The 65819-nt window shown below is 40.6% G+C and overlaps 1 protein-coding gene and 1 pseudogene across 5 annotated transcripts; one reads left to right on the top strand and one right to left on the bottom strand.

The window, feature by feature from the left end:
• Positions 1–7190: 7190 nt before the first annotated feature.
• LIN54 (lin-54 DREAM MuvB core complex component) lies at positions 7191–59510 on the top strand. 4 transcript variants are annotated; one of them, XM_080924976.1, is made up of 13 exons: positions 7191–7320; positions 23547–24262; positions 27236–27359; positions 28838–28980; positions 41627–41843; positions 45299–45372; positions 45676–45873; positions 46777–46868; positions 47520–47591; positions 48872–48974; positions 49088–49225; positions 55878–56080; positions 59007–59510. In XM_080924976.1, exons 2-13 carry the CDS (start codon positions 23579–23581, stop codon positions 59206–59208), a joined length of 2250 nt encoding a protein of 749 aa, XP_080781102.1. In that variant the 5' UTR covers positions 7191–7320; positions 23547–23578; the 3' UTR covers positions 59209–59510. The 4 variants fall into 4 exon arrangements, with proteins under 4 accessions (XP_080781102.1, XP_080781104.1, XP_080781103.1 ...); XM_080924978.1 differs by having other exon boundaries at positions 23547–23599; XM_080924977.1 differs by lacking the exon at positions 7191–7320 and adding an exon at positions 9340–9467.
• Positions 36910–37393, bottom strand: LOC308427062 (mitochondrial import inner membrane translocase subunit Tim23-like; annotated as a pseudogene). Its single transcript has one exon. The product of its transcript is annotated as a mitochondrial import inner membrane translocase subunit Tim23-like (transcript).
• Positions 59511–65819: the final 6309 nt, after the last annotated feature.

Below are 65819 nucleotides of genomic sequence, written 5' to 3' on the forward strand. Positions count from 1 at the left end.
ACAGAAGCAACTCTGGAGAATCTGTCCTCTCTGCCCACCTCCAGATAGGTTTCAGGGATGGACTTAAGCACCGTTGCCTCTTGATTCTTCCCTGTCCAGTTCTGGTTTTGGAAACTTTTTTATTTCTTTCCACGTTTATTTATTGAGAGAGGATGCCATGTGGCTTTTCTCAGAGAGATGAAAAAAATGTCTATTCATACAATTAATTGTGTGTCATTGACAGACCAAAGAAAGAATCCACCCAATATGAGCTTAATGCACCAGCAAATGTATTAGGGTTTTTTATAAGAGTATGGGTGTGGGATTACTTGCAGAAATGTGGACAGGAAAGACAGCTGCATTATCTAAAGTTTACAACAGCACCAGAGACAATTCAAAAAGGCTGTATCCACCCCTGCACAACACAGATGCAGCTCAGCAGGTTCAACATTCTCCTTTTCCTGCAACAGTTACTGTATATAATCTTGGGGAGGGGCCTTGCGAGTGAATCTTGTAAGTTTCAGGCACTTCCTGAGACAGGTAAATTTTATGTATTTTCCTGAGATTTGCAAAAGTTTCATTTCTTCAGTCCTAAGAAGCCTTCCTTCAGGAAGTAATGTTTCAATTTAAATCAAGTAGCTTCAACAAACACAAACACATGGTCTGGCTGTGAGGCCCCAGGTAACCTCACCTGATTCTCAGGCCTCAAATTTCAGAAATTCATAGTAACAGCTTGTATTGCTCTCCTTGTTAGGGTTACTGTTGCTGTGATGAAACATCATGACCAAAAGCAAGGGGAGTAAGGGTTTCAAGGTCCATCAGTGAAAGATGTCAGGATAGGAATCAAGGGCAGGAACCTGGAGATACAGGAGCTGATGCAGAGGCAACGAAGGGGGCTGATTACAAGCTCATTCAACCTGTTTTCTTACAGAACCCAGGGATACACCACCTACAACCACTGGGCCCTCCCCTGTCAATCAAAATTAAGAAAAAGTCCTACAGCTGGATTTTATGGAGGTATTTTCTTAACCACTGAGCCATCTCTTCAGCCCTCCTTTGTAACTTCCAGGGGTTCTGGTGAGAAGTCAAAGCCACAGAACAACAGAGAGATCCTGTCTCTCATCCCAGCCCTGGAAACTGAGTCAGTAGGATCTGTGGGACTCATTGGGTGGCCACCTAGACTAATTGGTGGAGCCCTCTCCCAAATGATCAAGGTGTACAACTAATGAATTGATGCCTAATGCTGACCTCTGACCTCCACATACCACATACATGTACATGCTGACACACACACACACACCACAGAAAGAAATAACGGTTTTCTTAAGTATACTCATATGAAGATGTTTTGATTCTTTATAATGACCATCAGTGGAAACAAGCCCACATATCCATTTATCAGGAACGCAAAGAAACAGAGTTCAGTGCATTCATCCAACCAGACACTCAGCATTAAAAAGGGAGAAACTACAAACGCATGCAACAACAATGATTTTTAAAATGTTTTACTGGGTCAAAGAAGCCATACAGTAATAAAAAATGCAAAAAGGGTCTATCTACACGAAGCTGTAAATCAGGCAAAATGAATGCATAGATCTGAATCTGAGTGTCTAGACTGGGTTGAAGAGATAGCTCGGGAGTTAAAAGTGAGTACTACTCTCCCTGTGGACTAAGTTCCATCCCAGCACCCACGCACCCATGCCAAGCTTAACCATGTCCATACCTCCAGGACCAGAAAGATCTAACACCTATGGCCTTCTTGGGCACCTAAACTTGTGCATATACCCACACATAGATAAATGCACACTTGCATGTAATTGAAAGTAATAAAAAATACATTTTAAAGTAATTTTGGAGCTGATGAGACAGTTCACCAGATAAGAACACGTGGGCACACTCATGAAGATAAAAAACAAACAAACAAAATCAATAAAAACAACAACAACAAATCACACAATCCTTAGTTTGTAGCATGAGAGAAAAGCTACGACTTGGATTTGGTTTATAAGGTTTAATGTTCCAACGTCTGCTCTTGAGGATTCTCTTTTATTACTGAAAGGTTCAAAAAGAAACACATGATCAACTCTGACCAATGTCTCAGGAAGACAAGCTGTCTGAGGACATATTTAACTTGCTATTGAAAAGAGGTTCATGGGAAGAATACCTAGGCTCTGTAGCTGACATGTGTGATTTGCATGTGTTTTATGTGTTCCTAGGTACCAGCTATAAACCATCAAGAACGAAGGCAAACCCTTTGCATGGGTTCCTGAAGAGCAGGAACTAGCAGATGTCTCTGTTTTCTATGTTTGTTTTACTTTGTTTTTTGAGTCAGGCTGACCTCAAAGTCTTGATCCTCCTGTCTCTACCTCCCAGGCAGTGTTCAATGACTGAAATGCACACTGTCATGCCCATGATGTATGTGCCTTTGAAGATGTGGTTTCTCTTCAGATTTATTCTAGGAAAGCTAGCATTGAGAAATAAGAAAAGGATACTTTGTCCTACGTACTTTAGATCGCATCACATAGTCATGAACCATGTGGACTGCTTTTGCTTGAACTGTAACCCACAGTTGAAAGCTGTCTAGTTCATGTCAATATTGAATTACAGTTATGCAGCAGATAGCTTTGTGGGCAGCTTTTTGAGTTCCCAGGGCAGTATGCCAGCTCCAGATATTTTTATATATGATGAGCAGTTTGATTGGATAAGGGCTCAATCCTTTCTGCACACAGCTATTTACATTTGTCTTAGGAGTCACTTTTTATTGGCAAAAAGAGGTATGGTCATGAGAGGCTAAGATGCTAATGTGTGCCAATCTTCTCTAACCATGCATAGCAGTGCAGGGCCGTGTGCATGGGGGGGGGGGCAGTTCTCCACACTATGTCTTATAGCATTGGGGAATCCCACTTCAATCTGTACTAAAATTAGGCCTTTATACCCTTTACCATTTAAGAATGCATTTCATCAATAATTTATTTTATTTTAAAGATTTATTCATGTATACAAGTACACTGTAGCTGTCTTCAGACACACCAGACAAGGGCATTAGATCCCACTATAGATGGTTGTGAGATACCCTGTGGTTTATGGGATTTGAACTCAGGACCTCTGGAAGAGCAGCCAGTGCTCTTAACTACTGAGCCATCTCTCCAGCCCTTAATAATTTATTTATGGAGCGATGGCTCAATGGTTGAGAACACTGGCTGCTCTTCCAAAGGTCCTGAGCTCAATTCCCAGCACCCACATGGCGTCTCACAACCATCTGTAACTATTATAGCCCTATGGAATCTGATGTCGCCTTTTGGTGTGCAGATGTACACGGAGACAAAACATCCATAAAATAAATAAATCTTTTCCTTTCTGTTGCTGTGCTAAGACACAGAGTAAAAGCAACATAGAGAGAAAAGTGTTTATTTGGCTTAGACTTCCAGGTCATGACCCATCATGTTTGTACAGTAAGTTTATATTAATTATACACAAGTTTAGACCTTCTGAAATCTCAGCACGGTCTAACATAGGCTCATCTCTTCAAAAGTTATGTCCAATCTCTTTGGTAGCAATCAAAACCATAATTCAATGGCCAGGCATGTTGGCATAGACCTCTAATCCCAGTATGTGGTAAAGCAGAAATAGAAAAACTATTGTAAATTCAAAGTCAGCATGGGTTACTTAAGAAGACCCTGTTTCAAAAATCCAAAACACAAATAATAATTCTTACTTCTCTACTGATATATATGGATATTGTTTTCAAGTGGCATAAAAATACTAGTTTCATGTTACATTGTGCCAATTTGTAGATGCTTAGTGTTTAACATTATATCTGAGTCTTAGTTAGGGTTTTATTGCTCTTAATAGACTCCATGACCAATGCAAGTTTTATAAAGGACAACATTTAATTGGGGCTGGCTTACAGGTTCATCAGTCCTTTATGGTCAAGGAAGGAACATGGCAGCATCCAGGCAGTCATGGTGCAGGAGGAGCTGAGAGTTCTACATCTTCATCCAAAGGAAGCCAGGAATAGACTGGGAATCCTCAGGCAGCTAGGAGGAAGGTCTCCAAGCCCACTCCAAGCCCACCCCCAGAGTGACAACACTTCCTCCAAGGCCACACCTGATAAATAGTGCCACTCCCTGAGCCAAGCATATGCAAACCATTACAATTTGGTACCAAATAGGAACTCAGTAATATTTCATTTTGTTTTCTGAGAACTCTAGCCTGCCTCTAAGCTTCTATTTTATTTTCCTCAGAACTGCTATCTGTGGGACTTGAGGGTTTGCTCAGTGGTAACATACTTCCTACATACTCTGTAAGCTGGGAGTTCAATACCCAGCACCATTTTTCTTTCTTCTGAAACAAATTGAAGATTGTAACAACTTTTCTTGTGGCTCATGTGCACTGTGTTTCAAATGTTTAAACAAACCATAAAAACAGCAAAGCAGGGAGGAGGGGGATGAAAAAAAAAAAAAACCCCTGAAAAGGATATTGAGGCAGCCATGGAAGGTAGCTGCCTAAATCCTCTCAGCTGATGGAAGGGCTGGGATTTCAGCTCAGACAATGTGGATGCAGAAATCAACTAACCTGAGCTATTTGTATTGTTTTTTAATAAATTCTAGTCTATGCAATATTTGTATTTCTTACCTTTTTTTAAAGCTTTAGTCACCATGAATCATATTAAAAAATAGCTCTTATATCTAAACATTCTAAAAATTACATTAATTCATTTGTGGTGGGGCACGTGTATGCCATGAATTAAGTGTATTGGTTGAGAACAATTTTCGAGAGCTGGTTCTCTCCTTCCTGTGGGTTCTGGGGGATAAGTTAAGTTGTCATGCTTGGTAGTAAGCATCCACCTGTTGAGCCACCCCACCGCTACATCCCCATGTATTTATTTATCTAGCTCTTTTTGTTGTTGCTGTTTGAGACAGGTCTCACTATGTAGCCTTGGCTTCTAGGTATTCTATCTGTGACCAGGCTGGCCTTGAACTCACAGAGATCTACCTGCCTCTGCCTTCCATGAGTTCTGGATTAAAGTGGTGTACCACCAGGTCAGGCTTAAGTTCTTGGTAAAGATCATCTCATAACAATGGAGATAGATGCCTCTGTCATTTCATTGTAATGCATGATGCTGCAGGTTTTAACATTTACTTACTTACTTATTTTTTGAAGCAGGGTTTGCTGTGTAGCCTTGCTTGTCCTCGAACTAGCTCTGTAGACCAAGCTGGCCTTGAACTCAGAGATCTACCTGCCTCTGCCTCCTGAGTGCTGGGATCAAAGGAGTAAGTCACCACCTCCTGGGCTATTGCTGCTTTTTTAATTGTAATTTTTTTCTCTTTTCTGAGACAAGTTTCTCTGTGTAGCCCTGACTATCCTGGAATTTTGATTCAAGGAAGGAAACATTGAGTCTGTGTGTCTGTGTGTGTGTATCCACATCCAGGTGGTGTCTTACTGAGAAATCCAGGCTGAATTCTGGGTTTAGACTTATAATCTTCTTGTTTCAGTCTCTAAAAAGCTAGGATATGGCGGTAGGCCGCAGTGTCCAGCTGAACGTTTCATTTGATTATTGATCTTTTATGAATTTTATTTATTTTTAAGATTTTATTTTTACATTATGTGTATATCTGTGTATCTGTTTGTGGTATGTGCATATAAATATGGTGCCCTCAGAGGCTAGACGAGGATATTGGATTCTCTGTGGCTGGAGTTACAGGCCTTGCAAGTCACCTGATGTGGGTAAACTTAGGTCCTTTGCAGGAACAGTACCAGGTCCTAACCACAGTCCTAAGCATGGAGACATCTCTCCAGCTCCTTCTAAGAATTATAATCTTCAGCACAGTTGTTTGTGTTATATAATTCATCCCTAGATACCACATTTCCCCCTTTAATAAATTACACCAATATGTTGACTAATGTAAAACTACCATTTTCCACAAACACTAAGTACTATGTGAATTGTTTTTACCAGATTGCTGACACTGATAAAATTGTAATAGTCATTTTAGTCTTTGTAAAAAAAAACCGGAAATGTTGCCCTTATTCCTTAGGTGCTGTGTGGTAGCAGTGATGTCAGATTGTGTGAGCTTGGTGGAAGTAACTCAGAATTTTTTTTTTTTAAACTAGGGTGAGTTGTGGGGGTGGGGATTATCTAAATCTATCTCTGCCTCTGCTCTCTGTCTTCTGACTTCTAGAGATGCCCCCACACTACCCCCAGTCATTGGACCAGGATTTCTGGCTAGTTCTCAAGGTTTCTTATAAACTGAGCTCACAAAACTGATTCTCAATAAAATTATGTACTTTCTTCAACATTCTCACTTGCACTCCCAAACCTACGCTAATTTCATGCTATTGGGCCTGCTAAAGCTTGGTTATATAGTCTTAGAGAACTAACATTTGAGGTCATTACCGGGTAGCCACTTGACCCCTCCCTCTCGCTTTTATTTAGCTGTCTTAAACGTGGGGAGTTATTTTTATTATTTTATTGTAGACGGAAAAACAAAAAAACAACCCCCCCCAGGTTAGATAGGTATTAGTGGATGCACCAGAATTTAAAGCCAGGAACACTTGATTGGAAAAAAAACGATAGCTTTAACTCATCTTCTGCCTCCTCCATGCAGTTCCCCAGGTAGTTGCATGCTGTAAGGCCTTTTTTCTTAGATTTATAAAGATCCCAGGAAGTGAAGGAACAGATGAATGAATACAAAGAATCCACCTTGTGTTAGTATAAGGTGTGTACCGTGTTGCAAAACAAATGATCAAAAACTCCCTATCAAGGCAAGTTTAACTCTACATGCTCCTCTCAGAGGCTAGCAATATTCAGGTCTAAACCCGAAGCGATTTAGCATTTGAGAAAGGATGTCGACTCCCTCTTCACTCAAGCGCATCACCAACAAGGACGCGCTGGAAACCGCACCTACCATGGTCTAGTCACAAAGCCAGAGGTAGGAACCCACTTGGTGTTCCCCGCCTTCCCTTTGACAGAGGCCCCAGGAGGAGTCACGTGGAAGCCGAGAGTGCTCCCCAAGCCTTGCGCAATGACGCGACTAGGGTTGCCAGGGGGCGGAGCGGAGCGCGGAAAAGGCGGGGCGCGGGCCACCGGCGGGGGCGGGGCGGCGCAGGGGGCGGGCGGGGCGGCGCAGGGGGCGGGCGGGGCGGCGCAGGGGGCGGGCGGGGCGGCGCGCGGGCGGGGCGGGGCGGCCCGGCGTATTATGGGATGCGGCGGTGGAATGGCGCTGGGCGCGTGATTTTGAACAAACCCGGGTCTGTGTTTCGGAGGCGCCGCCGCCGCCACGGCTGCTGGGAGCCCGGGGAGCGCGGCGCAAGAAGGAGGCGGCGGCGCCGCCGGTTCGGGTAAGTGTCAGCTCCGGAGACCCGGGCTAAGCGGCGGGGACCAGCGCCGGGCCCGCGCTCCGGGCGGCCGCGCGGGCGGAGAGCGCCGGCCGGCTCCCGGGCAGCCGGGCCGGTGGGCCGCGGCGGGCGGTGGGTCGTCAGGGCGCGGCCGCGAGCCGCTGGCACCCGAGAGCCTGGCTGTCAGTCGGCGGGGCCGGCGCTGGCCGCCCCGCGCTCGGGAGGAAGGGCCCGGCGGCTGTTGACAGGCTCTCTGCGAGGCCCGGGAAGCGGCCGCCGGCCCCGGGCTTCTGGGAACCTGTTTTGCTGCTGTGTCATTTCGTACCAGCGCCTCCTTTCGCTGCTGCCCGGCGCCGCGTTCTTCCTACGCCCCTTTGTATGGACTCCTCTGGGTGTGTGTCCGTTTCCCTCGCGAAGCCCACCAGCCAAATGTCATAGTGTCCCCGCGGTGCACGGGGGAAGGGTGCGGGCTGGGATTCAGCCTGGCCAAGCAACGGTAAACAACCATCCGAGTGCCGGGGGGGACCGGCTGTTGGTGAGGAATAAAGTTGAAAGATGAAGAAACTGGGAACCCCTTACACGCTCAGCCTCTAGCGGGCTATCTGTAGAAACGCGCCGGGAGTGGGTGGGAGACAGCTCTTGATTAAGCCTGAACCTCCTGACTTTTATGTGGAGTTGTCATTCAAACAAGGTAGGGAAATGACTTGGCTTCTGCTTCTTCCTTATTCTAGTAAACTTAAGACACCAAAGTAGCCGTATTCACAATCCTGAGATTCAGTTTGCTCGTTTCAGTTAGGCTTTTTAGAGCTTATAGTGTAGCTGAATGATAAAGAATAAAGCTTTTGAACTGGCACATTATTAAAGCTTTCTGAAGTCAAACAGCTAATTTTTGGCGAATGCTGGACCTGTTAAGCCTTGCAGCTTATATGTTCTTATTCCTTACATGATTAATTACTTATATCCTCTTTTGGGTACTTATTAGACTACACCATGATGGGAACTGGAAGGGTGGATAGGTTGTTCCGGAATCTTGTTCTAAAGCAAGCTGTTCCCCACTCCACCCCCTGCATTGAACAAGTGTATCGGTAGCAGATGGTTTTAAATTTGGAAACTTAGATCCTAAAACCAGTTGGGAAAGGATTCTAGCGAAGAGCTGTGTTTTCTGTATGTTAGAAGTTGATGGTTATGAATGATTACACAGTTGAATCAATACAGGTTAAATTTGTAGCCCTGTGTATCTTAAACCAACGGCAAATTGACGTAATGGCAGAAATGGCCAAAGTTAAGTAGAGAGGAAAACAGTTCAGAACTTTATTCTTAAAAAGTAAGGGGTGGGGATACCACCGTCCACAGGATCAGCGCCTGTAATTTAAGGGGTGTCTGAGAAGTCAGGCATGCATATAGAAATAGCCGTACTGTCAAAGTAGTTCTGTGGGTGGAGTAGAATGCCAATCTTGGTGAGTGACGTTAAAGTACTCCGGTGACTCTGAAATGTACATGGAACATGGTCTACCATCTCTCTCAAGTATTTTTTCTGGAAATGCTTGAGTTTGGGGCTTTCCTGTTCTCGGGTCAGATTCCACACAGCTTGCCCTCCTAACCAACATCCTGGCCTTGGAATCCCTCAAGTATCACGAGTCCCCGTAGCTTTCTGCCTGGGATGATAAGTCTAGCACGACACGCCGGTGAGCGCTAGAACCCCCGGTGTGCGTTTGAAGGTTGGCGGGGCGGGCAGGAGGTTTCCCCGGATATGTGGGTGTGCGCTGCTCGGGAGGGCGGGCCGGGGCGGGAGCAGGAGGAAGGGGGAGGGGTGACTGGCGCCGGCGGCCGCCGCCGGGGCTCGACTGACGGGGGAAGCTGCTGAGCTGTGATGGTGATGACGAGGTGAAAATGGCGGATCTTTCGAAATACAATCCCGGCCCCTGACATACCAGAGGCGGCGGCCGCGGCGACATCGCCACCCCGGCTCCCTCCTGGGTCCCTAGGTACCCTATAGCGCTCCATTTCGGCCGAACTGGGAAAGGAAGCAGCTGGACAGAGCTAAGGTGCACTGGCAAAACAAGCACTACCCGGGCTCGAAATTGCCCGGGACCTCTGGAGCCCGCTCCTCGGAGCCGGAGGGTGGAGAAAGCGGCAGGCAGCCTCTGGAGGTAGAGAAGGGGGTACCCGAGGGTTCTCTGTCTGCAGAGCTCTTTATTTGGGAGCTGGGGGAGGAAATGCGTTGGGGATCAAGAATGACTTGTCCGGAGTGCAAAGAATCAGTAGCCTTGTAATGACATCAACATTATTTTTTTGAATATCAAGAGGACTGAGTTTGCTTATACCTAAGGCTGCTGCTGAGGCCTAGAGGAACCGATAGTACTTATCATGATTTCCTGATAGAATACTTAAAATATCCACACAGTGGGGGTTGGCTGAGGGTGTCCAGCAGTTTAGGGAGTTTCTTTGGGGAGGTACAGCATTGGCATTTTCCTCTATAGTTATTGTTGGTGACAGGACATAGTCTGAAACTTGTTGGGGTGTGGGTCCTCATCTATTTTTGGACCAGTTTTATAGTAATCAAAATTTTTTATATGGTCTTGTCATCTTTGGGGTGACACCTTTGATCCTGCCCCTTGGCAAATAACAGTTGATATTGTAGATCGTATTTTCTGTTCAGTTTTAAATGGAATTTTTTCTCTAACCCCATCTAATTCCATGAATTCAGAGAATGAAGTTATGGGAGATTTTATAATAGGCTGTTTGGAGCAGGGTTCTGCTTGTGAATTTGCCTTTACTGTCAGCGATGTGGTGTTTGGATGAAGGCTTTGAGCACATGTAACTGATAAAGACAATTGGAACTTGTAATGTTACAAACGTTGCTTCTTTGTTTAGGTAATTAGAGCACTGTTACCTTGATTATAAGGCTTGATTGACCTCCTAATGGCTGCAGCTGTCATTTGTCATCTGATGGTCTGTTCTGGATTGTTCCAGGGTTCCTAGCAGTCTCCCTACTCCAATAGGAATATTGAGAGGGTTACTTGGTATATAATAACATTTTATACACTGGTTTGGGCTCTCCTTTTTTCTTCACCTTAAGTGGTGGAAGATTGGGCCAGTGTCCTCGAATTATGAGAGTAAACAGAGGGTAATAGGTAAATGCTTACTAGTAATATTTGCAACTAGCAACGAGTCTTCTCCATCAGGTTGTTTACAAAGTGATGTTAGTATTTCATATATTACCATGTGGTATATTGTGACATACAGGACAAATATTTTGAATGTGTATATATAGTTCCAACTTTGGCTTTCACTTAATACAAGAATGAGAAGCCAAAGAATGTTTTATTTTAGATGTACTTAGATTTAATTATTGTCATTTATTAAACATATAATTTGAGGGGCCAGCCAGCTGGGTCAGCAGGTAGAGACACTGGTCCTATCAACAGTCCTGAACTTGAGTTCAGTCCCCTGGGGTGCAACTGTCACAAGGTGTTCTCTAATTTATTTGTGTCAGGTGTGCTCCCAACAACTGACGAGACAGCTCATCCACTGAGTATTTCATACCTTCTAGCGTTCTCAGCACCCATGTAGGTGGCTTCATAGCTGCTTTCAACTCCAGCTCCAGGGACTCATGCTTCTTTCTGGCCTGGAGAATCCTCACATATGCACACCTATACACATCAAAAATAACTCCTTTTTAAGAGGAATTAAGCACTAAAATTTATACACACACATATGTATACGCATAGATATGTATAAACACATGTAATTTGATACTGGGTTATTTGGTAGGAATTGGGTGGTTTTTGTTTTGTATTTTTTTAATTTTAAAAAATTATTTATTTTACGTATGTGAGTACACTGTAGCTGTTCAGACACACCAGAAGAGGCATCGGATGCTATTACAGATGGTTGTGAGTCACCATGTGGTTGCTAGGAATTGAACTCAGGACCTCTGGAAGAGCAGTCAGTGCTCTTAACCACTGAGCCATCTCTCCATCCCTTTTGTTTTTAAAATTATGCTGCAATTATTTTGGTCCACATCAATTAGCTTACTTAGAGTAAGAATTTTTAAAACTTAAAATGCTTGGTCATTTTGGTTTTCTGTTTGTTTTGTGATGGGGGATCTTGCTTTATAGCCCAGGCTAGCGTTTTTGTGTGTGGGCATTTTGCCTGCGTGTATGTCTGTGCACCATATGCATGCAGTGTCCACAAGCACTGGATATTCTGGAGTTGGGGATGCAGATGGTTATGAGCCATTGCCATAGTGGTACTAGGTTCTTTGGAAGAGCAGCTACTGCCCCTAACTTCCAAGCTCATGATCAGGTTAATTTTAACTACCAACTTTGTTGCCTTTTTGTTTGATTCTTAGTGATTATCTCTTCTTTCCTTTTTTAGATAGTCTTTTTCTGTAGCCTAGGCTAACCTTAACTCAAAATGTCCCAAGTGCTGGGATTATAGGTATGACCCTCCATGCTTGGTTTGTGATTTTAGGGTACCTTTTCTTTTTTGGGGAGTGGTGGCAGCTGGGAAACAGGATCTCTATTACCCCTGGCTGTCCTGGATATCATTGTGTAGATAGACCATGCTGGCCTTGAACTCACAGAGATCTAGTTGCTTCTGAGTGTTGGCATTAAAGTTGTGTATGTACCACTATATACAGCTGTGATTACTTTTATTATTTATTAAATTGTAATTACATCATTCCCTCCTTCCTCCCTCCAAAACCTCCCATATACTCCTGTTCTTTTTGAAGTTCATGACCTCCTTTCTCATTAATTCTTGTTACATAGGTAGGGTGTGTGTGTGTCTGTGTTGTTTTGTGTGAGTGTATTTCTAAATACATGAGTACAGCCTACTCAGTTTGTTTAATTGTAGTTAATTTGTTTCCCAATGTGAAACTTGAGAATCTGATTTCAGGCATTTTGGATAAGAAATAACCAGCCTGTATTGAGGGTTGTCTTTGATATAAGTAAAATAAACATTGCCCCAGAGAGCTTTCAGTGTAAACATCACTGAAGGTAAGATTGAAATGACAGGCTGAAAAGGGCCTTTTGCACTAGGCTTTGAGTCGCAAACAACTTTTGAGTAGAATGGCCGCCCCAGAAATGTACTCAGGGACATATATCTAGTAATGTTTATGTAAGGTGTACTGTAGATGATAGGACATAAGTAAAATGCCATCATATACTCTAGACTGTGGAGATTGGATACCATTGATTGCAAAAGAACAGAATAATTAATACATGATCTGCATGTTATATGATAGGTTAGTATTTCTATGAAGATATATCAAAGATTAAAAAGATCTAATCTTATTTTAATTAATTTACTATTTTGTGTATGAGCTTACATGTCCTGGCCTTCATGTGTCAGAGGACAACTTTTTGAGAGTTGGTTCTGTCCTACCATTTGGACCCACAAACCACACTCAGGTCATTGGGCTTGGTAGCAAGCAAATTTACCAGCTAAGCCATCTCTCCAACTTCAGATTAAAAGGTCTTAAGCCTCTGCATATATGTTACAGCTGAGTAGCCTGGTGTTCTTGTGGAAATCCTAACAGTGAGAGGGGTGTGTGTGTAGGGGGGTAAGGTGGTGGAGGGGTGGGTTGAGATGGAGGTGAGGAGGTGTGGCTGTCCTTGACTCTTTGGCCTACTTCTGGGGCTCAGTTGCCTTGTCCAGCCTTGATGTGATAGTCTTAACTGTATGTGGTGTTGGTTAATGTCCCTGAGAGGCCTGATTGCTCCAAGGAGAGGAGATATGGGGTGGATCTATGGGAGGTGGGGTGTGGGAGGCTGAGAGGAATGGGGTGGGGGAACTGTGGTTGAGATATAATATATTCTAAAAGAATTTTTAAAAACAAAAAGCTCTTACATTTTGACATGCCTCATTGAGAAATACAGAAAATTAAGGGGTTAGAGAAGAAAATCATGCAAATAAAGAGGAAAATGAGGAAAGCGATACAATGAATGGCTGAAGGTGTGGCCATAATTTAAGGGAGATAGTAGTTAGCTGGGTGTGGTGGCACCCACCTTTAATCTCAGGAGACAAAGGCAGGTGGATTTCTTTTCTCATCTTTCTTTCTCTGGTTTTTGTTTGTTTTGTTGTGTTTTTGTTTTTTGAGACTAGGGTTTCTGTGTGTAGCCCTGACTATCCTGGAACTAGCTCTGAAGATCAAGCTGGCCTCGAACTCATGGAGATTCACCTGCCTCTGCCTCTGGAATCCTGGGGTTGAGGGCCTGTGAGGTGAATTTCTATGAGTTTGAAACCAGTTTGGTCTACATAGTAAGTTCTAGACCAGCCAGGGGCTACATAATGAATGAGACCTTGTCTGATGATGATGAAGAGGAGGAAGAGGAAGAAAGAAAAGACATTTGAGGAAAAATTATACAGAAAATATTGACCAGTGTTATTTTCCTTTTTATTTATTTAGGACATACAATGATGACCTTTCAGAGTATCAGTAAGGATATTAATATAGGAATCCAAGAGGCTTAGATTAGCATCTGTCTTAATTTTGTTTCTCATAGCTGTGATATGATACCTGAAGAAACCATTGACTGTAGCTTGCAGTTTCAGTTTACTATCTATGGTTAGGATGGTGGGAACCTGAAGCAGCTTGTCATATCCCCCAGTGTGGAGGAATCACTTCTCAAATTACTTACATTAAGCATCCTTGTTTCATGCTGTCTTTTGGGCATACCATGGCCATTGCAGGTATGCCTCAGCAGCTGTGGTTACTAGCACAAGGCTGTTCCATCTGGGAAAGATCCATCTTGGTGGAGAAAGCAGGGTAGCAGGGTGAGGTTGGCTATCACATTGTATCAGCAGCCTGGAAGGAGAGGTAAGCTTTGATGGAGTATTGAAGTGCATAAAAACAGCGTATGTATGTCTGTACAGAGAAGCAGAAAAGCAAGGCGGGGGTGCAGTGCACATGCTTCTCCCAGGGTGGCTCTCGGAGGGAGCAGAGATTACATGATAAACAGCATGTAGAGCCACAACCGGAAAATGGGTCTTTATACATTGTGGAATTGTCTGAGATAGGGTCTACATAATTGGTGCTAACACTGAATTCACAATTCTCCTGCTTCAGCCTTCTGGTATACTTTTTCTGTGGTAACGCTTTGTAATAAATTCTTTAAAATGTCAAGATGTAGCCTTTTATTTCCATCTATATTACTTTAGAATTTTAGATAAAATTTACTTTTTTTTCATTGTTCCTGTACTAAATGAAATGTGTTTATCTAGCAGCCCTTTACCTGCTCTTCAGTCCAATGTAGAGATACTTACCTCCCGTCGGCTTCTTTTAAGCTCTTGAGGGTTTCATTTTCCAAATATTCTCAAAGTTAAAAAGTACTTTAAACTACTGAAAAAACTGTAAGCTAGTTAAAAATTCAGACCTTGTAGATTTTTAGAAAGAAAAAGGATATTGTTGAGAAGCTTACTCGAAAATAACTTTTCAGCTTGTTAGCATGTCTTGTGGTTTGGCTTTCTATGTAAAGTGCTGTACACACCCACCTTACAGTGATAGTTATTTGCAAAGTCTGCCATAAATAATAATAGTTATTCAATGGTATCCCTTCTCCATGGTTAATTTATTCATTTTTCAAATCTCTGCTGAGAAGGTCTTGTTTGCCAGCACTGTGTGGGCCCTAGGATGAGAGGCTGTGATGGTGAGGTGAATAAGTCTCTTTCCTTCTGTAGTTCACACTCTAAAGAACTGGGGTGGGGGTGTAATCCAGCTATAAACAAGAAGAACTTGGTAGTAGTGACAGTAGATGCTGTGAGACTTGAGGTGGGTGTAGTGCCTTGTGGTGATGAGGGCTGTATTTAACAGAGGGCTTTAGTGTCATTGAGACAGAGTTAGGAATCATTAGAGTTGAGTGACTCTGCTTGGACTTAAACCATTCAACTGTTTTCAACCGTGAGGGAGTAAAACTTGATTGACTTCCAGGAGTGTACTTTTGCTTTTAGACATCAGAATGTTCGTTCGAGGAGCTGAAGCTGCTAGAAGCATGAGGTTTACATATTTTATGTTCTGGGTTCTTTCCCTCTGTACACTGGTGGTAACGCCTGTGCAGGTGAAGCAAACTGGCCTTAGCATCCTTGGCCTGTGAAGATCCTCTCTCCTTAGAATAGATTTCAACATTGATGAAGACACACACACTGGCACATAGCTTCCATTCCTAAGGGATAAAATTAGGGGCATGAATCATGTAACTAAAGGGCCAAAGCCTTTGCTTGCTATGCTCACAAGCTTCTTGGGAGAATTTATTTTAGTGGAGGTAAGTATTCCCTGCATGTGACCCAAATAGAAATCTATAAGGATACGAGGTGCTCTGTGGACTGCTGAACCGTTTCTGAGATATCCTGGCTCTGGAACTTTGTCCCACAAAGTTTGTTACTACAAGTTTGAACTCCTCGTCCAGAAAGGCAAAAGCAGGCTTCTTTCTGCTCCTGTAACTAAGAACTTCATGTGGGTATTTCTCTCTCTCTGTTCCCTTTTGCCCCTCCCCCTTTTTCCTTCTTCCCCTTTGTTTACCCCATTATGAAGCAGACTCAGGCTGGCTCTGGAATTGCTTCAAAATAAAAATCCTTTGGCCTCCCAAGTATTGGGGTTTCTAGCATGCACCACCATGCTGTGCTATTCCAGCTCCTGTTTGCTAACAGCAGAGCTTCCTTTAAAGGACCTGAGACAGAATGCACACAAGAGATAGCAGTCGAAGCCACTATCACATTTAGGACTTTAACACCTTCTCACACTGTTGTTAGAACAATAGAGCAGTTGGCTTTTTGTTTTTTCTTGTTTAAGCAAGTTTCTTTGCTTTTGTCTTTACTGTAGAGCACGGGCTACTAAGCAGACTTTAGAGTTCTGGGCTACAGAACTTACTAAGTTAAGTGAGGATGTGGGTTCTGCAAATAATACTTAAGACCAGCATGACCTAACATTTGCAGATGACTACCTTCTGTATCTTTAGAACCAGCCTTCAAGTGCACCAGTGAAATATTCACCAGGACGGACCATAACCAACTCACAGTTGTCTTAGTTCAGACTGTGGGACTCTAAGAGTTTCTGTTATTTGACAATAGAAGAATTAAACTAGAAACTGATATAAAATACATAGAAAATCTCTAAGTGGTTAGGTATTAAATGCTGTCTATTATTATCTATGAGTGAAAGATAAAATCACAAGGATTATTAGAAAATGTTTGGAAGTAAATAAATAATAGTAACAATTGACCTTAATGGAGTACAGTTAAAGTAGCATTGGTTTCTTCTTGTTAGTTTTTTCCCTTTGTCTTTATGGCTCATTGTAGGTATGAGGGCTTGAGTGCAGTCTTCATGCCTTGAGAATGCTGGAGCCAGCGTGACCTTCAGCAATTCTGTGTTGTCTAGTTCCTTGCCTTTTGAACAGATTTTTGACACTTTGGGGAAAAAAGTAAACAAAGCTGTTCAGTGAACTGAACCATAGCTTGAAAAATAGTTTTCCTGGAGGACAGATAGCAAACATTTAATTTTACAGACTTAGAACTGCTCATATATGCTCTTTCCCAAGCTTTTAGAAATGTAATTACAATAAAGATGCCCTTAGGATAAGAGTGACATAGAAATAACACTCTGGGCTACTGAGCCCTGATCCTTCTGGGATGGGCTGCAGAGCCCTGATCCTTGTTGCCATCTTAAGATTCTGGAAAAAGGTCAGATTACACCTGAAGCACTCAGAAGAAAGGAGGTAAAGATAGCACTTAGCTAGGTAAGAATGAGACTGAAACCGCTAGCCAGATTAACCAGGAAAAAGGGGTAGAAGACAAAATACTGTGGGAGGAATAAAGAGAGGACATTTCTACAGAAGCTACAGATTATCACACATATCTTTAATTATGTACACTTAAATGTAATTATATAGTGCTGCTACATTTGGCAAGAGGAAGTAGACAAATTCTTCAGAAACACAAACTATCAAATATCAAAGGTGAAACATAAAGAGTTTATCAAAGATATTACGTTTATAGGTTCACAGAAGCCTGTCTGTGAACCAGGAGCAGTGATTCCTTTCTATAGAGGCTTGGCAGGCTGAAGCAGGGTCGCCGGGGCCAGCGCATTTGAAGCGCTATGAGACCTTGTCTCTAGGATAGAAAGAAGGGAAAGCTTCCTATGAGCTGTATGTCTCCACTGATACAGTCTAAGGAATATGGAAGGAGGAAATAGACAGTTCTGGGCATGTTTCCTGAGCAGAGAATGTACCCACTTCATTTCTGTCAGGCTAGCATTGTTTTCAGGCAGATGTCACAAGAAAAGAGAACTGCAGACCAATACCTTTCATGAATGTAGACAAAAATGCTTATTTAGCAAAATATTAACAGAATAAATTCAGCAGTTAACACAAAGTATGATACATGATGAATGGAGAACAGGATTAGTAATAAAAATTAATTTGCAGACTAAAGTAGAAAACCATAACTTTTTGGTAGTTTGTGTGTCTGTGTATGTGTGTGTGTTTGTTTTGCTGGAAAATGAACATTGGGCCTCATACTAGGCCAGTGATCTACCAGTAAGTTATATTCCCACTCTTGCCTCTCTTTTGAGACTAGTACATAGGAATTAGTTGCCCTTCTGTTGCTGTGATAAAACACCATGACCAAAGCAACTTAAAGAGAGTTTATTTTAGCTTATGGTTCCAGAACAAGAATCCGCTGTGGCAGGGAAGACCTGGCACAGGAGCAGGAAGCTAGTTGAAAACATCCCTCCATATACAGGGAGTGCAGAGAACAGGAAGGAGGATGTGACTGCTTGAGGAAGCCTCAGCATCCTCTCCCAGTGATGTGCTTCCTCCAGCAAGGCTTCACTTATAAAAGATTCTATAATCTCCAACAGCCCAGCAACTGGAGATCCAGTGTTCATAGGTGAGCTTGTGGGGGCCACTACCCAGGTTAACCTTGAACTCACAATCCTCCTGCCTCTACCTCCTAAATCCACAATTCTTGAGTTCATTTAATTTTTTTTATGGTTGTATTCATTTTTACTTTATGTATTTATGTCTTTCCTGTGTATGCTTATGTACCACGTATGTACAGGGCTTTCAGAGTCCAGAAGAAGGCATCAGATCACTTGGGCCTGGAGACAGCTCATGTTTGTTAGCTGCCATATGGGTGTTAAGAATTCCAGCCCTGTCCTCTGCAAGAGTAACCAATGCTTTTAACTGCTGAGTCATTTCTTTATGCCAAGTTTATTTTTGTATTTATTTTGTTTGTTTTCTTTCCAGGATAGGCACAATGGCTTTGCAGATAATGCATTTGGCCTGCATTCAGTCCTAGATATTGACATGTTGGAAGGAGTCAGCATTCTCCCTTTGTCCTCTGACCTCTACATTAGCACCACTGTATTTTTACAGCGCCCACAAATGAATCCACATATTTTTTTCTCTTTCTCTCTAGATATAGATACAGATATATAGATATATTCAAAAGGATCATTTGAAAGAGTCAGAAAACAGGATGAAACCTTTTCAACTTGATAAAGAAAATCTGAGAAGCCTACAGATAAACAGATGATATTGGGAAACAGGCAAGGATGTCTTCATTCCCTTAAGTCATCCTTTTGTGTGACATCACAGCAAGTATAGAAAAGCAAAGGAAATAAGAGGCATGCAGATTAGAAAGGGAGAATTGCAGTTATCACTTACAGACAAGCATTGATGAACATTGTAAATCATCTACATTTTAAGCTACTACAGTGAATAAGTGGGCCTAGGATGCAGGGTACATGGATGCCAATCAAGAATCAATTATATCTCAGTATTAGATATCTACATCTATCTATATAGATATATAGATATATCTCAGTATATATAGACACTTGGGAACTAAGGGAACATCATTAATAATAGCATAAAACAGAGCACTTGAGGGTAGACGGAACAGGATCAGATATATACACTTGGAGTATAAAATGTTGATGGGGTAGATATGCTGTTGGGAGACTACTTGAGAGTGTGTCTTTGCATTTCTGTATGAGCTACAAGGAAGACAGTGACAGTTTTTGTTTGTTTTTGTTTTTTTGTTTTTAGTGTATGTGTCCCCCTAACTCACTGTAGATCAGACTGGCCTCAAACTCTCTGCCTCCTAGGATTAAAAGTGTACTCCACCACTGCCCAGCAATAGCTCTTGTTTTAAAAGATCTTTTTCTTTCACGGTAGTGTGTACCTATGATCCTTGCTATTGGGTGACTGAGGCAGAAGGATCCCAACTTTCAGGTTAGCCCCAGTGACTTAGACAAACCTTGTCCAAAAATCAAACAGAGCTAAGAATGTAGCTTAGAGCGGAACATTGCCTGTCAGGCACATGACTTGGGGCTGCCTACTGAAACCCAAAGGGGTTCTATAGCAAATGGCCTGGGATGGTACAGTATCTCTCATTGTAGCAAAAGGTAGCATCACTTAGTGTCAAGTGTAAGAAAACACTGTCACCCTCTATAAGCCAGAAAGATTTGTCTAAAGGTTGTCCAGTTGGGATGCCAACTTCCTGTATGCTGGGCATCAGCCTGGGCAACCTCTTTGTCTTCTTTGTGAGATTGGGGGCTGACCTACACATGATGTTCATGCTTCTCTGCACTACTGAAACAGATGGATGAAAAGCTTTGTCTCAGACTCAGGACTTTTGTGGTTTTGGGGAATGAAGCAGTAACTGTGTTTCCCTGCTTTCAAATAGCCTATTTAAAAAAAGAAAAAAAAAAAAAAATCAAACCTCCCACCTTAGTTTGGGCCATGGCTTCTGAAAAGGGGAAGGAAGGGTGGGTCCTTATGGGCTAGGTCACCGGCTGTGAAAGGTTTTCTGGGTCCTAAATACGCATCTGAGGTAGACAACAACTGGACAGGAGAGTTTTACCTGTCAGATAATATTTAGAGGCTTAGCCGAGATAAGCCGACTAGATGAACCTTAATCTTTGTACACAGTCAAATCCATGCCCTTTGAAAGGCAGTGTGAGCGGCTGCTGAGTGAAGGACTCCTCAAAACTTGGTGTGTGGGGCTTTCCACAGGATGGCAGTGAGGGAGGACATGGAGCTTTGTGATAATTGAAAACCACAGGAGTTGGTTGGGCTGCGTGAGTGAGTTCTTAGGACTGAAAGAAATGCCAAGGTCTGCTTATTAGTGTGGAGTCACTAGCTCCATCTTGCATTGACTTTTGCCTCCTGTCTTGACCTTCAGAAAGGCCAAAGTTCATGCCTATGTGCCTGTGCCCCATTTTGCACATTGTAAAGAAGAAGAAAAAAATCACAGTTGAACTAAGTCAGGCCCTTCTGTGCTATACCTGTGACATACAATTGTAGAGTCTGCCTTTCCTCACAGCATGCATTTTGAGGTTGATCTTTACTGTTGTGTTCATTATTAGTTCCCTTCCTTTTGACTGTTAAATAATATTCTCCTGCACAGATCTCCCGCACTTCGAATATCCATCCACTTACTAATGGGCATTTGAAGTTTCTCAGCTTGAAACTGAGATAATGCTGCTATAAGCACTAAGTTCAGGGTTTTATGGCTACACCTTTCCGGTTCTTTTCAATAAATACCTAGAGAGGAATGAGTCAAACTTTCCCGTTCTGTGGATACAGACACCCAGATTACTTCATTTAATATGACAATATGTAGTATGTTATACACTACAGAAACGAAGAGATTGTGGGTGGGGCTCTTGTGTGGTGGAGACCTTGGCTGTGGGTGGGGCCCTTCACTATGCATGGTTAGGGTTTTCACTGAGCCTGTGCTGTGAATGCCTGCAAACCTCTGTGTCCATGCAGCTGCTTCAGGAGTGTTTATGGCTCTGGCCCTGTCGAGTTCCAGTTCATGCGCCATGCTCCACTTCACTTCTGGCTGCTAATTATTGTGACTGATTATTTTTCAGCATATGTAAAGGACTCATTCAGCAGGGTTGGGAATTAAGTTCAGTGGTAGAGGGCTTGCCTAGCAAGTGCAAAGCCCTGGGTTCGGTCCTCAGCTCTGGGGAATAAAAATTCTAAAAAAAAAAAAAAAAAAAAATCTCAACATTGACCTTGAATTCCTGACTTTTATCTTCCAAATGCTGCAATTATAGATATAGACATGAGCCACCATGCCCCAGCTATTAACAGGCATAAATTCGACATGCATGCAGTCTGCATTATTATTGGAGTTGTCAGTGGTAGAATACAGGAGAAAAATAACTAGGTTCCTCATTTTTCAAAAAATGTCTTTGTTTTTCTGATTGGCTTATTTCACTTAACATAATGATCTTTTACTGAATTCTCACCTACTAAAACAGGGAACATACTTTAGAAAAACATGCAGAAGGGATTGAAGATATAGCAATAGCTCTTGTGTAGCATGTTTAAGTTGCTACGTTCAGTCTCTGGTACTATATTTTAAAAAGGAAGATAGAACCTGTTATTCTCTGGGTGGGGGAGGGGTTTCTGATGTTCTGCTGTCATTTGTTTGGTAGGTGTTTATAATTTTGATTTTTAACTTATGATTGTTTTTCTGGGACATTCTTATGCTGAGGAGCATGTACATGATTCCTGGTACATGAAGTTCTAGTATGACCAAAATCACAAAGCTGTTCTGAAAGACAGCACGTATGTAGTGTGGGCTTTTAGGACAGGGAGTCCATGCTGAAGGATTAGGTATTTTATTGTTCATTTTAAAACACCAGTGCTAAAATGTTTATAATATCATGCTTTTACAATTAAAATGAGTAACTTTGGAACTGTACAAAACCAGAGTTTGGATCCTCTTCCTATTATTTACTAGTTGCCTAGGGCAATTATTTAACCTTTCTCATCTGTAAAGTAGGGGTGATAATATTACACATATCAGAGGATAGGGAGGAAAATTATGTCATGCTTTCAACAGTCACTTCTCAGTGCTGACGCTTGCTCTGGCAGCAGCAGACTTGCCATTGCTCTCAGTACAGAGCACTGCTTGCAGACACTGCTTGCAGGTGTTACACCTGTGTATAGCACATGCTGCCCTGGAACTCCTACAGTCCTTCTATCTCAGCTTCTCCAGGGCTGAGGCTACAGGCTCAAACCACCACGCCAGCTGTATGTGCTGCTCTGAATCTTGGGATGGTTGTTGTGTTTTAAGGAAGGTAAGGTGAATGTGGTGATGCTCCCTGCAATCCGAGTACCCAGGAGCCTGAAGATTGAAGGACAGTCTTTGCTAGGTAGTGAGATGATACTGTCTCTAAAAGAAGAGAAGTAAGATTGCTGATTAGATTCTAAAAGATTTTAAAAGTTCTCTGAGCCAACAGTTTACTGTTACATGCCATACTGTTTTTAAAACATGCTGATACTGGAGTCCACTCCTTCATTGGAAGTTCTAAAGGATTTTTAGGTAAAAGCATTTCGGCTGATTTGTCCATAATCTAAACTTTTTCTTTCCTTGATGGGGGCTGATTATACATTCTTTTTCTGTTTTATATTTACTTATTTTTTTATTTTTTTAAAAAGGTTTTTTAATGTGTGTGAATACACTGTTTCAGACACAAGAGAAGAGGGCATTGGATCTCATTAAAGATGGTTGTGAGCCACCATGTGGTGGCTGGGATTTGTACTCAGGACCTCTGGAAGAGCAGCCAGTGCTCTTAACTGCTGAGCCATGTCTCCAGCTCCTATTTTTTATTTTATATGTGTGTTTTGCATGTATGTATGTACACTGTGTACATGTCTGGTGCTTGTGGCAGTCAGAAGATGGCATTGAATCACCAGGAGTTCCAGAATGTTGTGAGCCACCATGAGCGTGCTAGAAACTGAACCCCGGTCTTCTGCAAGAGCAACAGTTGCTCTTAATTGCTGAGCCACCTCTCTAGACTTGCATAATCTTCAATAGTTTCCCCTTGACACTTTGGCTGGCAGGGGATTTGAAAATCTTTCCAAAGAAAAATTCCCTTAGTAAGAAGCTAGTTGATTAGACTTGGGTTCTGTAGTTCATTTGATCTCCAGTCATGAAGTGGGTTAATCTAGAAACTCCTTTAATGTTTAATGGATGTTTATAAACAGGGTAGTGCCATTTGTAGATAAGTCATTGAAGATTTAAAGATATTTTCATATCTTAGGTTCTTAAAAGTGGTATCATTTAGATCAGCATCAGGGGTATCCTCCAGTTAATTACATATCAGTGTCAAGACTGCTTATTTGGTTATTTACACGTTTCTTAATGTATTTTTTAAAATCTGCTTCAAAACCTGGTAATGGGTTTTTCCACTTTTCTTCCAGCACCCGGGCGTCTCTGTAGAGGCAGTGCGACCATGGAGGTGGTGCCGGCTGAGGTGAATAGCTTGCTTCCAGAGGACATAATGGACACGGCTATAACTTTAGTGGATGAGGATAGTATTGAGGCTGTAATTGTGTCATCCCCAATTCCCATGGAGACAGAACTGGAAGAAATTGTCAACATAAACTCTACTGGTGACTCTACAGCCACGCCCATTTCCACGGAACCAATCACAGTGTACAGTAACCACACTAACCAAGTTGCAGTGAATACCACAGTTTCTAAAGCAGATTCTAATACCACAGTGAAACCAGCATTTCCAAGTGGCCTTCAAAAACTTGGTGCTCAGACTCCTGTGACTATATCAGCCAATCAGATTATTTTAAACAAAGTATCACAGACATCTGATCTTAAACTTGGCAATCAGACCCTTAAACCAGATGGACAGAAGTTAATATTAACAACTTTGGGCAAGTCTGGTTCACCAATTGTTTTAGCACTACCCCATAGCCAACTACCCCAGGCTCAGAAAGTTACAGCTCAGGCCCAGCCAGGAGATGCTAAGTTACCACCGCAGCAGATTAAAGTAGTTACCATTGGAGGGAGGCCAGAGGTGAAACCTGTCATTGGTGTCTCAACACTGACCCCAGGAAGTCAACTGATTAATACTACAACTCAGCCCTCTGTGTTACAGACCCAACAGTTAAAAACAGTACAGGTAAAAACAAAAAAGGGCATATTACTTAAAGTGCATGTTAAAAAGTTAAACTAACTCAAAGTTGTGTTTATAGGGTTGTCAATTGCCTAACTTTTAATGAATTCTTTTGAATGTTTTAAGTACTTGTGTGGATTTGTTTTGTTGTTAAATTTAATATGTCTAATGCTCATGAACATTTTTTACTAGAGAACTTATGGCAAACTAAGTTTTGGTTACATTTTAAATTGTATATTTATAGCCTTTTATGCATTTTATACATATTGGTAGTTTTGACTACAGAGTGTTGTTTTTCTAGTATAAAGATGCCCAACTTACTGCAAAGCTACCAAATCAATCCATCTCTTTTTCTTTCTTTCTTTCTTTTTTGGTTGATTAATGATTAAAGGCTAGATAAACTTTGCTGTTCTAAAATCCCTTAGACACAGCAATAACTGATGCTCACCAGTGTTTGTCTCTTGCTTGAAACTGTCTCCATCACTGTTCATGTTTGCAGTATGAGGAAGATATTGAATCAGAGTTCATTTTGAGTTAAACTTGCTGGGTTTGAGTCACTCCCATGTTACCCATAGGCTGTGGAACTGTGGATAGTATGTACTCTGAAGTTTTTTCCTTAGCTTAAGATGGCTACTTGATCATTTCAAACAAAACAAAACATAGTATTGTATAGTTTTCAAAACATTAAGGATCCTTCAGAATAGAACTTAATAATATGAACAGTATAATACAAGATCACCTGGGCATACGTGAAATGTTTTCAGTTTTTGATAGCCCCAAAAGCTTCTTTAGGCCATTACAGCACTTAAAATATAGTGATTCACTTAGAGGGAAAACAAAGTACACTTCTATTTTGGAAGAGTTGTCTTTGAAAAGAAACCAGAAAGCAGCCAGTTGTGACTCCCCCCTTACCTTTAATCCCAGCACTCACAAAGCAGAGGCAGGCATATACTCTGGGTTTAAGACCAGCCTGGTCAACAAAGAGAGTTTCAAGATGAGCCATCTGTGGGTGCTGGGAGTGGAACCTAGGTCCTCTGCAAGAGCAATGCGTTTTTTTTTAAATTGCTGAGCTTTGTGCTGTCAGGAGATCACTCTAGCAAATGAACTACAGACCACACCAATTTACTTTGATTCCTAAGCTACCCTAGAACAAAAGTGTCAGTAAAATAAAGAACCATTTTCAAGGGCACACACTACATGAAATCAGGTGTGCTGGTGTGTGTCTGATTCCCATGCTCAGGAGGTAGAGGCAAAGGATAGAATAAGGGAGTTCAAGGCCAGCTAGGCAACATGAAGCCTTATTTTTAAAAACTATGGTTTCTTAATGGATCTGGAGATCATTATTTTTAGCAGTGCTAGGGAATACTACTGTAAGAAGAAGATGAGGTCGTCCATTTGAATAATTAATGTGCTTTTGTTCTGTTGAGTAGACTTTTTCTGTTTGGTGAGCCTATAACATATGATGGTGAAAATCAGGAAAAGGGGAAACACTTTGAAGTCTTACTTTCTAGCTAAGGCTCTGTGTTTCTGTGACTGTCCACCTCTGTGGTCCCTTAGTTCATGTGCAGATGTGAAATTCCACCTTGCTTTAGAGCTTTACCGAGCACACTGGGCTATTTCCCTTTGTGTCTCTAGGTTATACCAACTTTCTAAAGTGCAGTTAATTTACTCGGATATGTCATAGTTTGCAAGTTGAGTGTATTACTATCACCAGTGGATTTCCTTTGAAGAAATGATCTTATCTTGTAGGTATTTGTGTCATAATGTTCTCAGGGCTAGAGAGTGGCACTGTGAGGGTGAGTGCATGTCGTCTGTACTTGGAGCACAGGCTGCCAGTCAGATGGACTGCTATTGTGAGTCATCTCCAGTAATAACACTTTAGGGTCTCAGTGTCCACATCTGCCAAGAGATAAACTATCTAATGTTCTTCACACACTAAGCTCTGAGTTTTATGCCAGGTAAGTTTCTACTTCTGCCTTTTAGCAGTGATGTCTTTGCATTTAGTGACAATTGCAATATAAAAACATTGAACTTGAACATGGTGGCTTGTACCTGTAATCTCCACACTTGGGAGCGAAGGCCCCACTGTAACTGGTTCAGCTCTTCTTCTGACATGTGTGTGTGTGTGTAGCTCTAAGTCTGCTTGGTGTGGTGGTTCATGTCTGTAATCTCAGTACTTGAAAAGCTGAGGCAGTTCATAGTGAACTCCGGGCCTGTCTTAGTTGATAAATGAGGGCATGTCTCAAAAACAAAACACGTGAAACTGAGAAGAAGAAAGAAGGACAGTGTAGCTGTAAAGTTGGAATTTACCCTGGATTTGAGGTAAATGTGGTCATGAGTATGTGTGCAGCAGTGCCTCATGATTCGTATTGCATTTTTTTTAAAATAAACCCTTTCTCCTATAAAGCTTTATTTATTTATTTATTTATTTGTGAGTACCCCCTTTTTTTTTTAAGATTTTTTTTTTATTTATCTATGTGAGTACACTTTTGCTGTCTTCATACACCAGAAGAGGGAATTGAATCCTATTACAGGTGGTTGTGAGCCACTATGTGGTTGCTGGGAATTGAACTCAGGACCTCTGGAACAACAGTCAGGGCTCTTAACCGCTGAGCCATCTCTCCAGCCCCTCATATTGCATTTTTAAACCTCGGTCTTTTTATTGCTGAATAGCTTACTTGGAAAACTAATATTGTGCATACACTCTCATTAAACATTACTACTAAATTTTACAGTTTTCACCATCTGTATGTTTCAGAGAGACTAAAGGTTTATTGGAAAGTAGAGCTATAAGGACACATGGGCTTATACATAGGATCATACTAATATTTTGAAGAATGGATTTATTTAAAATGTTTTGTACATTAGTAAATAGGTACATTTGCTAAATGACCTGACTTTACTACTATGTATGAATGTTGTCTCGTTTTACTGCATATATGTTTTATGGAGACAGATAGCTTCATATTTATGTTTCAGATTGCTAAGAAGCCTCGAACACCAACCTCGGGCCCAGTGATCACGAAGCTGATTTTTGCGAAGCCAATTAATAGTAAAGCAGTTACGGGACAGACAACTCAAGCATCTCCACCTGTCGTCACAGGTTATGTGTCCTTATAGTTTATCAGTTTTGTCTGTCTGCCCTCTATTTATAAAAGGCTCTCTGTCACTTTAAAATGTGTTAAGGCAATTATAGCTTATTTGTTAGTAGTTTTTCACTCCTTTTTTATTGAAAATATTTTTTCCCATTCAATATATTTTGATTATGGTTTCCCCACTGCTCTCCAGCTCCTCTCCCCAGCTCCTCTCAGCCCCTCTCCCCACACTCCTGTCTTCTATCTCTCTTTTTTTAGAAAATAAATAGAAAAGAAAAAAAAAAGAAAAAAAACAGGATAAAAAAATAAGACAACAAAGAGAAAGCACAAGAAACACACAGATATATAAACAGAAAAAAACCTGTAAAAACACACAATAGTGGGTTTGGAGAGGTTGCTCAGTGGTTAGAGCACTGACTGCTCTCCCAGAGGTCCTGAATTCAATTTCCAGCAACCACATGGTGGCTCACAGCCATCTGTAATGGGATCTGATGCCCTCTTCTGGTGTGTCTGAAGATAGCTACAGTGTAAATAAATAATTCTTAAAAACAAAACAAGACACACACATACACAAAATAGTAAATCATAACCCAGTTACTCTGGCTGCATATGTAATTCTTTATGAATGGGAAACTATCAAATAATTGTTATCAAATAATAACAATTTAAGCTATAGTATGTTTACTATCACTCTCTTTAATGTCCTTGATGTTTACCCAGTTCTTTTTTATTATGTACTTTAAAATGTGTCATTACCAGTAACTATATCATTTCAGATATTTAGATTTTAAATGCTCTGTTAAAAATGTAGTTTAGGTAGTAGAAAGGTTGTTTGTGCCTCAGACCTTGTTATCAATTTACATGAGTCTAAAACAATAACAAAATTCAAAGCTATACAGCTCTACCTGACTATCATGGATTACTATCACGATGCTGTTGTCCAGTCCTTGGATCATTTATAGCATGTTGTAAGTTAGTCTCGGCTTTGCCTTATAATTGCAGACAAAATGCTCAATATTTGTTGTGTCACTTACCTTGTTTATGAGGTTGTCATGGCTCTCTGCATGCTAGGCAAGCACTCTGTCAACCAAGCTGCCTTCCCTGCAGAACTGTGGGTTTAAGTTCAAATAGGAAGATGGCTGTTGTCTGGGTAAAGTACAGAGAGGAAGAAGACTTGTCGCGCAAGTCCTGAGTTGGCCCAAGCTTGCTCTCTCTCTGATGGATCTGGCTTACCTATGGTTCAGGGGGCACTGCTAGGTAATCTAATATTAGATATTTTTAGGTTTTATTTTGTTTCTCCCTATTGTTCATTAGGGTCTCACTAATGTCTCTAAAGTCTGTATATATATGTATGCATATGTAAATATATATGTGTATATATATATATGTAAACTAAACTTATATAGAGAGATCATCACTGTGTAAGTTTTTTTTCTTTTAACTATTACTAAAACTCATCAACTGATGTGTTTCCTCTCATTTGCAGGTAGGGTTCTTTCACAGTCTACTCCTGGAACTCCATCAAAGACTATAACAATATCAGAAAGTGGTGTTATTGGATCAACTTTAAATTCTACAACACAGACACCAAATAAGATAGCCATCTCACCTTTGAAGTCTCCAAATAAGGTAAAAAAAAGAAAATTAGCCCCAAATGCCAAATATTGTGGTTGATACTTTTATTTTCTTACAAGTAACTTCAAGTACATTCATTTTATATATATATATATATATATATATATATATATCCCCAAGAAGAAATTGGTACTTGGTGAATACAGAATTGTTTTACTAATCAGATTATTTTTTTCTTTTTTTTTGCTTGTTGGTTTGTTTAGGACTGAGTCTACTGTATAGCCTTCGGTGGCCTAGGACCTCAAATCTTCCTGCTTCTGCCTCCCCAGTGTGGTTCTAGGCAGGATGGTCATGGACTCCCCCACCTTGTTTATTAGTGGGTACTGAGGATTTGACAAGCGCTCTGCCACTGACCTCTACCCTCAACCACAAGCAAGGAGTTTTGGCTAGTGAAGAGTTTAATTTACCTAGCAACAGAGTCATCATTGGTGAATGTTTTTAGTGAAGAATATGATGTGGTTGGTTACTCTTCAGCTGGTATTTAGCACAGTGACCCTTTGGTTAGTAACCAGCCACAGTGAGTTTGTGACGTAAATGCTGACGTAACTTTATGGAGATGGGAGCTGTGCTGGGTAACACCAAGGACTGGGGGAGGATGCGTGCTAAGCCTACGATCAGTGTCTGAGATTAACTACTTTTCATTCAAAGTATTTGGAAACTTGCCACAACTTGTTTTTATTTTAAAGTGGCAAGTATCTAACTTACTTCCGTAAGACTTAGAGATGTCATTATACCTATGTAGAAAAGCATACAAAGCAGGTATATTTTAAAAGTCACATTATTTTTTTTTCTGTTAGATGCCACCCTATGAGTTTGGAAATATACTATTTTGTTGCCAACTTCCTCCTTGATTTGTATCTATTCATAAATAAAACAATGTTGAATGTTTGCTTTCTATAACATATAAGTATGATATCATACAGCTTATTAAAGTTGGTATTCAGATACAAAGTAGTATGTTCATACAGACTGTTTTCTATAACGGAGAGGATTCGGCTTTTTGTCTCATGCACGGGGGCTGAAACATAGAAAGAGAGGGTTTTAATCTCAATCAGAACATCAGATGAAAGCATTAGAAGCTCTTATGCAGAATTTTAATTATTACAAGTAGACTGATAGGTATGTGTGCACACGTGTGTGCACGTGTGTTTGTGTGTGTTCGATACTAAGGTTTATACAGAGAACAGTATTCTTTTGTCTTCAGAGTGTTTCTATATAGCCTAAGCTGGCCTTGAACTCAAGGCAGTCTCCCACCAGCTATTTAGCTTACCTGATCAATCCTGGCATTATGTCCCACCATGTAGAGGTAGAGGCTAGCTCTACCTCTGTTCAGCTCTGGTCCTCCTGTTTACTTCTGTGTCTGCTGGCCAATCTCTTGGGTGTCATTTCTTCAAGCATCTCTCCCTGTCTAGGCTTAGTGACAACCTTGTTTTGTTAATATTTCCGACAATCCTAACTCTTCTTGGTCTTTGAGTCTGACTTCCTGGCTTCCATGTTGAACATCAGATGTTTGCTGTCTCAGCCCTTTTGACTTGCACTTGTCTCTGCTGGAGGACAGATTTCTTCTATTGAATTTTCCAAGTAATAAATTTCATAGGTATTTATTAGGCATGCAAACAATGTAATATGAAGTAATGAAATGATCTGTTTTATTTCTCTTGGCTTTAAGTTTAACCAATTATATCTTTTTTCTTGCTTCCATAGTATTTTTTTTTTTAGAAATGTTTGATATGGTATATTTCAGTTTCTTTTCTTTTTTTAATTAATTAACTTATTATATATAAGTACATTGTAGCTATCTTAGGACACACCAGAAGAGGGCATCAGATCCCATTACAGATGGTTGTGAGCCACCATGTGGTTGCTGGGATTTGAACTCCCGACCTCTGGAAGAACAGTAAGTGCTGAGCCATCTCTCCAACCCCATATTTCAGTTTCTTTTTCTTTCTTTCTTTTTTATTTTTTAAAGATTTATTTATTTTATGTATATGAGTACACTGTAGCTGTCTTCAGACACACCAGTGTTTTAACATGTCCAGTGTTTTAACATGCAAAACTAATTAATTCAAAAGGCAGAGAGTGATTACATGGTAGTTCCAGTGAATACATAAAATCCCTGGTAATACTCAACTTCTACTTCGGTAAACAAATTTGAAGCCGCAAAAAAAGGAGTCTCATAACTTAAAAAGGAAAAAAAAATCCGTAAGAGTCCATGGTTTTAGCACAGCATTAAGTGATAATACCTACTTTTGATACTTACTCAATTCTGTAGATCTGAGTTAATGCCCAGCAAGAAGAAATATGGGATTAGAATGAATATGAAAAGTTATCATAGTTCACTCATTAACATTATTAATATGTGCTAAGAGACCAAATCTTTTGGGTTTAGACTCCATCTTAGAGAACCTGACCTAAATGAACTCAAGTTAACTAACAGGCTGGTACCTAGCACCAGTTTCCAGGTCATTCCCCCAACAAATCTGCGCCCCCAGGTTACAAGCCTGCTTCTGATACTTCAGTTTCTAACAACTACCAATCAGAAGAAAAACAGAAGTTAATGGTTTGGCTCCCAGTACCAGCCTATGTTAAAGGCCATAATGAACCCCCAGTCAGATGTATACCAGGTTAGATACCTACTTCTTGCCTCTATAAATGCTTACCTGAAACTAGGCTCAGGGCTCCACTTTCCTGCTGTTTCAGGGTTGGCAGGGAGCCCAAGGTGGAGCTTGAATAAAGAGACCCTAAGGAGATTACATTGGAATTGACTTCTTGGTGTTCTTTTGGGGTTCATGAACATTTCCTGGCACAACATGCATATAAAATACCACAAAATAGTGACCACAATGGAACCATTGAAATTAAGGTTTAAGTTTCACAAGATGACAAGATGACTGTACATATGGCTGGTGTGTGTGTGTGTGTGTGTGTGTGTGTGTGTGTGTGTGTGTGTGTGTGTGTGTGTGGTTTGTTCCAGGACTGGGGATGGAGCTTAGTTGATCCAGTGCTTGCCTAGTTTACATGAAGCCCTGAGATTCAGTCTCTAGCAGTGCATCAAAGCGGGCATGGCTGCACACAACTGTAACCTCAGCACCTGGGGAGGTGGAGGCTGGTGGCCACAAAAGTCTCAGACATTAGCTTGGTATTCATGTCTTAAGATGTGTGTGTGTCTGTGTGTCACCACCATTCCCTGTGCCAAATTTAAAAAGTATTTTGGTGTTGGGACTTGAAACAAAGGTATGACATACTCTGAGCCTATGTTTTATCACAGAGCTATATTATTCAGCTTCAAGTAATCAGTGTTCTATAGTTTTTTATTGTAGAACTCTTTCCCTTTTCTGGTTAAGTATGTGCATCAGTATTGTGGGGTTTAGTTTTGTGTGTTTGTGTTGGTGACTTGTGTGATCAATTTCCTGACATCTGTCTCAGAAAGTTTGCTGCCGTTGGCCTCCAGCAGAACTGTGGGTTTTAACTGTTGATTGTGTCTTGACACTTGAGTTTGTTGTTTACCATTAGATTTTCTGTGAATAATAGCTGTCATCTGCCCTTCTAGTAGGAATAGTGTCTCTACCTTGATTGACGTGCTAAGACTTGTAGCACTTTTATTGAGTAAAAGTAGTGAGCATGAGCATTTTTTTCTTGAGATTTTTAGGAAGTTCTTCCTCATGAGTAGAGTGCTTGCTGTTGGGTTTTTGGATGTGGTCTCATGATTATGTTCTTTTTGTGTGTAGTGTGGTCTCACATATTTGATTATGTTCTTCCTGTGTGTAATCAGGTCTCACATGATTATGTACCTTCTGTGTGTAATATGGTCTCATATGATTATATTCCTTCCGTATGTAATTTCTTGAGAGCTGATATTATCACAAAGGGGTTACTAAGTTTTTTGTATCTGTTGAGATGACCGCATGGTTGGCTGCACTCTACTTACCGATAGACATGTTGCTCTTTCTCCCTTACTTTGTAGTTCAGCTCGTCTTGGCGCTCTGTGTGGCCAGGAGTAGTCTCCAATTCACGACAGTCCTCTCCTAGCTGTAACAGTGCTTTTAAGGCGTTTGCTGTTGATGTTGTATGGTCGTGGAAACCCAAGTCAGACTTCACACTGGCTAGACAGACACTGTAGTAATGACCTCACACAACTGACTAGTATTTTGTTGAGGATTTTTGCATGTTTGTTAGTCAAATATACTTGTCTGTAGGGTTTTTTGTTTGTTTGTTTGTTTTTTGGTTTTATTCTTATTTGCTTTTGGTGTCAGAATAATATTGGCCACATAGAATAAGTTTTGAATAATTTTTTTATATTTTTTGTACTAATTTAACCAAAATTGGTGTGTGTTGCAAATGTTTAGTTGAATGCTTTAGCAGGAAAAATATCTGGTCCTTTAATGAGAGGACAGAAGAAAGATTTGATACTGATGGAAAAACTGACTCAGTCTCAGGCTTGTTCTTGTGCCTGTGTTCAGGAATCTTTGTTGCATTGTATAGTTGTTGATAACAATTATTTATGATCCCTCATATCCCTATGATGGGGTTGTAGTCATTCCTTTTTACCTGGCCTGGCCTCATTCGTACTGTAGTGGCCAGGTTAACCTGGAGTTGCAGTCCTCCTGCCGTGGCCTCTCAGATGGTAGGGGGCATGTGTCCCCACATCACACATGCCTGTGAATCAGGAATTGCTTCTTTTCTCCTGCCATATGGGTTCTGGACTTGAATTCAGTCTGTCAGGCTTTAGGTAAGCCCCCTTACCCATTGAGCCACCTCGCACACTTGCCTGCTTCTTGATTTCTTTCAGGTAGGCCAGGCTAGCCTGGAACTCTTTCCACGTGTTGGAGTTACAGGCATATGAAGCACAGTGCCCAGAAATGGTTTTTTTGTTTGTTTTACTTTTTTTTTTTTTGAGACAGGGTCTCTCCATTATGTAACTCTGGCTATCCTACAACTTGCTATGTAGACCAGGCTGGTGTTGATATTCCTGTTTCTGCCTCCAGAGTGCGAGGATCAAAGGCATGTGGCACCACACCCAGGTGTCTCCTTTTTTTTTTTTTTTTTTTTTTTGAGTCTTTTTTCTTACTCTAGCTAAGCATTTATCTTTTTTAAAAAACAGCTTTTTATTTTATTTTTAAGATTTATTTATTTATATATTATATATAAATATACTGTAGCTGTCTTCAGACACACCAGAAGAGGGCATCAAATCTCATTACAGATGGTTGAGAGCCACCATGTGGTTTCTGGGATTTGAACTCAGGACCTCTGGAAGTGCAGCAGTCAATGCTCTTAACCGCTGAGCCATCTCTCCAGCCCCTAGCTCTTTTCTTTTAAATTGACTATTGTAGCTTGTAGTCTTTCATGCTTTTATTTTTGTTGTTATCTTTGTTATTCTTTCTCCTAACATAGTGTCTGGTTTGTTCTGTATTTTTGGTTTCCTAAAATATAACATAAGTTGTTATGTTTGAGATCTTTCAAGGCTTTTGATGTGATATATTTCCATTTTTATTTTGTTTTCAAGGAATTTAAAGTATTTCCTCTTGGTTTCTGTAATCTGTTATTTCAGAACAACTAGGCCGATGTGGTGCACACCTGTATGTTAATCCCTATATTTAAGAGACTGAGTCAGGAGGATAGAGAAGTTCAAGGCCAGCCTGGACTAAGTAAGTAGTAAGACCATCTCAAAAAATAAAATAAAAGAAAGAGAATAAGTTTTAAGTTTTTTATGTATTTGTATAGTTTCCAAAGTTTTATTACCTTACAGATTTTTACTTTTGTTACATCAAGGCTGGAAAAGACTCTAGGTGTGATTCTAGGTTTTACATTTTGTTGAGCTGTATTTTCAGGACTATGTATATATCTTAGAAAATGATGTATGAGAAGAACATGCAATTTACAGATCTGGGGGAAATGTCCTGTTGGTTTCTGTTAGGTCTGTTTGGTCTAGGGTGCAGCTTAATTGATGCTTCTCTTGATTTCTGTCGGATGATTGTGTGTCCCAGGCAGTAGGGTGTCATGGTCCCTTACTGCTACTGCACTGGGGTCTGCCTCCTCCTCTTACTATATATTTATAATTGTTTTCTTTTGCTGAATTAACACTTCATCCCTTTGACTCCTTGGTCTTAAGACAGTGGTCTTTCTTATATCTCTTTACCGTTTTTAAATTGAAATCTATTTTACTTAATATAAATATGGCTACTCCTGTTGCTTTTGGGTTGTTTGCTTGGAATATCATCTTCTACCCCTTTGTGAGTTTCTTCCCAGCAACATGCAGTTGGGCCTTGGCTTTTTCATCCAGTCATTTCAATAGGACAGTTTCACATTTAAGGTTGGTACACTTAGGGAACCTGCTCTGTTGTTCTGTTACTGCTTGTTTTTTTTTTTTTTGTTTTGTTTTGTTTTGTTTTGTTTTGTTTCTCACTCTCTTACTCTCTTCCTTTTCGGTTAAGCATTTTATTCTAGTAATGTGTTTTGATTTCTTATTTTGGTCTCTATTGAAGAGTATTGCTTTGTGCTTATCATTAGGCTTACAGTAAAACTTGTTTTGATTATAGCAAGCTGTTTTGAAATGATTTCAACTTAGGGATATTAAAAGTCATAAAAAGAAAGAGTTTGTAAATATACTATTAAAACTTGTTTCTGACATGGTGGTCATGTCTTTAATCTCTACACTGTAGAGGCAGAGTCAGGCAGAGCTCTGTGAGTGTGAGGCTAGCCTGGTCTACATATCGAGTTTAAGGCCAGCCAGAGCAGCTCCGTAGTGAAACCTTGTCTCAAAATGAATACATCTTTTATCACTGTGGCCTGGACAGTGGTCCAGGAGGGAAAAGTCTTTGCTACCAACCCGACAACCTGAGTTTGATCCTCAGGACCCACATGGGAGAGAGAACTGACTTCTTCTGCAAGTTGTCTTCTGACCTCTGTACTCATGTAATGGTATGTTTATATCACACAAATAAATAATTAAATGTAAAAAAAAATGCATCATAGTACCTGAGGCTGCCACAGTAGCAGAAAGACTGCCACAAAATTAAGGCCAGGTTAGCCAGGGCTACAGCGTAAGATTGGTTTTCCCCACCCCACTGTGTGTGTGTATATGTGTGTGTACTTGAGACAGTCTCATTTGGTCATGTCTGTCCTGAAACTTCTTTGTAGACCATGTTGGCCTTGAATCCATGGAGACCCCTTGCTTTTGCCTCCTGAGTTCTGGGATTAAGTGCAATGGCACAATAAATCCTTTTAGAGGCTATGGAATTCAAATACAAGTTTATAGAGGAAAAGGCAGTGTACAGACTTTTTGTTGTTATACATAGTTTGTGTTTCAGTTAATACAATTGATAGTCAGCTAATTGTCAACATAACAATTACTTTGATGCTCTTGGATATTGAGGCAGAAGGATCCTGCCCTTAGAGCTAGTCTGGGCTACTAGTGAGACCTTTGTCAGAGAAGGGAGGGAGGAAGATGACTCCTAGGTTTAAGTGAATGTACTTTAAAAAACGAAATAGCCATTTATATTTACACATGTGAGTATATTGTAGCTGTTCATCTCTCCAGCCCCACCATAATTTTTATTCTATTTTCACTCTTTATTCGGAAAATAGGGCAGTATTAAGTTTTAGATTTTTTAATGAATTAACATGGTAATAAAAGTATAGTCTGAATTTGGAGAGTAAGTAGTTTTCCAGTTTGGGGTTAGGAGGTGCAAGATCATCTCCAAAGAAGAGAACACATATCAGTGAGCCACAAGAGGGTTTGGCTTCCACTCACTGAAGGCAAGCAGTGCAGTCCAGGCTAAGCATCCATGATTTTTGTCAGAGCAAATCAGTCTCCAGTTGTCCAAGGTAATTGTAGGTACAAGAGAAAAAGCAACTGCAGACTGACTTATTAATTGATCTGGATGATTGAAGTGTCCCTCATTCCTGAGGTGGCAAAAATCTTCAGAGTGACTGTTGGAGCAGGGGACCTTTCATGTGCTCCTAGTTATTACACAGTGCATAGAGACTGGTGAGTGTTAGTCCTGCCTGGCCACCACTTGCTATTTCTCCAAGACCACCTGTACATTTACACAACATTCCCGTCATGGTTCCAGCTGCTACTGTGTTGAGGTCATCGTCTGCATCCTGTGTTTCCTCAGTGATAAGCACTATAGAGCAAAGCCAGGGAACCTAGTGTATCAGCCCAAAGTGCCCTTTGCCTAGTCACCATATTCAAAATCTGTACATTTCTTGGTTTGGATCAGGCCATACTCTGGGTTTCCTTCAATCCTAAATGAAGACTGTCCATTGCCCTGAATGCAGCCCTGTCATGCAACATCCTCCTGTGGTAAAGAAAGGTAGTTCAAATCTGCCTAACTGGTTTTATTAGCTCCAGTTGGAATATAAATCTATCCGTATCCTGAACAAGATAGAATGGATCCACATTTCAATAAGGAGACCGGGATTTATACCAGTCAACGAGATGCTGGCCAAATAGGTGTTTGAGTAACCCACTCCTGGTCTGAGGAAGCCAACTAACCCACTTGCTCTGTCATCCACCATGAGGTTGTAGCAAACAGCATAGTTGTTTGGATCCTGTGCTTCTTGGTGTTTTTCAACTTGACATAACCTTAGATATGGGAAGAGGAAATCTAAATTGAGAAAATGCCTCCATAAGATTGGTATGCAGGGGAGTCTGTAAGACTTTTTTTCATTTTTTAGACAGTTTTTTGTTTTTTGTTTTTTGTTTTTTTTTTTTAATGTAGTCCTGCCTGTCCTGGAGCACACTCTGTAGACCGGGCTGTCAGGAATTCTCCTGGGGGTCATTATGCCTGGCTGTGAAGCCTTTTCTTTATTAATGATGGATGTGGGAGGACCTAGCTTTCTTGGAGCAGTACCACTCCTGGGTGGGTTTAAGAAAGCAGGCTGGAGCTGGAAATGACTCTTTCAGAGGTCCTGAATTCAATTCCCAGCAACCACATGGTGGCTCACAACCATCTGTAATTGGGATCTGATGCCTTCTTCTGGTGTGTCTGAAGACAGCTACAGTATACTCAAATACATGAAATAAATAAGTAAATCTTTAAAAAGAAATTGCTTTTTGCCTACCTGAGGCTTAAGTAGAGAGATTTATGCTAATTGCACCGACAAAGGAAATCTTTAGAAAGCCCAGCAGAGACTTTGTTCTCTGGTTAAGTCTCATAAAGAACATTTGAACAAGCGTAGAAAGTTTAGAAAGGAAAAATATAAAATTTATGATTTGAGGGGCACTAGGAAGTGAAATGGAACTGAATCCTATGTTCTAAGAGATAACAGATTAATGGATTTTGGGGCAAGATCCTGTCCAGCTAAATTTAGATCTGGGTAATACACACTTTTAATCTAGGAGACAAAGCCAAACAGATGTTTGAGTTCAAGAACCAAAGCAGGTTCTAGGTGAAAAAGAGCTTAAATCCAGACGTGGTGGTACACTCCTTTGATCCCAGTATTACAGGCGACAGGCATGCAGATCTCTGAGTTCAAGGTTAATCTACAGAGCAGGATCTGAACAGCCAAGCTTAGTGAAGGATTTGGAAAACAGAAAGCTAGTGATAATGTAATTGAACAAGGGGCCATGTTTTATCTCCTGCAAGCAACAGAACTCAGCAGCTTCAGCCATGTGGTTCTCTCTGACTTCAGAGTTCAAATAGAAGGGACTACTGGGACACACATTCGGCAGGAAGTGATCCAAACAGTGACAGACAGCAAAGCTGAAAGTTAACACAGATCTTGACAAGTGGCCCTTTAGTCAGCTGCTCTGAAGCCCCTGCATGACTGCATGATGGTGTGGATGTAACCAAAGGAAAGGCTGCTTTTTCCTGAGCCACCACGAACAGACCAGTAAGAGCCCACTGCACTTCTGGGCTCCACTGAGTCTGTTCTCTGGATTTGCATATTGCTGTTTAATTTCTATTACAGTATATTTAGTGTGTGTATACTTGTGTTTGTGTTGGAGTGTGCATGGAAATCAGAGGACCATTTGTGGGGAGGCTTACATTTGTTTTGCAAGCCTTTCCCCAATGAACTGTATCCCTAGACCTGATACAAAGATTTTCAAACAAAATTTAAAACTGAGATTAAGAACTCAGCAGTTTAGGTTCAGGTTAAGGACAAGGGTCTTTTCCCTTTCTCCCTCTTTTCCCCTTTGCTTGCTTGCCTGCCTGCCTTCCTTCCTTCCTTCCTTCCTTCCTTCCTTCCTTCCTTCCTTCCTACCTACCTACCTACCTACCTACCTACCGTTTTTAGAATTTCCTGTGGGTAGACCCACATATAAGAAAATCCCACAGTGAATTCTTGAGGCAAAGGGTATAAAGTAAGAAACAAAGAGGACATAGGACAATAAGAATAAGTTTGTAGATATAACCAATTAGTATTTTTAAATGTTTCTTTGCATGTACATGTCAGGATCAAGACTAGGTGTGTGTAAGACTGGACCACTGAGCAAGTTTTCCAAAGCTCTTAAAATGTTTAGTCCCAAAGAAAGTCAATAAGGAGGCGGCAGGGCAACAACAACAGCCAGGTGGTTTGATAGGAGACCACAGTTTGTGACTTATTCAATATTTAACTGTATGCAGGGTGTAAACTGACTTGGGCAGCCAAGTGGCTTAGTGGGTTAAAGTGCTGTCTGTACAAGTGTGTGAGTGATCCCCAGGGACAAAATTGACTCACATGTGTCCACACTCAAACATATACATCATGCCTCACATACATAACAACAGACATGCATTCTTAAAAATGTGATAAGACTTATGTGTTGATTAAAAACAGAGCTGAGGTTTTCAGTTAAAAGCCAGTTATGTATAGCTTATAAGAGTGGTAGATCCAAGCTTAAGATACAGAAAAGTTTAACATTAGATTTTTAAAGGTCTGAGTTTGCTGGGCATTGGTGGTGCATGCTTTTAATCCCAGCACTTAGGAGGCAGAGGCAGGCAGATCTGTGAATTAAAGGTCGGCTTGGTCTACAGAATGAGTTCCAGGACAGCAAGGGCTACACAAATAAATCCTGTCTCAAACAAACAACAAAAGGTCTGAGTTTTGTTTTTAAGATTTCTTTCTATTTGTTTGTTTTGGTCGGGTTTTTGAGCCCTGGCTTTCCTCAAACTCAGAGACCCACCTGCCTCTGCCTTCTCAGTGCTGGGACTGAAGGCATGAGCCACCACCTCCTGCTAAGATTTTCCTTTTATGTGTATGAGAATTTTGTCCTCAAGTATGTGTGTGCATCGTATATATACATGGCTAGAAATGGGCCTCAGATCGCCTGGGACTTTATATACACGAAGGTTGTACAAGAACAGTGAGTGCTTCTAACCACGAAACCAAACATCTCTTTCTTTTTCTCCCCACCCCATTTAAAAATGTCTGTTTTGTTTTGCAGTGCTGGGAATCAAGCTTAGGGTCTCTTAAATGCTAAACAAGCTCTCTACTACTCAATCTACCCCAAGTTCCGATGAGATAGGAAGAAAGTCATACAGTGAATTTAGATCCTTAGCTATTTGACAGTTATCTTGTGTGGGCACTTTTCTAGACTAAGTAGGGGTATGTGTCATCTCTCTCTCTCTCTCTCTCTCTCTCTCTTTTTGGTGTCATTTCTTACGAAATAATATTCTACAAGATGTTAACTACCTTTCCTTTATTTTGTTTATTTATTGTTTTAAATAAGGTTTTGATGTGTTACCTACAGCATCCAGTCTCAGCTTCTGCAGTGCTGAGGTTGTCAAGTGACTCCTCCCACACCCAGTTCACCTTTGCTTGTGTTGACTATGATATACGTGAATCATATGTAAATTACGAGTAGCTCATGAGACCAATTGTGTTCCAGCTGCTTCTGATGTTTCATTAGCTTCCTGAAAAGTCTCACACATATTATCTGGTGAAGAAAATAATTGAAGTGATTATTAAAATTTGACTCAGATTTCTTACACCCAGAATTGGTTACTCTTTAGACAACCAAAATTGGGGTAATTTTGAACTATATTCAGCATCATGAAGCAGGGTGGTGAGTATCATGGCCTTTTAGAATAGACTATACTTGATAAGAGAACAGGATGGTCTTTCTCTTTTATAATATAGTCAATAAACTGCTATAGTTTGTTTGATAAAGTAATATCTGTATCCTCTTTTTAATTCTGGTAGTCAAAAATGATACTTTTCTCATAAATGTTACCTGACAGCAATAGGTGTGCATTCTTGCATATTGTTTTCAGTTTTAATTTTTTTTTTTACTTTTGAGGTTATGATAATTACAGTATTTCTACCTTCCCTTTCCTTTCTCCAAACACTTTATTCCCTTCCTTGCTCTGCCTCAAATTCAGTGTGTATATGTATATATATGTGTGTGTGTATGTTGTGTTTGTTTGTGTGTGTGTATATGTTGTGTGTGTTGTTTGTGTGTGTGTGCTGTCTGTTATCTGTGTGTGCATGTATGTTGTGTGTGGGTGGTCTGTGAATGAGTACAAGGACCTGTGGAAGCTAGAAGAGGGCATTAGCCCTTGAGCCGTCATCTTTCCAGCTCCAGCTGAATATTATTTTTCATTTCTTTCCAAGCATGTAGTTGATGAGGTTTAAGAGCACACTCTCACCTGAACGACTGTTGTAAGTTAATAGATTAACAGTAGGCATGTTCTTTTGTGTTGTTTGACAGACAGTGAAATCTGCTGTGCAGACCATCACTGTGGGAGGGATGAGCACATCCCAGTTCAAGACCATCATTCCTCTGGCAACTGCTCCCAATGTCCAGCCGATTCAAGTGCCTGGAAGCAAGTTTCATTACGTCCGACTTGTTACCGCCACTACAGCTGGAAGCTCAGCCCCTCCAGCCAGTCAGAGTCCCAGTGTCAGCTCTCAGCCTCTTCAGCAAGGTGTGTGACTTTTCTTTCAACAGTGATGGATGCTCTTAACACTGTTAAAGAGCATTGCTCCCTCTTGGTTTTCAATCTTTTTCCTTTGACAGTATGAATGAGCAGTGGTTACAGAAGACATAGAAGTAAGATCAGGATTGCTATTGAGAAGTTAGTTGGGGCTAGCTCTCTCCCAGAGAACCAGAGTTTGGTTCCCAGCATCCATGTGAGGCAGTTTATAACCACCTGAAACTTGATAATACCAGATAATCATAAGTATTGGTTAATTGGGTAGCTGTTTTACTGCCTAAACCCCCACTGTTAATGTCAATAGGATAGATTTAGTTGGAACCAAATGCTTTATTTAATTTCTGAACTATACAGTTCTTTGCTAAGGCTTAGGTCAGTGTGTAAAGAATGTAACATTTATTTTAATCTTCTTTTGAATAGTACTTTAAAATTATAATTGGCAAGGCTACTCAGTTGACAGAGTGCTTGCCTGTGTACACAGAGCCTTAGGTTTACTCCTAATTACCACAGACTGGGTGTGGTTGTATATACCTTGTAAACCCAGTGCTTGGGAGTGAAAAGGAAGGATCAGATGTGAGATCTTCATTATATGGCAGTTTCAGGACCAGCCTGTCAGGAGAGACTGCCAACAGTCAATCAACCCTTTCTACTACCTGATACATAGACATATCTACCTGTTTTCCAGCGTGGCTGCTTTTCAAAAGATGAGCAGAATGAAAAGTTCAGAACAGCTTATAGCTTAGCGCCTGCTTTTCTCTGGGCAACTGCTGTAAGTTCCAACAGTGTCAAATGGAAAGGATGGGTAGGTAGCTAAATAGTAGAGTGCTCACCTATGTGTAAGGCTTCAGGTCCATCCCCAATACCATAAAACCCAATGCAGAGGTGAAGGGAGAGTCAAGCTCAGGTACCTTCACATCACCATCATTGCATCTTGGCCACTATTCCATTCCTGTGAACAGGAACTCTTAAAAAGGGAAACATTTCATTGTAGCTGGCTTACAGTTTCAGGGGGTTAGTCCATGGTCATCACAGTTGGGAGCATGGCAGCAGGCTTTCAAGCATGGTGCTGAAGAAGTAGTTGAGAGCTACATCCTGGTCTGCAGCCTACGTCGGGCATGGGTTCCATGAAGTCCACATCTCCTAATCCTTTTAATCTCAAAGAGCTCCACTCTCTGGTGGCTAAGAACTCAAGTACACAAGCCTGTGGGTTCATTTTTACAGCCACAGATTGTTTATGTATTCTTTTTTATGATAACTATTGAAATATTTTATATGTACCTTCGCATTCACTTTTACCTTTGTGCATGCACACACGTGCGTGCAGATGTACTTTCCATAGAGCAAACCTGTGTCAGAGGAGCCTCTGTGTCACTCAGTATGTTGGGAGCTATTATCTACTGCTTAGTACAGCAGACTAGCCGGCTCCTAGAGCTTCTGGGGTGTCCTGTCATGGCTCCCATTTCACTGTAGGAGAGCTGGAATGAGGCACAGCACGGCATCTGCCTTTGTGTGGGTCTGAGCCAGTGCTTTACTCTCTGAGCCACGTGTCTCCCTACCCAGTCACCACTGGTCACTGTTCTCCTGTGACCCTCTGTGTATAGCTGTCACCTGTGACACTCATGGCTCTGCTTTTTAGCTACTGGTCTGCCAGTCACCACCACAAGTTTAAGAAAGGAAGAATCCCATTGATAACATGGTGGCCTTTTTATACAAAGAAGGCTATTTCATTTATTGTTTAGAATGTTTTCCCCCAATATTTGTCTTTCTTAGAGGTCAGGCTCCTGGCTTTACTGTCACATAAGTGACACCCCAGGTTCTTCCTAACTCGCAGCCCCATCCCTTCAAGGCTATGGAAATGGCAGTAAGCAGTTTTCAGAATTTCACCTAATTCTTTAGTCTATTGCCATCCTTCTCCCTAAGTTTGTCCACTGTTTCTTCACACCAGGCTTGTCCTCTGCAGGCCAGCCTACCTCAAGTCTACTTCTAACAGCTGTCCTCACTTGGATAGCCCTGCAACAACTGGCCTTCTCTTCCTTTTTACCCATGGTTCCAGCACTCCCTGGTGAGGTGGGAGGGGGTGGTGACTCTCCTTTCCCATCTTCTGTAACTTCATCTGTATGGGGTTTGACACACTGTTTGAACCTCCATAGGCACCATACATGCTTGTGCTGCAAGACATAAATGCAGGCAGATAAAACTGATACATATGCACTATGTAAGTCTTTTGGGACTTATTTTTTCTTTTATTTGGGTGCTTGCCTAATGCGATCAACAATATAATCTTGAGAGCAAGAACTTTAGACTTGAGTCTCCTGGCGCGTACTGCCTCAGTCTCATTTATAGAGTAGCAGTGACTGCAGAAATAGCAGTAGTGACAATAGTGACAGTTACTGAGCACTTGGTGTTTGGTGGAACCATTCTTATCCACTTTAAGGAATTAACATCTTTAATCCTACCCTGTGTGGGAATTTATACCCATATTACGGGCAAAGAGCCCATATAGTTAAAAGTGGCAGTACTGGGTCTTGAACCACTAGATCTTTTGACTTTAGAACTCATTTTTTCATTAGTGAGTGTGTGCATTCATGTGAGTAGGTGAGCATGTATTTTGAGTGTGTGTGTGTGCATGTATATGCATGTGTATATACATGTCTGTGCACATGTCTGTATGTGACTGTTCGTGGATGTCTGTACATGTGTACTTGTAGGTGCATGGGTGTTATATACATGCCCGTGTGCATGCATGTTGTGTTCACATGTGTGTGTGTGTCAGAGTTGTGGGAGTTGGTCCTTTCCTTCAACCATATGGTCTCAGGGATTGAATTCCATCTACCTGCTGAGCCGTCTTGCCAACTCAAGAGCTCAGACTCTAACTTTTTTGTCCTGTTGTCTTTTTTAAATACTGAGTTGTGCCAGCATGATTTTTTTTTTCTAGCTTAAAGAAAATCACAGAAATTAAAAGCAGTAGCACAGAATGGTCTGCTTAGCTAGACTTGTAATGCAATTCATTTGTGTTCGGTTGTGTACGGCTCTGAGCACAGGCTGAAATATGTGCTCAGAGTGGGGAGCTTTGAACCTGCAGATAGTCCCTCCCCTAGGGGATTACTCACCTCAGATTCACATTTGCTGCGTGAATAAGCAACTTTGACAGGTACCTACCTTTTTTGTTGTTTTTTGGTTTTTGTTTTTGTTGGTTTGGTTTTTATTGTAGCCCCGGCTGGCCTGGAACTCATTATGTAAACTAAACTAGGCTTGTCTCCCGACTCACAGAGATCCATGGATCTGCCTCTGTCCCCCAAGAAAGGTAATTATCTTTGATTAAAGATTCAAAAAATAAGAATCAAGTAGAATGCTCTAAGCTGTTTCCTAAGCATAGCTTGAAGGATAAGTATCTTACGTGTTTTGAATACTGTTTTTGGTAAAAAAAAATTTTTTTTTTTTTAAAGCAAAACCAGTGGTTGTTAATACCACCCCTGTACGGATGTCAGTTCCCTTTGTTCAAGCTCAGGCCGTTAAGCAAGTGAGTATTATGTAGCTTCTCTGTTTTTGTTTTTTATTTTCCCCAAAGGGCAACTTACTTTTTAGTTATAAGAAGCTGGGCATGGTGACATGCATTTAATCCCAGCACTTGGGAAGCAGGGACAGGCGGATCTCTGAGTCAGACCTGGGCAGCCTGGTCTACAGAGCCAGTTTAGGACAGCCAAGGCTATACCTGTTTTGAAAAGTCACAAAAAACTTTCTGTATAAGAGATTTATACTGAAATAAGTTTCCATAAAATTAATGTCTTTTATTATTTAATCATAAGATTTCCTTTTCTTAAAGGTTGTTCCCAAACCAATCAGTTCAACTTCACAAATTGTAACTACTAGCCAGCCACAGCAACGGCTCATCATGCCTGCCACACCACTGCCTCAGATCCAGCCCAACCTCACTAACCTGCCACCAGGTACTGTGTTGGCACCAGCTCCAGGAACAGGGAACGTGGGTTATGCAGTGCTTCCAGCTCAGTATGTTACTCAGGTACGTGGGGGGTAAAGGAACTGTGCTTTAGAACTGCTATTTCCCCTCGGAATGTCTTGCTCTACCACATCCTAAGTGCAGTGTCAACATCAGCTCTGTATTAACATGGCTTTTCCTAAAATGTCATATTAACTAAACATCTGAATTTATTTTTGGTTAGAATTTTAAGATATACAGTAGAAAAATTTAGAAGTTGGGTAATTTGGAATAGTTTGGTGATAGGGCAGGACTAGAGATAAGCATTTTACAAAGTTGACATTAGAATCAGAATCCTGGTGAATTAGGAAAGACTGTGGCCACTCTGACATTCATCTGCACACACAAATATGATGCTGCTGGCTTGTGCTTGAAAATAGGCTGTAAGGTACATTTCTGGGGGAGTGTTTTGAAATAGGATCTCACTTCAGCATACGGTGGTATGGAATTCACCATGCCTCTGCCGTCTCCTGGGAGGATAAGCATAAGCCACTGTCTCCTGCCAAGGTGTCATAATGTTTCATAAGCTTACACAGCCGTGCAGAGTAGAAGCTGTGTGTGCCCCTCCCTTTACTGTTTGTGGTGTGATAAGTAATACAGTGACTACTCATAAGTGGGCACAAGTGGGCACACTGCATTTCTCTGCTAATAGATGTTATTATTGTAGTCAGGACGCTCACCTAGAGTTCCTCTAATCCTGACATTGTCCTTCATGACCTGGTCTCTACATTTGTACCATTCAATGCTGCTAACCATTCATGCTATTTCATTAGTGTTGGTTGAGGTTTTTAAACATACGCCATGAGGTTTATATGAAATTCCTCATTGCTTTTTATCTTTGGGTAGACATGCTTCTTATACATTGTTATGTCTGAGAGTGCTCTCAGTTTTTGCAAATATTATCTGAACTTATTTCTTTGCTAATAGTTACAGCAGTCTTCGTATGTGTCTATAGCAAGCAACTCTAATTTTACTGGAACATCTGGCATCCAGACACAGGCAAGGCTTCCATTCAATGGGTGAGTATTGTAAAAATATGTAAATCGAATTAAGTCAGTTTAAGTGCAGCATTAAATAGATTTATTCCAAATATATTACATTTGTTTTTCCCTTTTAAGCTGTGTATTTGTCTAAAGTACACTATTTTGAAATAATTCAAATGGGCAAGTTTAGAGACCATTGGCGAAGGACTCCCTTATATCCTTTGCCAGTTTTGCCCTGTTTTTCTACTTACTGTGAACTTTTGTGAAACTATGTGAACTGCTGTTTTCCACAGTGCTGAGTGTTGGCTCTGTGTTGCTGTTTGGCAGCTCTTTGCTGCCTTTGCTTTGTCGTCCGTGGACCATGCTGAGTTACCCAGTCCATTCCGTCCCCACCACCCATTCTTCACCCACCACCTCCTTCCTCCTGCCCTTCAGAATGAAACTTTAGGAGCTTTTAATGCTTTTCAACTTCAGTTCTCTCAGAGAAGAATATGGGTGAAGTATTCTTAAGCAGTTGTTGATAATAGTTTTTCAAATGTAAAGGAAATATCCTAATACATTTTTGCCAAAAATGAAAGCATCTATTAATGGTTTATTTTACGAAGAATTTATAGATTGACAGATTTTTCTAGCTTTAAGTAACTTGTAACTGATTATTTTTGTGTGTGTTTCTGTGTGTCTGGACAGCATGATTCCATCAGAGTCTGCCAGTCGGCCCAGAAAACCCTGTAACTGTACAAAATCACTGTGTTTGAAACTGTGAGTAGTTTTCTTAGTTTTTGCTTATTTGATACAACTGCATATGTTCTTACAATCAAATGAAGTTAGTTGGGCATGGAAGTACAAGCCAAATAGTTCTCACACTTGAAAATGGAGTCAGAAGGATCCTTTGCTATGTGGGGAGCTTGATGCCAGCCTGAGCTACATGGAGCCCTGGAGGTAGATAGATGATAGAGCTAATTAAAAATTCCGAGAGATAAATTTAATTAAGTCTAAAAAATTTAAGTCTAAATGTAAATGGTTGAACATATGTTGTATCATGAAAGCCATCCTTTTATTGATTCAGAAGAAAATAATCTGGGTATGGTGGCTCATTGTGTATAGTCCTAGCATGAAGGAGACCGGGGCAGGAGGATGATCAGGAGTTCAAGGTCATCCTGAACTATCTGTGATGTGAGTTCAGGACAGCCTAGGGTTCAGGTTCTGTGTGGAAAAACTACGACAAAAACAAAAATGAGTAAACAAAAGAGAAAGAAATGATTTTAGAGTCCTCCATACACCATGGGGCCTAGGGACCCGCAAAATGAGATATAGGTCATGTCTCAGTATTAATAACCTTGATCTTCTTATGACCTTATCTGTGGTTCTCCTACATCAGAGAATATTTGTAGTTCTAAGAATCATCAGATGAGGGGCTAGAGAGTTGGCTTAGTGGTTAAAAGTACTTGTTGGTCTTGCAGAGGACAAGAGTTTGGTTCCCAACACCCAAGTGGTTGCTCAAACCATCTGACTTCAGTCTTAGGGCATCTGACATCCAGGGACACCAGGCATGCAGGTGGTACACATACATACATGCAGGTAGTACACATACATACATGCAGGTGGTACACATACATACGTGCAGGTGGTACACATACATACGTGCAGGTGAACACTGAAGCACAGAAAATAAGTGATTAAAGAGAACAAGTTCACTGGGTGATGAGTTTTAAAGGGAAGTGCATGGGAAGCACTGGTCCTCTTGGAGACTTGGGATCAGGCAGCACTGTTCCAGCCTCTGTGGGTCTCTTGTCAGAATAAGGCCCAGCTCCTTCTCCTCAGGATTTTGGAATAACTCACTGAAGGGCATCTGTGAGGTAGACAGACTTAGATTTTAGAATGAAATTCTAGGAGTGGTGGCTCTCGTATATGTTGACAATGTGTTTTTGGTGTTAACTGTGTAAGCATTTCTGAGTACACTCTGATGAACAACATTTGTAACCAGCTAATTGCTAAATTTACTTTAAAATGTTTTAATTTTATTCTGACTCTATCTTCAGATACTGTGATTGCTTTGCAAATGGTGAATTCTGCAACAACTGCAACTGTACCAACTGCTACAACAACTTAGAGCACGAGAATGAGAGGCAAAAGGCAATAAAGGTGATTCTCGGAAGTGACAGTTGTTATAAAGAGGAATGCTGATTCTTTACCTTTGAAGTATTTAAGTTGAATCTATAATTTAACCTCCGTTGATGTTTGGTCTGTTACAAAAGGCATGCCTTGACAGAAACCCCGAAGCCTTCAAGCCAAAGATAGGAAAAGGAAAAGAGGGGGAGTCAGATCGTCGTCACAGCAAAGGATGTAACTGCAAACGGTCAGGATGTCTTAAAAACTACTGTGAGTGCTATGAGGTAAGGTACTTGTTGGGGAAGATAATCTCGCTATCCTTTGAAAGGATTTGAAATTGGCAAGTCACTGTGCTGTTGCATTTGAAAATAAGCAGCTAGTGCAGAGGCCTTTGTGTGAAGAAGGCCTGGGACCTTCTCAGCAGGTCTTGAGAAGAGCCATTAGGCTCATCCTTCAGATGGGGTGGGTTTTATTAGCTGAGATACATTATACCTTAGTGACCTTGACTTGAAAGCATGTAAATATGAACACCAGTATGCTAATTTTTCACTTAAAATATTAACAAAGCCACATAACTGCACCAAAGGTTCTCAGCCACAGCGAGTACTACCCACCTAGCCCCATGGGCTGTTTATATATATATATATAGACACCAAATACCTGTATACTGAGGTAGCCCTGAAGTAAAGGCTGTCTCCCTTGAGCACTGCTCTGCAGAAAGAAGTCCATGGGATGCTGCCCATGAGTTACTGCTCTCTGTGAGCTCATGGGATCCTGTCTCAACTGCTTCCGTTACTCAAAGTCAGCTGGCTTCATTCCTGGGCTGGCCATCTTCTCTGGAGAATGTACTTGCTGCTCTGTTTTGAGAGACCATGTGTGGCAATGGAAGCTTATTATCAGTTTGTAATCAGCACTCAAGGGGGTGAGGCAGGAGGATCACTGTGAGTTTAAGGCTGTCTTTGAATATCTACTGAGCTCTTGTCTTAGCAAAAAGAAGGAGCTGGGTGATCACATACTTTTAATCACAGAACTCCAGCTAACCTGGTCTAATAGTTCTAGTCTCAAGAATATAAAGGGGCATGGCAGGTATGGTGGCATGTCTTTAATCCCAGCAATTGGCAGGTGACTTTCTAGATATACAACACCAGACTGCTTTACATAATTTCCAGGCCAGCTAGAGGTACATGGTAAGACCTGTGTATGAAACCAATGAAGGAACAAAGGTAAGAGAAAGAAATTGCAAATAGGTAAGAGAAAAGAAATTGCAAAAGGTAAGAGAAAAGAAATTGCAAAACTAAAATCAGAGAAAGAAATTGCAAATAGGCTGGAGAAGATGGCTTAGGTTAAGAGCACTGATTGCTCTTCCAGAGAACCTTGAGTTTGGTTCTTAGTACCCACATCATCACTTTATAATTAATTGTAACTTCAGTTCCAGGGAGTCTAGTGCCCTCTTCTGGCCTCTTCAGACATCAGGCACACAACATGTTGAAAGAAAAATCTAGCTGGTTGCTGTGGCAATGTTTGTGATTCCAGCATCCAAAAGGAAGACAGCAGAGAATACTTGACTTGCTAGATTCTATAGAAAGAACAGTTTTATTTATTTAACTGTACATGCATTTATTAAAGAAAATGTTGATCAAAAGCAATACTCAAATTGTCTGAGAGTTAAGAAGGTAAAAACATTGTGCTTTGCCTTTTATGCCCTTCCCGATCACATTGAAGCCCAGTGTGGGGGTGCAAGTCTTAATCCCAGCATTCAGGAACCAGAGCCTGGAAGATCTCTGTGAGTTCAAGAATAGCCTGTTTTAGGCCTCAACAGATACAAGAAGATTGAAATACTCCCATGCATCCTATCAGATCACCATGGACTAAGGCTTGTCTTTAGTAACAACAAAAACAACAAAAATCTCACATACACATAGAAGCTGAACAAGGCTCTGCTAAATAATAACTTAGTCAGGGAAGAAATAAAGAAAAAAGGATTTTTTTTTTTTTTAAGAATTTAGTGAAAATGATACCACTACATACCCAAACGTACGGGGTGCAATGAAAGCAGTACTAAGAGGAAAATTTATAGCTCTGAGTGCCTTCAAAAAGAAACTGGAGAGAGCGTACACTAGCAGCTTGACAGCACACCTGAAAGCTCTAGAACAAAAAGAAGTAGATACACCCCAGAGGAGTAGACCGCAGAAAATAATCAAACTCAGAGCAGAAATCAACCAAATAGAGACAAAAAGAACTATACAAAGAATCAACAAAACCAAGAGCTGGTTTTTTGAGAAAATCAACAAGATCCGATAAACCCTTAGCCAGACTAACTTGAAGGCAGAGAGAGAATATCCAAATTAATCAGAAATGAAAGGGGAGACATAACAACAGAAACTGAGAAAATTCAAGAAATCATCAGATCCTACTACAAAAGTCTATACTCAACAAAATTGGAAAATCTGGAAGAAATAGATCAATTTCTAGACAGATACCAGATACCAAAGTTAAATGAGGATCAGATAAACCATCTGAACAGTCCTATAACACCTAAAGAAATAGAAGCAGTCATCAAAAGCCTCCCAACCAAACAAAATTCAGGACCAGATGGGTTTTGTGGAGAATTCTATCAGACTTTTGTAGAAGACCTAATACCTATACTCTATAAACTATTCCACAAAATAGAAACAGAAGGAACACTACCCAACTCGAGGCCACAATTACACTCATACCTAAACCACACAAAGACACTACAAAGAAAGAGAACTTTAGACCAATTTCTCTCATAAATGCCAATGCAAAAATACTCAATAAATTTCTTGCAAACCAAATTTAAGAACACATCAAAACAGTCATCCACTATGACCAAGTAGGCTTTATCCCAGGGATACAGGGATGGTTCAACATATGGAAATCCATCAGTGTAATCCATCACATAAACAAACTCAAAATAAAAACCCACATGATCCTCTCTCACTAGATGCTGAGAAAGCATTTGACAAAATTCAACACCCCTTCATGATAAAAGTCTTGGAAAGATCAGAAATCCAAGGCCCATACCTTAACATAGTAAAAGCAATATACAGCAGCTAACATCAAACTAAATGGAGAGAAACTTGAAGCAATCCCATTAAAATCAGGGACTAGACAAGGCTGCCCACTGTCCCCCTACCTATTCAGTTCTGGAAGTCCTGGCCAGAGCAATTAGACAACAAGAAGAAATCAAAGGGATTCATATGGGAAAGGAGGAAGACAAAATATCATTATTTGCAGATGATATGATAGTATACTTAAGTGACCCCAAAAATTCCACCAGAGAACTTTTACAACTAATAAACAACTTTAGCAAAGTGGCTGGTTATAAAATTAAATCAACTGCCTTCCTCTACTCAATGGATGAACAGGGTAAGAAAGAAATTAGGGAATCGACGCCCTTCATAATAGTCACAAAGACTATAAAATATCTTGGGATGACCCTAACCAAGCAAGTGAAGGATCTGCATGACAAGAACTTCAAGACTTTGAAAAAGGAAATTGAAGAAAATCTCAGACAATGGAAAGATCTCCTATGCTTATGGATTGGAAGGATCATTATTGTAAAAATGGCCATCTTGCAAAAAGCAATCTACAGATTCAATGCAATCCCCATCAAAATTCCAATTCAATTTTTCTTAGAGTTGGAAAGAGAAATTTGCAAATTCATCTGGGATAACAAAAAACCTAGAATATCGAAATCTAGTCTCAAGAATAAAAACACTTCTGGGAGATCACCATCCCTGATCTCAAGCTATATTACAAAGCAATTATGATTTAAAAACTGCATGTTATTGGTATAGAGATAGACAGGTAGATCAATGGAACAGAATTGAGGTCCCAGAAATGAACCCACACAGCTATGGTCACTTGATCCTTGACAAAGGAGCTAAAAACATTCGATGGAAAAAGGACAGCCTCTTCAACAAATGGTGTTGGTTCAATTGGCAGTCAGCATACAGAAGAATGTAAAGTGATCTTTTCTTATCTCCTTGTACAAAGCTCAAGTCCAAGTGGATCAAAGACCTCCACATAAAACCAGGTACACTGAAACTATTAGAAGAGAAAGTAGGGAAGAGCTTAGAACACATAGGCACAGGGAAATTTTTCCTGAACAGAACACCAATGGCTTATGCTCTAAGATCAAGAATCGACAAATGGGACCTCATGAAATTGTAAAGCTTCTGTAAAGCTAAGGACACTGTTAAGAAGACAAAATGGCAGCCAACAGATTGGGAAAGGATCTTTACCAATCCTACATCTGATAGAGGGCTAGTGTCAAATATATACAAAGAACTCAGGAAGCTAGACTATAGAGAATCAAATAATCCTATTAAAAAATGGGGTACAGAGCTAAATAAAGAATTCTCAGCTGGGGAATATTGAATGGCTGAGAAGCACCTAAAGAAATGCTCAACATCCCTAGTCATCAGGGAAATGCAAAACAACCCTGATATTCCACCTCACACCAGTTAGAATGGCTAAGATAAAAAACTCAGGTGACAGCAGATTATGGCAAGAATGTGGAGAAAGAGGAACACTCCTCCATTGCTGGTGGGTTGTAAGCTCGTACAACCACTCTGGAAATCAGTCTGGTGGTTCCTCAGAACATTGGACATAGTACCACCTGAGGACCCAGCTATACCACACCTGGGCGTATACCCCCAAAGATGCTCCAACATATAACAAGAACACATGCTCCACCATGTTTATAGCAGCCTTATTTATAATAGCCAGAAGCTGGAAAGAACCCAGATGTCCATCAACAGATGAATGGATACAGAAAATGTGGTACATTTACACAATGGAGTACTACTCAGCTATTAAAAACAATGACTTCATGAAATTCTTAGGCAAATGGATGGAACCAGAGACTATCATCCTGAGTGAGGTAACACAATCACAAAAGAACACACATGGTATGCACTCACTGATAAGTGGATACTAGCCCCAGAAAGCTCTGAATACCCAATACCCAAGAAACAATCACAGACATTATGAAGTTCAAAAAGAAGGAAGGCCAAAATGGGGATGCCTCAGTTCTTTTTAGAAGGGAGAACAAAACTCTCATGGGAGGGAATGCAAGGTCAAATAGAGGAACAGGGATTGAAGAACCGATCACGCTGAAGCTGCCTCACCCTGGGATCCACCACATATGCAGTCACCAAATCCAAGCACTATCACATATGCCAAGAAGTACTTCCTGGCAGGAACCAGATAGAGATGCCCCCTCAGGGACCATGCTAAAGTCATATAGATACAGCTGAGCATGCTTGCAGCTAACCATGGGTCTGAACTCTGGGACCCCAATTAGGTTGCTAAAGAAAGGACCTAAGGAGCTGAAAGGTGTTGTTGCAACCTCATGGGAAGAACAACATTATCAACCAACCAAATCCTCCAAAACGCCCATGGACTAAAACACCAACCTTTGCACACTTTTAGAAACCTATTCATTCACATGCTTATGTAGCTGAAGATAGCAGTGTCTGGCATCAATGTGAGAGGAGGCTTCTGTTCCAAAGAGGGCATGTTTTCCCAATGTAGGGGAATGCCAAGGCAATGGGGTAAAGAGGGTAATCAGGAAAGAGTGCACCTTTGTGAAGGCAAATGGAGGGTGAAGGGGGATGGGAGTGGGGTCGGTAACAGGATAACATTTCAAATGTAAATACAGAGTATCTTAAAAAAAAAAAAAAAAAGAATAGCCTGTTCTACAGAGTGAGTTCTAGGACATCCAGAGCTATAGAGAGAGAGACTCTCAAAAACAACCAAGAAATTATTTTGGAAACCAGTAAAAGAGTTATGGTGCCTTTAGTTGGTGGAAATCTAGGGAAGCCTTAATGTACACATTGTTCCTGAGGTATGAGGTATTAGGACTAGAATAGCAACCTAACCATGTCAGTTAACATATGCTTTGCCCAATGAATTCTATTAAAAAGAAATCTAGATCGAGAAATAGAAGCTGTGTTTAGACATTTCTTCTCACTAAAAACATGAATTTACTTTTGTTTCCCAAGAACTGTAAACAAAATGCACACCCATTATTAGGTAAGTGAATGAACCAAAACTCTGGCACATGCTGGCAGGGATCCCGCTGCCTAGCTGGGAGAAGGTGTTTCACGAGTTCTGAAGTGTGAGGTGAGGGATACACTGATGCAGGCAGGTGATTTTGTAAAACAAGCTGAAAGGGAGAGTTCTGTGTTTGTTACTTGCTATGTGTACCCAAAGTCTGGGTTTTCTAGGTTATTTATTTTATATGTGTGTGTTATTTTGCAGCAGTGTCTCAAGTAGCCTAGACTAGCCTTGAATTCACTATAGCTTAGGTTGGCCTTGAACTAGTAGTGATCGTCCTGCTTCCATTTTTCAGGTGCCAGGATTATAGGTGTGGGCTGTCAGCCTTAGCTTCGGTCTGTGTTCTCATGTAAGTGTACTTCATAGTTTTACATAGGAGAACACACTGGCTTATAGTTATGAGTTAATGAAGGCCTTGAGAATCTGATCCAGTGAAGGAGGAGAAAAGAATGCATGAGATCCTCTTTCCCTGTTTGTCCCTAGGGGATAAGTAAGGTCTTACACTTGTAGCCTAGGCAGGCCTCAAATTAATGACAGTCTTTCTGCTTTGTCTGAACCAAGCCCAGGTATGAAAACCTTTTAATGTGCAAATGTGAGACTGTATAAGGTGAGGTTCTGAGTAGATTCTTAGTGACTTTTTTAAAGTATTTTTATTTCTTACTGATACTCATTCTGAAGAAATTGTTAGTCCTATATGAGTGAGATTTGTCATCAGTGGGAGAGAGTGGGGAGGCCTGAAGTGAAGCACTGCTCTCAGTTTAATCCTTGATTATTTTCCATTTAGAAATCTACTTACAGTAATAACTTTCTGCTTTTGATTTGGAAACTTCCCTTTTGTAAATCTTTCAGGCAAAAATAATGTGTTCTTCCATATGCAAATGCATCGGCTGTAAGAATTTTGAAGAAAGCCCAGAACGGAAAACGTTGATGCACTTAGCAGATGCAGCTGAAGTAAGGGTCCAGCAGCAGACAGCAGCGAAGACCAAACTGTCCTCTCAAATCTCAGACTTGCTTACAAGGCCAACCCCAGCTTTGAACAGTGGAGGAGGAAAGTAAGTGAATACCTCTTAAAAATCTCCTTTATCTGATTTTCAGGTGTTCCTTTTTAGTAAGCTTTCTTCTTAGTTCATTTCTTCTTTCAAAGTTCATTTCAAACTCGTAAGCAGTTGTCAGCCTGAATTCCATTTTCCTTCCATCTTACTTACTTTCTACTGTCAGATTCTGTGCCTCCTACATATGTAGAGACACTTTAGTTTGCTGTGGAGAATGTGACTGGATGACTCTGTGCTAATCTTCAGTGAGTATGCAGACTGGAACATTGTTGAGAAAGCTAGAGTTTTAGACTTCCTCGGTGTCCCCTCCTTTCCTCGGTTCTCTGGCCTTGTCTGTTTTCAGAACACTTATCCCATCACTGACGCCTGTCACACTGCACAGTGGCAGTCTCAGTGCTGCTTCACCACACTGTTGAGCTCTGGAGCGGAGAGGCTGGACCTGAGCCAAGCAGTAGTTCAGTGGTGCTGCTGTTGGCTGCTCAGGAGCCCAGGCAGCCCCTGCAGTAGAGCAGGACTCCACCTCAGAACAGAACAAAGTAAAAAAGAAGCACCTGGGCGTGGTGGTGGCTCAGCCCTTTAATCCCAGCACTCAGGCGGCAGAGACATGGTATTCCTGAGTTGAGGACAGCCTGGTCTACAGAGCAAGTTCCAGGACAGTTAGGGATATGCAGAGAAATACTGTGACAAAAATAACCAATAAATAAATTTAATTTATTAATTATGACAAAATTAAATAAAGATATCACATATATGAAGCATATAAACACTTTTATATAAAGCATATATACCAAAGCATATATATTTATAAAAGAATATATACCAAAATGTTTAAACTAAATAATAGGAAAAGGACAATATAAAGCAGGCAGGCCTGTGTTTCCTATCTGAGTTCCTTCTTAGTCTGCACTCTGTATCTGGCCTCAGCTCTCTTGTACCTTTAGGAAGGATTTCTGCTGTTATACAGTAGTTTGGGATTGGATTCATATTAGGCAGTGTATTAGAGATTATTTTCAGATGTTATTAAGAGTAAATGTAAATGTACTATTTATAGTGTGGTTCTTGCTCCCAGGTTCTCACACCTGGGGCCCGAGACCCTGTGTGGGGTCATCTAAGACCATCCTGCAGATCAGGTACTTACTACATATGATTCACAGCAGTAGACAGTTACACTTAGGAAATAGCAACAGGAATAATGGTATGGCTGGGAGTCACCACGCAACACAAGGAGGAACTATATCAAAGGGTCACAGCATAGGAAGGTTGAGAACCACTGATCTATTAAGTGTTTAAGCTGAAGAAAGGTACAGCATTTGTAACAGTGAGATGCTCTTTTGGTACAAAATGCTTTAGGTATTAGGGTTTCTTTCTTTTTCTTTTTTATTATTAAGGATAGGATCTCGCTGTGTCATTCATTCTGGCTTTGGATTTGTAACTTTTCACCTCAGCCCCAGAAATCTGCTCACAATGATAGTAATTAAAGCTATGCTTTTGAGAAATTGTATCCGGTAGGGTAAGAAGGTTTAGGAAAGACGGACCTAATTGATCACCAGAACACACATTAGAAGGCTGGGAGTAAATGGTGACATAGACTAGTAATCTCTGCTCTCGGGAGGCTAAGACAGGAGAATCTCAGGACTCATAGACTAACAACTGTACCCTCAAAAGGCAAGGTAGACTGCACCCAAGGAGTAACATCCCAAGTTGTCTCCTCTTACCTCCACTTGTACCCACACGCACACATGCACGTGCACACACATGCACGTTTATGTTCTCTCACAAATATGCTCAGAGAAAGACAAAAACTCTAAAGTGACACCAGCATGCTCACTCAGTTTTGATGAGTCTTTTTTCCTTTCTTCCCCATAGTTCCCAAGCATTTTATAATGTGTATTATTACTATTATTTTACAATTTTGCTATTTACTATTATTATTGCTATTATTACTAATATTTATTAGTACCACTAATAAGATAAATTATATAATATTCTTACAGTAAAACATTTTATCCCTTCCCAAATTTATAGTGATATTTTCTAAAGTCCCTTTTTTATTGTTTTTTTAAAATTTATTTTGTCCAATATTTCTCTCATGATATAGTTTTTTTAAAGATTCATTTTATGTATGTGAGTATACTGTTGCTGTCTTCAGACACACCAGAAGAGGGCATTGGCTCCCATTACAAATGGTTGTGGGCTACCATGTGGTTACTGGGAATTGAACTCAGAACCTCTGAACTTGGAACAGTCAGTGTTCTTAACCGCTGAGCCATCTCTCCAGCCCTAAGGTGCCTTTTAAAAAGTTCAGTATACCAGTACACTTGTGTGACAATGTGAGGTTCAGTTATTCTTAGGCCTAAGTCTGACTTCATGGAGTTTGAAGGATCTACCTGGGACTGCTAACAGGATGCTGTTAGTCCTTAGATTGTTAGTTATTTGATTAATCTTTCTCAGGCTTTGAAACTACTTGGCTACACTGTAGAGACTTGGTAGAACCATATCTGTTCTCTTAATCTCCTGCCTCTGTCTCCTGTGTGCCACTCAGATGGCCTTTGCTTGTTCATTTTACATAAAATAAGGGCACCTGGAAGGAGGGAGCTTTGTTATCGGCACCTCTTTTAGTTCCTAGTAGTGTTTATTAAAATGCATGTGTCAGCAAAGAGACATGGAGCCAGGAAGCGTTCATGGAACAGTTGCACATTGGGGAGATTTAAGTGGTAGAAACACCCAGCACATAAGGAATCACATCTTTTATTTAGCCAGATAACATTGGGAAGTAAATAATTGGTTTCTTGTTAAATGAATTTTGTGGTAAGTCTTTGGGCTCTTGAGGATATGACCCCTTAAACTGGTGCAGCGTGACAGGACCAGTAGAATTCTTAGGTCAATCCCATGATCATCTGTGTTTCTCTCTCAAAAATCATTTCAGATTGCCATTTACATTTGTAACTAAAGAAGTAGCTGAAGCCACGTGTAATTGCCTTCTTGCCCAGGCAGAGCAGGCAGACAAGAAGGGGAAATCAAAGGCGGCGGCAGAGCGGATGATACTTGAGGAATTTGGACGGTGTTTGATGAGCGTCATCAACTCTGCAGGAAAAGCAAAAAGTGACCCCTGTGCCATGCACTGCTAACTCTTGCACAAAAGACTGAATGGAACTGTACAGAAAACTGAAGGTGCCGGGACACTTGATTTTCTAGAAGATAGTTTAACAATTACTGTATTTTAATTCAGCTTTTGTTTTAAGAGATCTGAAACTATAATATTGAAAGAGAAGAAATTTTAAATGAAGAAATTAGTACATTTTAAATTTTAGTTAATTCTGCCTATGCCCCTTCTAAATTTTTTCTTTAAGAATTTTTCTTTTATTGTATTTTATATTTTTTAATTTACTTGGGTTTCTTAAGAATTAGATGTTCTGTCCTGATTCTATTGACAAAGAACATTCATAAATTATTGTAATATCATTTATAATGAATGGTGTTGTATGACTTTGTTCAGTAGAAAAGGCCAAAGTAACATGGGTATTGCCCATTCTTTGGCTGCAGATCCAGAATACTCACAGGTAGAATGTCCACATAACCAGATTCATAATGAAACATACTAGAAGACATTTTGTTTAGAAAAACACCATCCTTAGGTGTTTTTAGGATTTTTAGGATGGATTCTGGAATGCTCTCTGTTGTCTCTTTGGGAATATGAAAAGGGGAAACAATCCCATCACACTTTGCAGATATAAACACTGTACTTAAGGAAAGCAAGCTATCAAGGGACAGTAGTTTTCAGCGGACGGGGTTAACATGGTCTGGGGCGTCTTCATTGTCTCTGAAGGAGGTGGTGTGCTTTACAATAGTTGTTAAAGTGATTATGGCTAATTACTAAAATGAGAGCCTGTGTGAACTGAAGTAAACATTTTGTGTCATGATACTAGAACCCATAAGCACCAAGTACAAAATGTGGCTTGGATGGAGCAGCACGGGCACAGAGCTGTGAGATTATGTATGCTGAAGCTTTTATGCACACACTTCTCTGTAGACATTTTGAACTGAGTTCCAATGAATATGTGACTCTTACCTGGTTTACTGAAATGAGCCTTGTAGCAGCTTCTAAAATTGTGGTGAGCTTTTTATAAAGAAGTTTAATACAGCATTGTTTTTAACCAGTGATTTTGGTAAGATGAAGTATGTGTGTTCTTGTACTTGCAAAAATAAACTAAATATTCTTCAGTAATTAAAACCTGTATGAACTTGGGAGCCTATTGTAATAGGACTCTTGAGTTTATGACAAGTGGAAAAATTTGCTGGAATCGAGGCATTTTGTAAGGTAGCTTAATTCTTGGTAATTATTAGCATATGATTATTACCCTTCCTACAAGGACTATAGTTGTATGTAGTAAGTATGTACATATGTTCATATGAACATGAATGATATAGACAATAGAAATTAACCCAAAGAGGATTCCGTTATTCATTTAAGTATCCTCCATTTAAAATGGTTGTATAAAATGGCAGTGCAGTGACTTTAAATGTAGATAATGCAGGTATTCTTAGCACCTCAGTCTAGAGTGTTTAAGTAAACTCTGTATACATGTAAATTAGTCTAAGAGGACAAGATAATATCTAATCAAGTTATTTTTCAAAAGATTGCAATAAGTTTTTGGTCTAAACCTAAACTTTGTTCATTTTGTATATATTATGTGTTAATTCTAATTGCACCATTGTGATGTGTATTTATATACAGTGTGCACAAAATGTTTGTGAATTTTTTTATTATAATTGTAGATTATGTATGATGGCATTGCTTAAGATTGTTTTGCTTGTAAAAATTTGAAGGTGCAATCAAAGCTACTAGTTTTGATTTTTAAGAAGCTTTTATCGTATCAGTCCCTTTCTTTCTGTGTGGTTCTAACTAAACAACTTTTTGTATTAGGCATTTGCATCAAATTGCTGAACAAAGTTAATAGCCACATTAAATCACCAATTTCAAAAGATTATTTGGGGAAGGTTCGGTCTATAATTTTTAAGCCCTATTTACATCCCAAAGTAGAAAGATTATATTTACTAGAGCTATTCAAAAAAATACACTTTTCTATATTGTAAAAACAGGGCAGACGAATAAATCATACAGAAAATAAACATTTATACTATTCTGTAAAAAAAAAAAGTTTTGCATTTTTTCTTTAGTTTAATAATACCAGATTTAACCATGCAGGGAGCCTTTTAAGTCAACCTGATTTTCAAGTTCATTTGATTTTACTTCTGAAAAAACTTTAAGATAACATTGCCAGTTCATTAATGTGAGTTGCACTGAAGTGAGAATATGTCTGCTTTTCCCCTGCTGAGGCAGAAGTGCCATCTACTTTCTTTAGACACATGATGCCATCGAGACCGCTCTCTTAGTTCTTGTGGCTCTGAAGAGGCAAAAGCAGCCTGTAGGTCTTATCTGTGAGGGAGGAGTCTGGTGTTGCAGGTACTGGTGTGCAGGGTACTGCATGAGGAAGGATGGCTTCACCATCTTTTGATGCTTCATAACTGAAACGTTGCAATCTTATGTAAAATGTGAATAAAATAGCTTTAGAAAGTTTTCCATTTTTGCTCCGTAACACTGACTAGAAAGGAGTTCTCATTGCGACACTGACGCTTACCTGGGACCTGACCTGTTTGTGTGTTGTGGAGATGAACTCTGGACCTTGGGTAGCCCAGTAAGCACTCTGGCCCTGCACTGCATCCACAGCCCTGTCGTAAACACCTTGCATAGTTGACTGGACCATCCTCTCAAAGCCAGAGAACCAAGCAACGAGATTTTACTTGTGAAGTGCTTCCTCTTCTTCATCTTTCTTCTCCTATTCCTCTTCCTCTCTTTCCCCTTCCTCCTCTTTTTCCTTCTTCCTCCCTCCTCTTATTATTTTGCTTCTATCAGATTGAACCTAGAACCTCATGATTGCTGGTCAAGTGTACTGCTGCTGAGGGTTATCTTCCAATATATAAATATTTAAGCTTATCACCCAGTTCTTGTTACAGTTTCTTTAATACTTACCTATAGATCAGATGTTAAGGTTTTTATTTATTTTGGTTTTCTTTCTTTTCTTGTTTCTGGGCAGTGTCTTTCTAGGCTGGCCTCAAATGCATGACAATCTCCCTGCCTCTGTTTTTCAGAGCACTGGGAGGGATGATAGATGTGTGATTCATCTGGCTCTCTTGTTTGGTTTGGCATTTCTGAGGCATTATCTCATGTAGCTCAGGCTGCCAGTAGGAAGGATGGACTTGAACCCTGGCTTCCTCTCTTCCACGTCCTATTTCATGACATCATACTCAGGGTCTTGTGTGGGTTGTAGCTTTGGGGTTTGTTTGTTTGGTTGGTTGGTTGGTTTTAGAGATTTATTTTTAACTATGTGGCTGGGGGATGTGGGGAGAAATATATGAATGAATGTGAATGTCAGCCCCCCTCAAACCACAGTTGTAGTAACCTGGGGTTACAGGTGGTTATGAACTGCCCTGACCCAGGTGCTGGGACCAGAGCTCAAGTAGTCTACAAGCTTGGAACTGCAAGTGCTCCATCTGCATGTATACCTGCACACCAGAAGAGGACATCAGATGCCACCATAGATGGTTGTGAGATGCCACGTGGGTGCTGGGAATTGAACTCAGGACCTCTGAAAGAACAGTCAGTGCTCTAAAGCCATGACCATCTATCCAGATTCTTGTTTTTGTTTTTAAGTGGTTTTTAGATCCCTGGTTGAATTCAGGACCTTGCACATGCTAGCAGACACTTGACCCTCCAAGGTGGGCTGCTTCAAGATCTAGCTGTGTGCAGTTTTTTGTTTTGTTTTGAGACAGGGTCCTCTCTATGTAGACCTTCTTCACTTGCAGGCAGCTCAGCTATGTAGACCAGGCTAGTCTTGAACTCACAGACCTGTGTGCCTCTGCCTCTGCAATTTCTGGTATTAAAGATGTGTGCAGCACCACGCTGGCCAAGGCTTCCAAAAACATATGTTTCTTTTTTCTTTTTTTTTAAAGATTTATTTATTTATTATATATAAGTACACTGAAGCTATCTTCAGATACATCAGAAGAAGACATCAGTTCCCATTACAGATAGTTATGAACCACCATGTGGTTGCTGGGATTTGAACTCGGGTCCTTTGGAATAGCAGTCAGTGCTCTTAACCTGTGAGCCATTTCTCCAGCCCCCCCCCCCCCAAAACACATATTTTTTAAATGATTTTTTTTTTTGTGGTACAATTTAAGATATTCTTGACTTCTAATTATCCAGTATATTCAGGGTATCAGATCACTAGAACTTTTGTAACTCTGTAATAAGCAAAGGAAAACTGACAGTATATTAAAAGAATATATCATACCAGGAATTAAAAAATGAGCCCATAGTTTTTTAATCATTGAAATTCACTGGATATATATATATATATATATATATATATATATAAATGACCATTTCATCTTTAACGATGAAGGAAGTGTTGGTGAATATAGAATAATTTTGAATTGTATGCTTTTTAAAAAATGAGTGTTATGGAATGTTAAATTGTTTTTATAATAAAAAACTTTTTAACAAACTAAGACTAGCCAGATAAAGAGCATTTACAAAATGCCACAGTCAGCCACTTGTGGTGTGCCAGGGTATTTTCTCTGTGAGACTGGGAACAAGACACACTTATTTATTGCTTTGTAGAGGAGGTTCTTTATTTTATAGGGCAAGGGGAGAGAGGGGCACAGACTGGGAACGTGTGAGAAGCCTGTGCTTAGATGATGTGCAGACAAGTCACAGAACGGAGTGAAAGCTATCACCAGCTTAACACTATGCAAGAGTCAGTTGGATTTCTGTACACGAGCCATGAACATTTAGAAATGGAAGTTTTAAAATTACCATTTATAATAGCATCAAAAATATGAAGTATGTGTGTGCACATAGTCGACATGCTGAAAATTACAAAACACAGATTTAGAAAGGTTATGTGATGCCTTCTCAGATCGTTGATAGGTGGAGCAGAGCTCCCCGCAGGCGCTAATGTGCACACTGACAAGTAGATGGTAAGGAAAACAAAGACCAGTAGCCCAATAGAGCACAGCAGAGCAGATGTAGACTCACATGTTCATGGTGACTGACAGCGACAGTGTGTCGGTGTGGACAGCAGCTGGAAACACTAAGAACTGCGAGAGTTGTACTTCACAACATGTATGCCAGCCCATTCTTTACATCTCAGGTGATCAACAATGATGGTGACTTTGTAAGAGTTTGCCTTCTGCTACTGCTCTAAAGCCCTGACCAACAGCAACCAAGGAGGAAAGGGTTTGTTTCATCTTATATTTCCAGGTAACACAGTCTGTCCCTGAGCAGGAACTGAGCAGGCCTTGAGAGGCAAGTGCCCAGGCGTCAGACCACCCATGGTGGGCTGGGCCCTCCCAAATCAAGCAGTAGTCAAGAAAATGCTCCCAGATACTTGCCTGTATCTGATGGGTGTGTTTTCTCATTGAGCTTACGTCCTCCCCATGACTCTAGCCCTGTCAAACTGCCAAACACAAAACACAGTAAAATATGTGGAAAATCTAAACTACTAAATAGTAAAAAACAAAACAAAACAAAAACATAAGAAGTGTCTCTGGAACCTTGACTGAGAAAAGATTTAAAAATATTAGACTAATTTTAAAAAACCTTTTTTTTTTGAGACAGAATCTAATGTAGGCTAGTCTGGCCTGGAGCACACTGTGTGGCTCAGCATGATTGTGAACCCCAGTGTTTGTGTACCTGCAAAGGTCAGAGGACAGCATGGAAGAAGCTGCTTTTCTCCTACAGCGTGGGCCCTGGGGAATGAACTCTTACCCTTGACTCTCATCAGCCTCTGCCTTCATTTTCTTATTCTCTTGCCCCACTTCCCAGCCATGGAGATTATAGGTATATACTATCATGCTCATTTTTTAATATTAAAAAACATACATTTATGTGTATGGAGTCAGAGGAATTGGTTCTCTTCTACCACGGGATCCCAGAAACTGAACATCACGCTTGGCAGCAAGCATTTTACCTGATGAGCCATCCTGGGGAAAAGCCTCCCATTTCCTGTAACGGTGCTGTGGGCCGCATCTAGGACTCTGTACACTCAGCAAGCACAGTATAAACTAATCTACATTTTCAGGCTCCATAATAAAAAAAAATTACATAGGGGCTGGAGTGATGGCTCAGTGGTTAATCGCACTGATTGCTCCTCCAGAGGTCCTGAGTTCAACTCTCAGCACCCACATGGTGGCTCACAACCATCTGTAATGTAATGTGGTTCCCTCTTTTGGCCTGCAGGCATATGTGCAGCCAGGACATTGTATACATAATACAATTTTTTTTAATTATGTTTTTCAAATGACATTGACATGTGAAAAGGACAGCCACAATCTTGAAGTTGCATGCAAACCCAGAATATATAATGTACAACAAGAAAACAGTCCTTTAAAAGAGTGAGCAGACATTGAACCTATAGAGATCGGCCACTCATGTAGAGACTGTCAGCGTTATTAGCCATTAAGAATACAAAAGGCACAAGGACACATTGTTGCAGGGCACAGTCTGTAATTCCTGAACTGGTAAGGCAAGACACAGGATGATGGCCATGAATTCTGGGCCACCACAAAGATTACTCTGGGCTAGCCAAGCTGCATACCAAGAATGGGCTTTAAAGGGGCCATGGGGAAGCCAGCTGAAGGCTATGATCTCAGGTCTTGGGATGGAGTGGGGAAG

This window comes from Micromys minutus, assembly GCF_963924665.1.
Source record: "Micromys minutus genome assembly, chromosome: 11".
NCBI lineage: Eukaryota > Metazoa > Chordata > Mammalia > Rodentia > Muridae > Micromys > Micromys minutus.

Coding starts and splice junctions, on each gene's coding strand:
- LIN54 (XM_080924976.1), top strand. CDS start 23,579: ATGGAGGTGGTGCCGGCTGAGGTGAATAGCTTGCTTCCAGAGGACATA. Junction 27,360..28,837: donor ATCTCCACCTGTCGTCACAG/GTTATGTGTCCT, acceptor TCTCATTTGCAG/GTAGGGTTCTTTCACAGTCT. Junction 41,844..45,298: donor CTCTCAGCCTCTTCAGCAAG/GTGTGTGACTTT, acceptor TTTTTTTTAAAG/CAAAACCAGTGGTTGTTAAT.